The sequence below is a fragment of the Ptychodera flava genome, chromosome 11 (assembly GCF_041260155.1).
Source record: "Ptychodera flava strain L36383 chromosome 11, AS_Pfla_20210202, whole genome shotgun sequence".
Lineage (NCBI taxonomy): Eukaryota > Metazoa > Hemichordata > Enteropneusta > Ptychoderidae > Ptychodera > Ptychodera flava.
In genome coordinates this window covers 7,182,501-7,246,294 of record NC_091938.1, presented here as the reverse complement: position 1 = coordinate 7,246,294, position 63,794 = coordinate 7,182,501, and the positions used below count along the sequence as shown (strand labels likewise).

General features: G+C 40.3%; 2 protein-coding genes across 3 annotated transcripts in view; one reads left to right on the top strand and one right to left on the bottom strand.

Moving 5' to 3' along the window:
• Positions 1-8,530: 8,530 nt before the first annotated feature.
• LOC139143398 (protein Wnt-6-like) lies at positions 8,531-38,039 on the top strand. Of its 2 annotated transcripts, XM_070713694.1 has the most exons (5): positions 8,531-8,821; positions 11,873-12,045; positions 13,369-13,583; positions 17,744-18,018; positions 35,380-38,039. In XM_070713694.1, the coding sequence occupies exons 2-5, from the start codon at positions 11,963-11,965 to the stop codon at positions 35,848-35,850; spliced, it is 1,044 nt and encodes a 347-aa protein (XP_070569795.1). In that variant the 5' UTR covers positions 8,531-8,821; positions 11,873-11,962; the 3' UTR covers positions 35,851-38,039. The 2 variants fall into 2 exon arrangements, with proteins under 2 accessions (XP_070569795.1, XP_070569794.1); XM_070713693.1 differs by lacking the exon at positions 8,531-8,821 and having other exon boundaries at positions 11,820-12,045.
• Positions 38,040-51,063: 13,024 nt separating this feature from the next.
• Positions 51,064-63,794, bottom strand: part of LOC139143397 (protein Wnt-1-like) — an 18,857-nt gene continuing 6,126 nt past the window's right edge. Inside the window, exons 3-4 of the mRNA XM_070713691.1 lie at positions 60,318-60,580; positions 51,064-52,825 (exon numbers count right to left, since the gene is read on the bottom strand). Coding sequence (XP_070569792.1) covers positions 52,256-52,825; positions 60,318-60,580 — 833 coding nt within the window. The 3' untranslated portion in view covers positions 51,064-52,255. The remainder of the gene's footprint in view (positions 52,826-60,317; positions 60,581-63,794) is intronic.

Genomic DNA, 63,794 nt, shown 5'->3' with positions numbered 1-63,794 from the left:
GTCGTGCATGCGTGGTTGGCGAATCATGCAGAGCACAGCTTCTCAACTCTACTGCAGTTTTACTTAACTGACTCATAAACGCCAACTTCTGAAAAGACAAAAATGCAAGTTGGAAGTCCCTCATGGGAGATATTTGTGGTGAATTTGAAATAGCAGATCAAAATATGACTAATTTATGACATCCATTTCCGTTCTCCCCTCGACGTTTAGACGATGTGTTTTCTTTCACGTATGCCTCCCTTTTAAAATGTTAGCAAGTTTTGTCAATTGATCCACCATTATATACATGTATTCTATGCTTTCAAAATTGTCTTTCTATTTGTGTCCAAAAATTTCCTGATTCTCTCTCAGTTTTGGGTTTATTTTGCCTTGTCCGACTGAAATTGTGTTCGTGTCTATCTCCGTGTCGCTGCTTTTCTGTCACCGTCTCTTCCCCTGCCTCTTTCTGTCTCTCTTTATATAGCTCCGTCGCCTGTAGATACCTCTCTTCTCTCTCTCTCTCTCTCTCTCTCTCTCTCTCTCTCTCTCTCTCTCTCTCTCTCTCTCTCTCTCTCCTCCTCCTCCTCCTTTGAAAACCATCAATTACGATAGTAATTAACTGTTATAACACGTTTTAAAATGACAGTTACAAACACTTGGAATGATATATGGATTTCCTAGGATCCTACGTAAAACGTAAGCAAAGGCCTTGTCTTTATGTGCCATCGTGTTGAATAGAAGACCTACGAGCTGCAAAAGAAGCCGTCATATCCGGGCCATGCCCCGGAACGACCGAGGTCATAACGAATGATGTGTTGCTACTTTCTTTCGTTTCACTTTATTACATATCGCCCTCTAGTGGGCATATTTTTAAAATCTACCTTCTTTCTTTAAAAAAAATCTTCAAATGAAAAAGTATATAAAGAAAAACAGGGACCATGTTGTTACCTTATGACAGTTAATATAAGTATATTTATGAATTTTCTTGCTGTCAAGAATAGTAGCGAGTCTTTATGACGGTCGCTGTAATCAAAACATTGACCAGACGAACCGCAAAACACATGTAGAGTGATTTGACCGATGACGTATGCGATCGGCGTGATTTACTGCAGAATCGAATAAGAAACACATGCAACATTCGGTGCTCGTGATCTTTTTAACCACCCGGATGCCAACAATTAGACCTTTTCCTTTCCGGCAAAAGTCGGAGGGGACTGTCGGCCTTGGCCGTGAATTAACGACAGGTCAACATTTTGCGTCATCGCGTTGCGGTCTGCATGACGTACGAATCAGTTTCACGCTGTCTGCAGACGAGTGATAGTAGCGTTCACGCTGACACCAGCGCAGGGGTTGCACGTCGACATCTCCGCAGCTCTACAAAATCGTGTTTATCCAAGCAGAAACTAACTGCAGAGTTGCTTTCCGTAAAGAAAACCGAATGGTAAAATATTTCGACTACATTTTCTCTTCCGATACTGTTCTCTTCCAGGAAAACGATTGGGATGGACCAGCCTGCAACAGTTGGCTTGTACCACAGATGATAAATTTTATTATCAGAAGGTAATGAGGCTGTTAGGGTTTACTGATGACGCATGCAAAGGCTTATATGTTGACGGTGATGAAAGATGTGACGACGGCTTTCTGCCCTCCCCGGCGGCTCAACTTACCCAAATGTGATCTCCAAACTTACTTCGACGAATTACACGAACACGTGTTCGCAAAAAGCCCCTTATCTAGTTATCAACAGTAAATAAAATTTAATAATAATAATATTGTGTGTACGTTCTAGAGTCATTATTCATTTTATTCTTTTAAGGTGTTTTTTGTATTTCTTTCGATTTTGTTTCTTGCTTTATTTATTTATTTATCTATTGTTTTTTGAAATACTATCATGTGACGAGATTGGCTATAATGAGACATAATTCAGAATCAACTCTAAATACTATTGCTACACTGACTTTTAAGTGACATTTCTGTTTCATAAATATTCATTAGTAATTTACAGCTGATGTATAAAATACCCATAGTTCACTCTTTTCTTGAAAATTCTGCGACTGCGCAGCCGCGACGGTCATGACAATATAATCAGAAACCTGGGACCGTCATTATCCTACTGAAATACGTATCTCAAAGTTTTTTTGTTTGCATAACCTGATTATTACAAAAGCTGAGACTTTTAATATCCACTTTCGTCAGTCTTGTTCAGCAAAACTGGTTGCTATTTTGTCCTTCTCCCTTAAGTATGTACAAAGACACTGTATCGCCCTTGCCATATCATCGCTGATCATCGTGTACAATACATGCGATGTGACTGCTGGCTAGCCAAGACTAAACTCTCATTATCAAAAAATATAATATAGGGTATTCCACACATGCAAGCTTCGTTGACAGCGTAAACACTGGGCATTTCGGCGTTATTTTATTGTAGAACAAGAAAATGCAGTGAACAGAAAAGGAACTAGGCAATACAACAGCCTTCCATCTGATAAGGGGGCTGTAAATTTTATAATACTAGTATAATACGGCACGATGAGAGTGGTTGCAGCGCGCCATCGACGTTTGTCGTGATAGTCGGCGATATTTTGATGAACTTCACTTATTGACACATAAAATAGGGAACACTTCTGGTGTAGTGAAAGCAACAATTGTCTTTATCCCCTATTTTAACGTAATGTATCGTCACTTGAGCGTCAATCAATCAAAGATCGACTCCTTGTAAAACTCATGGAAAATCTATTTCAGGGTTTTCTCCGATGACATCTTTGTTGAGTTGGCCTGTCATCGACTACAATGCAAATTTCATCAGAGTTAATATTGGTCTGCAATTATGAAATTGGATGACGTTTCGAGTTTGCGATACAAGGTCGCTGGAGAACCAATAGTTTGACACACAAGGGTATCAGACATGGTAGCGATGTCTGATTTCTAAAACATATCGAAATGAGATCCACTTGCTGCAATTTGACAAAGGGGCTGAGTGTCATTGGCTGTAGTGGTAGTTCAAACAGATTTGTACCGGCATAATCCGGCCGATGTGAAGTACACTGCCCTCAAACGCCAGTGTCACCAACCAGTTCTCCCTTTCTCTGTGGGGGAGAGGTGCGACCACATTTTATCGGCCATTAATTGGGAATGATGCATTTATGACAATGCAATACCCTATCCACAAGGATGATCTATCGTTTGATAGAACATCAAAATATATAGGATGGCGCAATTTCGTCTGGGTAGTTATCATTCTTATAATTGGGTGCGACATTTATAAATGTTAGATCCGAGTCTCCCCATTAATGGAAAATATTTTGTGATTTTTGTGATTTTATTTTCGTATGTGACCTTACTTTCGGGGACGATAGCTGCTTCTCGAATCCTTGCTCGTTTGGTATTGATCATTTCAATGAAGAAATACGTCGAACTAGGTCTGCCAATTTAGATCTCAATGACGTGCAGCTGATGTTCGTAAAAACATCTTGTTTTTCCACAAAAGCTGAAGAACTGGTCGAGAACAGTGAGATCATGCGTAAGAAATTGCCACAGGGACAATTACACAAACTCCATTGCAAAAAAGGGGATTAACGCGGTCAAGGACTAATCGTATCTACAACGAAATCCATCATTGGCGTTTTCGCCCCTTAAAAACATGACACCACAGGTTTTCGGTGCAACATAAACCTTCCTGTTATCGCCTCGAAAATGATGAAAGCCTTAAATTTTTGCTCAAACTGTCCTCTGGAAAACTTTAAACCATTCTCTTTTAAAATCAAGGGTAAAAATTTGGGGTCACCGGGTGCACACTTAGGTACTAGAGCAACATATTATCAAATAGTTTCCGATTCTTGAAATTCAAAATGGCTGCCATCTCTGTGTCTACTCTATGGGGAAAAATTACATTTTTACGAAAGTAAGCCGTTCAGTTTAAAGGCGAGTCGTAAGGTGATCATAAGAAACCCTATTTTAACAGCCTTCACTTTTCCGCAGCACGATAATACTGTCGGTAAAATCAACTGAGACGATACAGACAGGAATCTTAACAATCGAGGAGCATGAACGATATTTTGTTCAAGTGTGGAGAAATTCCCGCCCTACTTACCTTACCGCATATGTTCATCACTGCAACGCTTTAAGTAAATACCACATTTCGCGCCCACCGTACCGCTGCTCGTTTCCTCTACTGTGCACCCATTCTTGCAAAACAGGGAATGAGCCTTTTTATACTTACATATAACATTTTCATCTTGCCTTTTTTCATTTATATTTATTTTTACTGTTCTGTGTTTGATTGATTATCTTCCGTATTTTGGCGCTTTTTGAAAATATGGATATTTAATACATTTATTTTATCTACTAACCCATTAATGGATTTATTGATTTACAGATTATGACATTTAACTGGTCCAATAATCGTTTCCATTCAAGGTAATTGTGATTTACAAATTTAAGTAGGGCCATCCTGAACCACTGATAGTTAGTGGTGGTACAATGTAACTAATGCAAGTGGAGATATTCAACTAGGAAGGCCGCCAAGGGGGTACAGTCGAACAACAAAGAGGCACACTGACGCATTCATCGACACGTTTGACGTTCCTAGAAAGTATAGACTCAAATTTGTTCTCTTCTATTTGGTTTCACGGATTTCAGGGGTCAACACGTTTAAGCACTACACACATTTGACAAGCTTCCAACAAAGCGGAAAGTGGCCAATTCGTTAAATGTAACAAATTTCAATCAAAGCTCGTACGCGCACCTCGCAGCTACACTTTGGCGAACAAAGCCTGGGACTTTCACCAACGTCAGCTTGCAAGTCTTGGGTTACCTTTTGCCTTGAGGGAGCTCTGACCCAGGCCGTGGAGGTCAGAAGGGTCAACAAGCGCACTGGGTGGTACCACAGCGCCACCTATCGCCGAACGTCATTTTTAACATTCTCCTGGGCACGTCTGTACAACTAGAAGCGTTTTGCACAGGTTCACATAACAGCTGCTCTGGGTGGTCGACAGTGTTATTCCATTTTCTTGTTACGCTATTTTCTTGTTACGATAAAGACGACAACGCTCACTTCTATACAGTTACAAGAGCTGTGATTATTTCCATTGTTGGCTATATTTCAATGAAACGCTCCGGTCTTAGAAATGCTCTCCAGAAGAGAGAAAGTAAGTCTGGCAAGCTGCGGAGAGCCATAGCGAGTCAATGCGTTTTAAGTTTATGATTGTGTTTTCATTCAGTTTTGTAATTTAGCACGCAACAAGGGCAGCTGGTCGACTTCATTGAATTAAAGGGACAGCGGCTGCAGCTTTTGAAAATATTTTCATTATTTTTGTTTCACAAAACGAGTGAATTCTTTCACTGGTCTCCATGAAGTATGTTAAACATAAATTGTCATCCGTGACACACCGCATTGTGTTCGATGTAAAAAAAACACATTGTCGACCCATGAATTCTAGGTCGGACCAAAATTCAGTTGTCAACAATAACATTTAACACTACTTACAGCTGAGTAGGTATTGCTGATAGGTTGAACATAAGCTATTTCAACGTGATTTTAGGAGAAGAACAAAAAAGTCTATTACATTACAAAGATATGACAAATAAGGAAATATACATTTAAAAGCCACAGCTGATGGGGTGTTTTAGAAAATCGCGGCCACGGCTTAGTGCATGAAACGTCCTCTGGAGTCTAGACACATATCACCTCCAGTGCAGCGTTCCTTCCTGTCTCGATTTCAAATGAAAGTGTAATGAGATGGTGCTATATACGCCTATCATTCAACACTGGATGTATTGGATCCTTAAATCCTAGCCGCGGGAGGAGAAATATTTTGGATAAAGCACGATGACCCGACTCGGGGAAAGGTCATGCCGTATGGATCTAGAGGGGAGGCTAGTGCGCGAGCAGCATAGAAATGTAAAAACACATTAAGTTTCAGTTGTCCTCGCAATGTAAATGTGTTGACAAATGTCTCTCAATTGACGTAAATAAAATAAACATAGAATTCTCTTTCTTGTGACCACAACGAATCGTCCCGTACACTTTATGCTTGCACGCTCATTGCGCAGAACCTGCGCTAAAAATTGTGCTCAAAGTTGGCGGCTTAACTCATCCGAGTTATTCGACAAAGAGTGTTTGTATGTATCATCGAGAGATTTCGCCTGATGAGTTAGTTAACCATAATTCTAAAACTTGGTAAATAATCGACTACTATGTCCGCAAAAGCTACTGCTACTTGTGCTATACGTTTTCCATTGTTCGAGTCGGCAGCCAGTTTTCAGAATGATAGCGACGAGCGTGCGCAGATTGTTTGACAGCCTCACAAGGCCAAGCCGAATTCATACTTCGTTACATCTCTAGGGCAAGTCGTAGAAGCTGATTCAATTTATTGTGAGGTGTATCGAATTCTCTCTATGGCTTGGCTCCTCCTTCAGTTCGGTGGCATTGACTCGGCTCGATTCCGGATACTTTGAATAGCGAACTCAACACTCTCCCCTCCCATCAAAATGCCGATCTCTAGAACCGATAGCTCGATAGCGCCGCGTGCAATATAGACGTTACTTTTACGCTACGCGGTTTCTGTGCATTGTGAGCCATAGGCAACAGAACACACTCGATATTACAATTGGCGTTGATCTGACAAAATCGTGTTAATTCGCTCTGTACCGAATTGAACTTTCTCTTAATTATCTAAAACACGACAGAAGAAAGGGAAACCGCTAATGTAACTTCACAACAATCTTTAGGACACTCATTTTGGTTTGGATGATGTCCAAACACTCCTGTTACTGTTCTACTTTGAAATTAAGTCAGTTTGGTTCAAACTTTTATTTGATTTCTCATCCAATGGTATCGGCGGAGGCCTGGGAGAAGTGATGATGCTGTACTCTGTGACAGTGTTTCTGTCGGGGGAAGGTTTTCACATCAGGATAACCAATTAATTCCGACAGCAGTCTCTTTTCATTCAGATAACGAAAATAACACTTCAATATTGCTGGTATCGGTCAACTTAATCCTTCTGGACTTAAACTTGTTGGACTCGACTACTTGAAGGCGTATTTATGCCACTTCATTCCGAATTCTGCATTGTCGTTCCATGTACCTGTTCCAAAATGACCTGACACCCTTCGTTAATCTTGTGTCAGTTTTTTTAAATATACCTTAGATTAGCTGACTGACTCTCTTTCTCTCTGTCACTCTTTCTCTGTGTCTGTCTCAGTGTCTGTCTGTCTGTCTGTCTCGAGCCTGTTTCTGTCTCTCCCTCCTCTCTCTGTCTCTCTCTCATCTCTCTATGTATGTATGTATGTATGTATGTATGTATGTATGTATGTATGTATGTATGTATGTATGTATGTATGTATGTTATGTATGTATGTATATATATATATATATATATATATATATATATATATATATATATATATATATATATATATATATACGTTTTCACTTACAAAAAGAAAAAAATGTCTGTATGAAAGTTGTCGTAAGTTTCAAACACTTGTCTATCACTTCAAGTATCGGATTATCGGTCTGAAAGTTTGACAAAAAATTGGTGCCGTCCACAGAAAATACTAAAAAAGATTCCGGTCGCACATGCGCGATATTCAAAGTGAGTGTCCACATCCCATCACCTGCTGCACTGTGTCATCTAAGGACTTGTCAAATTGCTGACGTCAGCCAGATTGAAAAAGGAATTTTATAAAAATTGAGTCGTGCGGTTGGATTGCGCGGGAAACCTTTGGAGATTAGGAGAGGAGAAAATGGATACATTTCGCCATCAGCACTTTTATCTGCCGCGCGTATTTATATCTTCATTTGTTCTGTCTATAGCAAAGCCTGTAAGATATTGAATTGTGAGACGACTTGCAAGTTTCCTGACCGTGTTCCGCCGTTGGGATTACTTTACTTCGTCACAGACTCGGAAGAGAACGTTCCCCTTTACACAAACTCGAGTAAGTCACGTGATCATCATTTTCCCTCTACGTGCTGAAAGATATTTCTAGGTGTAGGAAGATTTTTTGTATGAATGTGCGTTCAACATTAGAATACCCGCCGGTGACTTATTCTGCGCCAGGTTTTGATGTGTATTGCGTCATCACGTGACGTGTGAGTGTGAATCTGTTACTTCTGAGCAGAAGCCGAGGTTCAAGTGAACCCTCGCATCGACGGATAATATAGCTCTTCAATGGAGGGTGGAAAAAAGTCAGGGCTAGTGATGGAGTTCTGTTGACCTAGATGTATTCCACTCTTCTCAAAGTTTTTAATTTGAGTTTCCTTCTGACGCAAGAAGAAGACAGACCGCCGAGACGGGCACGGCAACAGACCCAGCTTCAATCAAAATTCTTAATGAAATACGAATTCTTCAGCCAGGAAGACAATTTCCTCGCGCTGGAAAGTTTAAACCACTGTTAGAAGACAAGTGGTCTTAATTCCCCACGCCTGGCGTTGCCATGCCGACCGTGATGGAGTTAAATGCCGAGATTATGTGTCATGCGGGAATACACTAGACTCGTCAAGAAAGTGATTCCCCCTTCTTTCAATTAACCTTAGCCATATTAGTTACATATCGTTCGCCCGTCTGGTCTGGATGTTGCAATTGCTCCGGACACCACGGTCGTCTCGCTCTCTCTGTCTCTCTTGCCCACGCTTGAGAAACGGACTTAGACGCGCAGCCGCCGCACACAATATACATCCTCCGCTCTGTGCTGTGCACCGTGTATTGCACTGGAAATTTACAACCCTTCGCGTGTCGCGCTCTCAATCGGGACTTGGGCAACAACTTTTGTGAAAATTCCAGGTCAAGTGATTTTGATGGACTGCTGAAACATCTGTCGATGGCGACGCCTGCGGGGTCATGTAAGAATTATTTTTTTATCATTTATTCTTTCTGTGTAATCATTTTATTCTTCGAATGGAATGAGAGTTGAAACACTAAAGACGTGCGATTGACACGAATTAACACTTGGAAAAGCTGTTGATCTTACAGTAAAATGTCTATAAAACGTGTTTCATGTTTCAAGAATTCACCTGTGTCATGTGTTACAGCGAGATTAGTGTCTCAAATCGATAACGGGTGTAAGTATCCGTTAATTAGATAGTTACTTTAACATTTATGCAATCTTTTGTTTGATCCTGCCTTTTTTCATATAAGATATCACTTTCATCTTCTCAATATTGATTTTAACTCCCAGTTCTATCATTCTTCTTTAATTTTCTCGTTTGTGTCAACGCCATTTTGATTTCGTCCTGAACGCGATATACGATTCCCACAAGCATCTTCGCCTGTGGTGATCTCGATTTGACTGGCGATCCGACTTCGATACAGCGTTCCCATCCCCATCAAGAGTAGATGCTCGCTTTTCTTCAATCAACACGGGTCACGTGACATTCTAGCAGTGATACTCCGGTCTGCTGATCGACGATGAAACTAAAACGGTTTCTCCCAGACCACCTTGAAGAGACCTTTGTCCCCAACATGTCAGGAGCGATTAGGGTTGACGTACCTCCCCTTTTTGTGACACTTCAAAGGAACCGAGCATTTCTCAATTTAGAATAAAACGGGATTATCGTATTCATACTATGAATTTTGATTTAATTTACTTCATTTGTTACGCTCCCTTCTTTCTCATGTCTAATCAGTTATTCCCTGGCGCGGTTTCATTGATCAAGAACCTCGAAGTACCTCATTTTTCGAGAATGTAATTAATTTTCTGCATTCCAATCAATGGTGTGTAGAAAGTCTCCGAACCCTGTTAGCCGAATGACATCTTCGGAATATCGGACCGAGACTCGAGGAATTGGCAGACTGCGCGCAGACGCCAAGAAAAAGATTAATTCTGACAAAAGTGAGACTGAAATATTCAAACACTCCGTATTCTGCCGTCTTCATTTATTTAACCCGGTGCGCCTGAGGTGGCAGAATATATAGATGTTACCGAGAAAGTCGTCTGGTGTTCCGCTTGTGTGTCTGTCGAGCTCGATTCAAAGTCGTTGACTTCCGATGCTCATTTCTGCCCGGTCGTCGGCCGCGTTCAAATGAATTCAAAGAAAATTTATAATTCGGATGGAAATAAGTGCAGCTCACATGTGTGGCTCGTAATTTTTGTTTTTCTTTTGAAAAAAAAATTGCATGATGTCAGCATTGCTCAGGTGCGAACTTCACTTTCCCATTGACGTTCGCGTAGTCGCTTAAAACGATAGTGCGTCAGCAATTCGGATAGTCAGCGAGAGTCTACACTATGTTTAGCCTCGTAATGTTCAGGCAGGATGGCATTACATCATATTAGGAAACATCCCGGTTTACAAGCAGTGCTGTCTTGCGTACAATTTCGTCAGTGTTATAGGGTGCAAATAGCTTTAGAAAGTCCGAGGCTGACTGTTTTGGGGTTCTATGGTAAAGAGAAGTCTTGTCAAAGAGGGGGGACCTTTCCATTTCTCCGCGACAAAAAAGCGTTCTTTAAACCCGCCAATAGCTCCGGGTGGAATTTCGACAGATGACGCGAAATCTGCACAGTTTTTCCGGCCAACGCCGCCTTGATCGGCTTTCACTGCTGATTCGCATTTATCAATTTCCGTTGTTATTGAAATTGAGACAAGAGGGTAAAAACGAAGGAGCCGAACCGAGAAAGGGTGGAGCAGGGGTGTCAACATACGAAAAGGGGGATACTCAGTTAAGTACTTCCCCAGCCGGTGTAACTAATCCAAGCTAGTCACAATGTGACGACAAAGTGTTAACGGGGAAGGTGCGTGCAAATGGTGCGAATGTTGTGCCATTGTGAACGACACCTGCTCTGAGCCCTCACCAACTCTCGCCACATGCATGGAATGTCGTCATCACCACGGACACTGCGAGAGGGAGCCACCAATAGGGCCGCCGATGGCACCTTGTTTGTTTCAACGGTGTCGTTTCAATTTCGCTTCAAAGGTGTCGTTTTAATTACAGACAATGGACTGTTTACCTAATCAAGCGATAACTCCTTTTGTCGAAGCCGTTGTCCTTTGTGGCAAGCATGGGAATCGGTATCATACCCAGGGCCCGATCTGCTTTAGCACATCACATTCCGACCGGACAATAGCACGGGGGCCAGCATTAGCATGACAATGCGCCCCGCGATTGGCACTTTCGATCGGCGGCGAATCAGTGATCAAAGTCTCGGGAACAATGCTGTCATTGATACATTATATAATGAATTAAACTGAAGACATCGAACCGTCTTTTGAATTGACCATGATGGAAATGTGTAATAACAGGGCCGTGAGGTATGTTTTTCGCTAATTGACAACTCGCATCCGGTGCTCAGCGGTAAACTAAACGATTTGCCTGAGTTACGCGCTGGTACACCATGCTTGTACAAAATATTTTCTCGTGTAACTCAACGAGAAAAATTGGTAGAAATCGACTGTAGAGCAAATGGAAACGATATATCACTCTGCAAAGTGGGTCAGGAAACGTCTTGTAACCACGTGATTCATGAAATGAACTCAAAAGTATTTCTTTAAATCGGACTCGTGAACTTTCATGTATACATTAAATAGTCATGTTTTGAATAATGTCCTGTCAAGTGGAGACACACACACGTTCACGATATTCAGAGATCCTCCCTCGCCCGTTTCAACCGAAAGTACACATTACAGTCTCAGAAGCATGCTCACAGTGTCTTCATCTCTTCGCGCTACTTCTTACGAATCAAATCGTAGGCAGGTCAGTTTTGGTGATCCAGGACCCCCCCCCTCCCCCATGGCTTCCTGCAACGACTTTTCCAATTGGCGTACAGTTACAAAGGCGCTCACCGCCGACCAATCATGTCCGAGCGGTCTGTTTATATTGTTTCATTTCTAAACAAACCTAAACGCGCAACGTGTAAATAAGCACTGAGATTTATATGAGTTGTCTGTTTTCACACACAGTCGAGGAATGACACGAGGTTTCTAATCAGTCTCCAAAACACCAAATCAAGTGTTGTGTAAGGGCTTTCTTCCCCTCCTCGTGGTTATGGTATGGTCATCATGGAACACAGGTCGCAACTTCTCGTCGTCTTTCTTCTTCTCCTCTTTCCAGCCTATGTAATCGGTCTGTGGTGGTAAGTACCGACTTTCATTTGTGATTGTTCAGACTAGCGAAAGTTATACAGGCATTGTAACCAAGTATGACTTTTCCCCATTCAACTTGAGTCGCCGATTTCAATATCACCACCTCTTTTTTTGACACGCCGCGACGCACGCACACGGCCGAGTAAAACAAGCTCCTGTGCGTCCGAACCGGTTGTCCGCTGAGAATGAAATCGAGTTTAAAGTTACTTGCGATGGAGTGCTCTGTCTTATTCCATCAGCCTTTAAAACAGTCGCACGTTTATCTGATCGTTTGTTTTAAAAGACCGGCGACTCTTTTCCGAAGTGACGCGTACGAATTGCGGTTCAGGGGTTGCCCAGGCTGATTGAGGACATACTATTCTTCCAGTAGAAAAGGTAGTGGCAAAGAGATCATGTTTGGCCAAATTAACTTTACTGTCACAAAGCTGATCGATCCCCCAGTGACAAAAATGATTACGGGCAGGTGAATGTTTTCAAGGGGTGAAGTGATCGGATAGATGTGTGTCTAATCACATCCCCACTTGACCTGTGAAATTGACAATCCACAATCGTCGGGGAGTAAACACTCTTTTCTTCTTTTCGCAAATGTATCTCGAAATAGAACATCTTGTGAGCCGGTAATCGACATCAAGCATGTCCAATTGTGCCCACGCCTTATTTGTCTGCTAGTTGTCACATCTGAGCGCATCTTACTTAAACAATGGTTACGGCAATAAAGTTAGATACCTTTATCAGAAAGCGTTTGTTTTATGGTGATGTTGTGTCCTTTTATGAGGCGTTTACGCGCAAAACTGGTCTGGAAAACATTCTGTCACCGCGTATAGTTTTGCCGCTTAGTTCAAGCAGGGCGCAGATTTTTACCCCTATCTCATTGGATTGATTGCGTCAGAGACACATCGGGGAGTGTTTCAATTTTCCTCCCCCCATTTAACGGTTGTGTTGTTGGCAGCGCCGGGCAATCTATCAAAACAATCCTTTGTTGGCATGACAGTACCACGCAACCGTATAAGCCAATGTGCTGGTCGAGTTTTCCCAATACCTTCTTCACCTTCTTATCTGCACCGTGTGTTTGTGATCACGATGTGTTTTCACCTTCATGGAACACTTTAATTACCATGACGCCCGGTAAAGATCCTACCTTGTCAATTTCGCCCCTTTATTGGCTTTTCTGCATTTGAGCATTTTCGTCGTCCCTAGTTTCAATTTAAGGAGGCAATTTCCTGTCACCTATTACAAAAGGCGACTGTTGTTGGTCCTTTGATTAGAATCACAAAATAGCAGTTTTCTTTTTTTTCTCCTTCTTGTGTTTTTAGGGCCGTTGGAAATCCTTTGCACCTCGAGCCTAACAGAATATGTCGTAAAACACGTCGGATGTCTGGCAAACCGCGGGAGATTTGCCGGAAGGAGCCGGAGATCGTCGAGGAGGTGAGTAAAGGAACGAAGCTGGGCACGGTGGAATGCCAACACCAATTCAAAAACAGAAGATGGAACTGCACTACATCGAGTTTCGGCAAAATACTCATGCAAGGTTGGTGTTTCGACATTTCTCGCTTTCATCTCGTTTTTCACCCCAATCTCGTAGGAACCCTGACCCCGACGACACGCACTTGACCCCGAGCCCTAAAAATAACACTTGACTTGTTTGGATATTTTGATTATTCAAACGGATATAAATATAAATTCTACACTCATAACACTCTCTAAGTTTCACGTGATTTCCAATAAAGATCTGTCGTTCCGAGATGTTAAACTAATAACTTTTGTGACTTTTATAGTCATGAAATACTAATCATTTATGTTTGTCTGTTGTACTTCTAGTGCGTCATTGTTTTCACGTGAGGAATAATCTATATTCAATGCCAGACAGAAATCGAGATATATTTTCTACTTTGCAGTAACTCTAGCGTTCTTGCTAGAGTCCAGAAATTGATATATTTCCACTGACGACCCAGTTTGGGAATAAATCGCTCTCATTAGTCTCAGAGTGACTAAAAGTATCCCGTCGCCTCGGGTTCACCAAAGAGAGCCGGCTCCAAGATTTACGGCCATTTGATAAATCATAAATGCCCATGTAAATAAATACACGCGGGTAAATTTGAGTTATAATTGTGCAAATGTGTCCGCTTTCAAGCAAATATGTCGCGTTAGTTTGGACTTTGTTGCAAAAACATGTCATTCCGATGTTGCGTTTTAGCTCATCTCTTGCCTGTCATATGTGTAGGAAATATCAGTTATTTATGCGAAATACTTGCGCATATATCTCAGTAGTTGCCGACAAGCTGTTTTCATCTCCCGGATAATTTATTTCGATTAGTTACTTTTCCTAGAACTTTACTCGAGAAAGCTGAAGATTTTTACCATGGTGACGAAAGCAATCTTGGATAGCCATGCAAACTTTGTGATTAGAGAAAAACGATCACCTGAAATTTGCCGATGTTTGAAATCGCAAATTAGCTTAACTCCATGGGGAAAGCGGATTTTTCACCCCTTTTCACAAAGCAAGCCTTTACTTTCCCCACTAGCTTAAAATTTGTTCTGACAAGCAGTAGTCTACAAAAAAGTACTGTGAACTTTAGAAAGTCCAAACTCGGAGGTACAAGCGAGATCTCCCCTGTACCTCGATGGTCCAAATATCTGTTCGAGAGGCGCCTTCTCCATTAATTCTTATAACTTAAAAAGAAAGTTAAGTATTTCAATTCGAACCTGTTGCTCTGACGGCGTTGCTAATCAGCATGAATAGAAGACCATGGCCAGTTAAAATGCGATTACACCGGTTACCATGATGTGTTATAATTTTATTTATGTCTGGTGAGTTCAGATTGCTTGGCCTTCGCTTCGTTTGTCAGGTTTAAAATTAGTATTCGAGTCGGCAGTTGCCGCCAAGCGAGGCAGTCGCTTAACCTCGGCAGCGTCGAATATAATCGGTCAAAGCGCTGAAAGGCGGGCTGACAACCGGCTCTAACATGTCGTCCGTTTTTTTAAAGACAGCTGTGAAGCGGATTTCTGCTAATGCCTGTGACGTCATCCACTCTCCGTGCACTTCGCGAATCGAACTTATCCAGGCCACGTGATTGTTTTTGACCGACAAATGTCCCCCGGCAGTGTTAATGGGAAAGTCGCCTATCAATGGCCATACGGAGTTGCGCTTTTCTTGATGTTTTAAGTGTTTGCACGAGGGTTGTATCGAGCTCGAGTTGTGGTTTTTACCCCGCGTTTCATGTCTGTCCTGGCTCCGATATGGGCTGTGATGTAACCAGAGAGTGTCCGGTGAAGTACGGGAAGCGTTCCTTATTTTAACCCTGCCGCGACTTACTCATACTTAGAGCTTTGCCATAGTTGCCAAAAAGGAAAATTCCAGTCTGTCAAGACGCCGACGGCTTGTATCGTTGTTAAACCATTTGAGCGCCTTAATACCAATAAATTGCACATTAAGTGCCATTGGAATCCTGTTTGATTATGTCTGGTAGCAGATTGATGGGACGTCGAAAAGTCATTACAAAAACCCCATATGTTCATCACTCCTACGTTGTAACATGAAGCTGGCACTTAGTGAAGATGAGTGGCTTTCAATCTTTTGAGTTTAAATGCAACGTCGTACAAACTTTTATTGGAATCAACCTGTTCGCACAGGGTTGCGCCGTGTACCTCAGTGCCAGAGTCGTTAAACCCCGTTGCTTGGGCTTCTCGCTAGAGTGACAACGCTATTTTCAGAGGGAGATAGGACAGTCGCGCGTGTTTTCATTGGCCTGGTGTGGTTAACAAAGTCAACATCGTCTATGAGATTAGTGGCTGAACGCCACGCCTCCCGTTTGCTCCTTTCATCGTGAAATTTACATCTCCTCGATATACATCTCCCGTTCTGTTTACCTTGCCAGTCATGTTCATGTCCGTTTCGCGAACATAGCGGTAGGATTTGTTTACCTGGGATAGTGTCTATACAAGACAGTTATAAATACAGTTGCTTAAGAGATTGTCAGCCTCTCAGCTTCCGATGACCATCTCGACAAGAGATGAGAGTTTATCTCCATTTATACCTTTGGTTTCTGGGTTACTGCATCCAAAATATCTCTAGCTGGTGCGTTCACGTACGTTACCGTTTCATCTTCAGCCATCGCATCACGCTGTCGGTTTCACTCATGCTCATTGTAACTCCATCTTGATATAGTCTCGATTCTCTCTGTATGTACAGAACCAAGCGATGTACTTTATCCCTCTTCTTGTTATGACGTATTTACAGATACGATATACTTTTATCTTTTATCCGTATTTTATACGCGAAACCATGGCTCCTGAAACTAGGGTCTATGGTTCAATATCCTGCCCAAGATTTAAAAAAAGACTAGGCTCTTGTCGAGACAGTGTGCACCAAAAGGATGAACGCTGATGGATTGTGTATGTGTGAGTGGTATATGTAGATTGCAGTAAGGATTTGGATCAATGCCCTTCCTGTCAGCACTGTTTTCTCCGATAGAGCTGTTTTTTCACTAACAAGTCGCAAAGGGCACGTTGTTTCCATCATTCTTGCTGGATAATCTAGTCTGACCGGTGATACAGACACCAATATGATCATTTAATTGTTCCTGGCTCGATAGCGGGATTCACCCCGGCACGGGCTGGCCAATTTATCATCCTGGCAGATTTAATATTCTGAATGGCGTGGCTTGTGTGTATTGGATGGCTTTGGTCTGACCTGCCCGATACCGAACGTTTAAAAATATCTACAGGACGATTAATCAAGCGGGCATTTGTTGTGCGTCATTCAATGTCATATGGGAGGCGTCTTTACGCGATTCAAAACCCGTCGGCGTCCGTGGATTAAGGTTCCACGCACGCTACCTATATTCTCCGATATGTTCTTAACAGCAGTTTGATGACAGCCACGTCGCATTTTGCAGAAATTACAAGAAATGTGTAACGAGTAAAATGCAATCCTTTTATGTTTTGTTCCACCGTACATAATACATGTAAGATTGAACGGAAACTTTGTTTCTGGTTTGCTAAAGAGCTGAAACACTCCTACATGCAAACGCTCTCCAGGGTAGGGTTTGCCCAAGTGACCTATTTTATTTGAGTTTGAGCCAAATGTTTTAAGAATGTGCACCTTTCGCCTTCTGGTGACGGTTTAAATCACTCTCAATATTACAGAAAAGTTACAGATCGGTGTCGAAGTTGAGCTCTTTGTTGTCCTTCGACTTGTTTTTTGTTTTGTTTTGTTTTTTGTTATCGATGAAAACTCAATTATTTTGACTTTTGTATTTGGTGTTTATACTGTATTGTTCAACAGTTTCTTTCGCCGATCCCAAACCACCAAATGATGCGTTGTGCACATCTTGTCAACACTTGCATGCCCGTGTTGTCTTCTTTATTAATTAATTTTATTTTGGATATGAATTCATAAATGCAACACTGCACAACGTAGCGCACAACCTAATGTGTAGACAAGACTAGTCTTTTGCATCTCAACTTACTTTAAGATGAAAACAGGTTAAATGTACTTTTTAAAAACAAAAGTCATGAAATAACTATCAAAAGTTGAAGGCAATGCCCATATTAATAGTGAGCGGAATGGGAGAAGGCAACGCTGAACACTAAGGTGTATAGACAGTTAATGAAGACAACAGTGATGGAGCGACCTTGATGAAGATAGGATGACCTTACTATTCTCTTTTCCCTCTCTATCTCAAACAGACATCAGAGAAACTGCCTTCGTATGCGCTGTCACGTCGGCCGGAGTGACGTACGCAGTGACACAGGCATGTTCCATGGGCGAGCTGCTGCAGTGCGGCTGTGACAACAGTATGGTCGGTCAGATCAGCTCCAATGGCTCGTGGGAATGGGGCGGATGTGCGGATAACATCGAATTCGGCTACCAGAAGTCTAAAGAGTTTATGGACGCGCAGGATAGGCGGCGGAGTGACGTAAAGACCCTTGTCAATTTGCACAATAACGAGGCAGGTCGACTGGTAAGTAACCCCAAACATACTTGTTCGCAGTCGTTGAAAAGTTGGCTCGTCCACTCCCCCTCTTGTCATCTGTCAACAGAAATGGCGCCAAACGTACCCGTACAGGAAAGACAACATAATGTCTTCTCCTCGAATTATATGTTACATACATCAATAATTCTTTAAGAGCCAAAAGATGTAACTTTTGATGATATTTTTCACTATTTTTGTTTAGTTTGTCATTTGCAAGTTCTTGTTCTTTTCCATTAAGCATGTGTAAGCTATTTAGCTTATCAACACAGCGTTTAAATATGTAAAATGCAATATTATTTTTTACATTTGAATTCTAGTCCGGACCAGAATTAACTGATCATCAACAATGCAGTGTACACATGTACAGACTGAGTTGACAAGCTCAACAATGTATATCTTGACAGGCTTTGGAGAGTAGAACAAGAAACACTAGTTGACACTCAACATTAAAAACAAAAATAGTGAAAAAAAATCACCAAAACTTATGGCTATTGGCCGGTCTGGGCTGCTGTACCTTTACATCGCGGAGTTTACACACTGCACGACGACAGACAAATTCGATCTTGTCGTTTGTCTTGATGGAAATAAGTATTGGAGGGTTTGCGATGTTTTCGGTTTCAAAAATCGTCCTTTGAAGCCACGGTAGTATATATTAACATGTAGAAGTACATATTCAATCATTTCAGATCTAGTAATTTCATTAACGAGCCGCGATTTAAAAAACGCTCGTGAGATATATCTGTATCAGACAATATCATACCACATCACATTTCATGATTGAACGCTCGGCGAGTCAATGACGGTTAAGAACTGTCAGTCAGTGCTGTATTCTTTGCTTGAGAAGAATTATTTCTAGTGGTTTCGATCTTCGTAAACCCATACGCGATTACGCGAACTCGCAAACGCCAACTACTAAAAAACTAAAAACATCCTGACTTACGCACGGAAGTGCATTGTTTTCCCCGGGTCGTTGCGCACTTGTGTTTATCAGCTTGTCTTAATACCACCATTCCATTCATCGCGTACCTAGGAAACCGCTTGGATTCATGGATCCAAACCAAAAGGGGGAAAATTGTAATTTGGAGGTTAAAGTAAAACCCACTTATCATCCCCTTGACATGTGAACAAACGCCTTTAGAAACCACAAGAGTCAACAATAACTATACGCATGGAATAACTCGTCACACAACAATGGACCCCCTCATTAGATTTGTCCGATTGGACTACTACAGCACAGGACAATTACAAACACATAATGGGGTTCAGAGAATGGGTGCTTTTATTCCAAGGTAGTCCCGCTCACTTTAATTTCTGACATCATCTTAAAAGCAGGGAAACCCGGGCGGGTCCGAGGAAATTCCGAGTTCGATTAATGCTCTTGTATTCATAAATGTCGCGAAATAAGCCGGCTAAGAGGTTATTACAGGTAGGGTCTGTGTCTTTATACGGAGTTTTTATACTACCGATAGGGAAGGGGTTTTCTTCAACTATCCACGGTCCGTTATAGAGGTACCGTGAACTATCGTCAAATGTGGCGGAATACTGAGTATTAGCCACACTAACACAACAGATTCATTGGCATTTTGCGTACATTATCCAAATTTTTTATAACAATAAAATCAAATATCAACTATAGGCATTTTCTATTTGGTCACTTTTTAAGAAGAACCTGTCACTGTATTTCACAAACAGCGGAGAAACAATTGAAAAACACATTAAAAGTAAGCTTCTAATTCTGCTTAATGAATTATGTACAATAATGTTAGGTATTCGTGACTCCTTATGATGCCTGTTAAAATTATCGCATTGGCTGTAGCCGATCGTACTTTAGACATTCCAACAGTAAACAGATCAAATTGATAAGCTCGTCCCAGCGCGCTTTCGTGGAAAGAGTGCCGGAAAACGAGGCTCCCATTCCACTCTTCACCGCTCTATTTCATTTTTCAAGGCGCACATGTGGAGGTGTTCACCGGAATTTCAAAAACTGTAACCCTACATTCCGCTGCATGTTTGGCAGGAGGCACGTCAAGTGGGATCTCCTAATTTACTCGCTTGTTTTGGTAACCAATAAATCTCCATTGACACGGTCCTTCAGTACAGGAGGCTGTGGATCTGCACGTAGCACTACTATTGCACCGTTTAGTCGGTCAGCTTGAAAACATTGACAGTAGCACCCCCCCCCCCCCACCTTATATCTTCTCTCTTTGCTTAAAAACACAAACGTGTCTCTACTAATGCGTTGCTGTTTCAAAATATATTAATACATAAATCAGGTCAGCCGTTTGCGACTAATTTCGTATCGCAATCATTATTTTTCAACGACCTTATTTTTTTTCTTTTTTATAACAATTTTAAGTCAGAAATAGCTCTACTGCTGAATGGGTACAACTTGCGAATGTGCCAAAACCAGCGATAAAGTGTAAAATAGGAATTCTACTTATGAGTTCTGTAATGATTTTCGCCGCCGGTTAATATATTTTTACTCCTACTCAAGTGAAAGAGCTTTTTTAAAGTCTTTAGTTATTGCCTATAGTCTTCTTAAAACTTAATAGTTGCCTTCTTAAGGCGTTTGCCGGTCTGTACCTGCGTAACGATCCAGACAGTCTGTTACCTTGGTTTCGCCTTAATGTCTTTGAAATACAAGATGGCCATAAAGATGCCATGATGGTTCTGCGCGCAGACCACGCTGGTCTGAGCCCCGGGTCTGAGCTCTGTGACGATACCATGTTACGCCACACCTGGGTTACATACAGTGGTATACATTGATTGACCCGCGCTGCTGGTTCAAGTCGTTGTCCGGGGCCAGTGTTCGGGACCGCTTGTCCCATTCTGCAGGCATATAGCCCGTTGTCGCCCTTATTCACAAGGCATAAAGGGTTCGGATGAATGGGCTTTTCGAACAAAGTGAAAACACAGAAATACGCCTCTTTTGCCTATCAGTGCCTCACTGAAAACAGAGCGCTTTTTCCCTCACTCAAATTGAAATGAGGGTACTTTGTACTTCGGACAGAAGAAAAACAGTGTCAAGTAGTGTCTCTGTGGGAAACTACTGACGTATACTCTAACATGACGTAGCGCAATGCAAGAAGGCCGTTCTAGGCGCTGTCATTTCTATGAGCAGCACAACAGCCAAACGACATAGCGTAGGGGTGTCGTTCGCTCAATGAAAAAAAAGCGTTGACTCTATTATGCGAAGGTGCTGTTGAAGTCAACTTCAGAAGATTAAGCATTGCTTAGTCTTCTTCAACAAATCGGCGTGAGAATTCTTGACATTCTCGGATGCTTTCAAGACATTTTGAAAGCCCGCAGATGTGCTCTATGCCTGATCGAAATAAAACAGCCATAGACCTAAACTGTACGGTACAGCATGCACGTGTACTATCTGTCCTTACAGTGAAAGCATCGATGGACACTCTCCTTTTTACTGCAAAAATTGAAAGGGGCATTTTTACTTTTATTGAAAATTTGGTCTTTTGCACACTTTTAAACCCATATCGAACCAACTGATGTTGTACCGAATGTTGTTAAATTTTAAAACGCATTCAAATAAGCAGAGTACTTATATAGGTCATATGGTGATTAAAACACTTGTAGAATGAACTTGTCACGCAAGCTCTCTACCTCCAATGCGTTTGTGTTGCCAACTAAAGCATTTCCACGCCTTCATTCGGTATACAATCACCGGATATATTATTTTGCTTACCTAGACTACGTAAGCGGGTTTAAGTCGAAGGACTTCGCTGTCAACGCCCAATTTTTAAAAAAAGACAACCTCGCTCGCTTGGAGACCTCACCCCCAAAAGCCCTTGTTTCCAGAGAATGAGTATACATATTGTGTGTATGTGTGTGTATATATATATATATATATATATATATATATATATATATATATATATATATATATATATATATATATATATATATATATATATATATATATATATATATATATATATATATTAAGTTGGTAAGGCTAGTATCATATTAGAGGTATAATTGCTGCTTTTAGTACTTTTTACTTGAGAAAATTGTTATTTATTTATTTGTTGAGAGAGAGAGATATATTTATTGATTTATTTATTTATTGAGAGAGACAGACAGACAGACAGACAGACAGACAGACACAGACAGACAGGGAAGGGGAAAATTGTTGCATATGAAATTAACCGCTGACTTATTCACTGTTCATTAAGGGGTCACGGCGTTGATCTTTTAGAATTCAAAGAATTTAGACCAGCTTATCGGATTCTGATTCAGATAACTAACGGCTGAGATAAAGGTGATATAGAAGGGAATCAGTGTTTCGTATGTGCTTTTCCGTCCACCTGAAGCAAAGACTTTTGTCATCATTCACAAGCAGTCTAAAATGACCGTTTGCACATGTTGAAGGTAGTCATTGCATACCTGAAGGCAATTCCTTAGCATTTCAAGAATAATGGTTACATTCCCGTTGCAATATATAAATATGACAAAAGAAGCTAGGGCTAAACATGTGCAGTATCCGTCGACTGTATGTATGTATGTATGCATGCATGCATTTATGCATGCTTTGTGTATGTATGTCCTTCCACTCAGTTGATCAACTTCAAATTTGGTGCGTACGTGTAATTTGGTTCAGATATCGGAGCTTCTGAGATTATGGTGTGTACAGAATCGATAAACAAATTTTAAACATAAAAATGACCAAACCCAGGCCTTTGAAATTTTGCAAAACTAATCCTACTCGCTTTAAAATTAAAACTTGTACAACCCAAGTTGATCACATGACTAATATGCAAATGAGCAGAAAGAATACAGATATTGGTCAAAAATCTTAAACTTAGAAACTACCCGCGCTAGGATCATGCAACACGGTGATTAGCTTTTTACTTTGATGCAGTTAATAAGTTTGTTCAAACCAAGTTAATCACTTGATTAATATGCCAATAAGTAAATTATTCTTGAAATGGTAAAGAATTCTAACAGCAAAAGTCTTGAACATCTGCTTAAGATATTCTAAACAGCCTTCAGATGCAATTTATTTTCAAACCAAAATTGGTAGAATAGCTTAAATGTAAATGAGCAATATAGATGTGAAAAAATTGTCAAAAATTACCGTACAACTCAACTACAGGTCCCAGGGCTTTAAATTTGGAAGGTTTATTGCCTTTATGAAGCAATTTTAAGATTATTGATAGCAAATCGATCAGATTAATGAGCAGGATCAATCACGAAAATAATCCAAATTATTCACTCAGACAGTACTTACTCTTTTACTTCAGTAATTGCTATGGATGGTCAAAACCACAAGTTTGTTTGAATCAATTGGTGGAATGGCTGATATGCAAATAAACAAAAATGATGGGCAAACAGAAAAAACTCATAAACATATTCCCCCAAGTCCACGTCCTTGTGTGAATTCTGACGACAATAGACTGTTGCATTCTCTGTGCTTACCAACAACGTACGATTTCTTCACTTTTGTCACCTATCATGTTAGAGCAAGTGTGAATTCTTTCGACAAGATTTTTTTCTAGAAATGCCGTAATTGGTTGTTAAGTCTTAAGGTTACAAAAACAGCTGATCACCAGTAAAACTATTTCAATGACAACTTCGCCAGAAAAAATGTTAATATCATCTTTGGTTTTCGCAGTTTGCATACCATGCCCTTTTCAAGTCCAAGTGTTAATTTTCTAGTTCTGAACAAAGCCCATTTACACTCTTTTCATGTCCTCGTGTCGGTGACGTCAGCGTCACCATCCGAACTCTTTTTAGACGAGGCAAATCAACATGAACATCAAAGGAGAACGCTCGCTCTCTTCAGCAGTGTTGCGTTCAACCATATGGTAGGGAAGGTATCCCACAGTACGTTTGGCGACGCATATCACTTCGTCAACGGACAAGGTCGATATCTTCCACGGAGGACTTTGACACGGGTTCGTTCGCCGCATTTTGCACTTGCGGTAGTTCAAAATACGCGTTCACGCGTGGTCCGTCACGCACAATACGGGTTAAAGGGGCAATGGTCACTTTTTCCTTTCTGAGCTCTTCGAAGTTCCGTTAATTTCCTTAGACAGTTGTGTCATTCGTCATGCTGGTTAATTCCCATTAAATCACAGGAACGAAGGCAGACAATAATAATTAAAACAACAAAGCAAAAGAAGGGAAAACCTATCAGTCCGCATACCTGCATTTTCTCGATGTCAAGCGCACATGACGGATCACCCCAAGGATCCATTGATATATCCCCAAGGGAAACCAGTGCATGCCGCCCTCATTGTTTGCGTTCGAACCACGAAAAATCCTCACACCTGCACACTCAAAGGCAATAAAGAATCACGTGCGTGGTATAAGAATTCCTCAGTTCGGAGTCAGGGGTCAAAGGATGTACAAGTCTCGTAGATAGTATAGGGTGATTTATACAAAGGAAATTCCAGCACGTAAAGTGTGGGTCTCCTGTCAATCCTGTAGAGAGAGGCTGCATCCATATTGTTGTTTTGAAATTATCTTTCCTGGAATTCCATTTTAAAATCCTTTCATCCTCTTTGAATTGTCACGCTTAAAAAAATAAGCCAAATTCTTGGCAAGTCAAGCTTTTTGAGAGATGTAGTTATTGGTTGTTAATTGGATACACTGGTAAGTCTATGAATTATAGTGCAGTGCAGAAACGGTTGATCACTGTACCGTAAGGCATGTTTCCGAATCCGTGAAAATTAGCCGCTTTCAGGACGAGTTTAATGGCAACAACATGTGCTCCGTCGACTGAAACTTTATTGAGTTTCAGGAATTAGTACCATCCATAAGTGTGTTTATGGGACTAAGTCACTTGTTTTGAGCACCACTTATGAAGTACGTCAACTTTCTCAAGTATCGATAGCATCAGTCGGCAGCAGGGTTGACAGACGACTGACACCATGGCTGAGAACGAGGGATTTCTCATGCCACACTTCATTGTAACAAACATTGAGAGGGCAAGAAGGGGGGGTTGTCTGGTAGTTTGACTGGACAACAGTGCGGCCACGGCTAGTAAATTGAAGACTTGCGTGTGAAACAACTGAAAGCCAATAACTTTTCACTGCCCTTCCGTCAAACATTGCGTAACCCGCCGCCTTCAAGGTCGATTCTGCTTCTATGAAACCTGGACCTACTGTCCATCTGACATGGCAAATACGTTCAACTGCAAACTTTGCCTATAATATCGAATGACAGCATTTGGTAAGATTGTGCTGTATGTACGTGTGTGTATATATATATATATATATATATATATATATATATATATATATATATATATATATTATATATATATATATATATATATATATATATATATATATATATATATATATATATATATATATATATATATATATATATATATATATATATATTTATACGTACGTACATACATACTAACCCTCAGACAGGCAGACAGACAGTGTGAATAGTTCCACAAATAAAAATCAGAATGGTCACTTCTTGGAGACTATGTACCGGTCTTTATTTAAAATAATCAACTTAATTCAAGCCGAGAGATCGGCGTTTATATTCTCGTACCTTTATTATTGTGGCCACAAAAAGGGAGTTCACACCAGGCATTTTCTATCAAACAATTCTATATCGTAGAAAGCTTTAGCACAGTTGCTCCCTATAACAGTTATATTGTGTACTGAAGCACAAAAAGTTTACATAAAAAGAGTCAACTGTCAAGGATGAAATGTTATGATATCGCGGCTGTCATTTTGTGTAATACGATGATTGACATTGAGCGTCACTATATTAGGTGTTATGTAAGAAATATATACTTGAATAAGTTTGATTAGAATGGTGTAAACACGGGGGTCATGCCAAACTTATCGTTATACCAGGTCAATAGCCAAAGCACAATCGAGACTAAACCGAGGCAGTGCAAAATCCAACATGTGGATATTAATGACGAAATACCAAAGGTTTTTCATTTCTTCCGTAAACCCAGACATTCCAACTATTCGTCTGTTATCGTATGAAATAAATTATATTTACCAACTCGAGCTTTGGCGTGAATACTGTGGTAGCAGGGATGCTGAAGTCATCGCGAAAGAATGCTCCGCTCCTAAAAATCAAAGGTCACATTTGGAAGCAGGCGTTTGTGCAATTACGTCACATTGGCACGCGAAAATCACTGTCATTTTTATTGCCTTGTTTACTTTAGGTCAAGGATCTCTTCTGCTGTCATCGTCTTGAGTGATTGCTTTTTGATGTGGGCGACAAAGTTGAACGACCCCATCTGATCTGACGACTTCGAAGAAGCCAAATTCACCTTAGCGATATCTGGCATGCCTAATAATTTGTACTTCTTTACTGATTTGTTGCGAGGATCGATCGCTTGACTGGTTCAAATTTGATGCGATTTTAATTCTAGCCGTCGAGTTGTGATCAAAATAGATAAAGTGACCTATTAGCGATCATAATTGTATGAAAGAAATAGTAATTGTTATTGCATTCAATACCCGTTTTCCTTATTGAGGTGTACATCTCTGTCGATATAATGATGTCGGATTTCGAGTATCACCAGCTTTGCCTACAAACGGCTCGCTTCTAACTTACAGATGACTATCAGTATTAAGGCAGTGCAAGCCCCGAAATTAAAAGCCCTTCAACTTTTTACTTTCCATGTAAGGAAACGTTAAATAAGTCCCCTTTGAAATCAAGAAGAAAAATCTAGGGTCACCATACAAAATATGAGACTAGAGACACAAAATACCAAATATTTACCAACACTTGAAATTCAAAATGGCCGCCATTCCTATGTTAACTCTAGGGGGTGAATTTTTACTGTGCGCTTCCACATGAGCCCCCACAAGCGATAGATCAAAAGGTATATTGCAAAAAGCGACAGTCCGAATATCGGCCCCGCAGGCGTATTCTACCTTAACTTAAACTTGTAGCTATGTTATCGTAAACTGTTTTACCGGCGAGAAAACTGAATTTTACCGCCTTAATCTGCCTTTTAATTTAAATTTCAATACTCTCACCTAGAAATGTTTAGCACCTCGTATCGCAAAACTTTAGAAGCACGCATTAACGTCGGGAAAAAAACAAAAAACAAATTTGCAATTATTCAGATTACGCCTTTAAGTCCTAGTGAGGTAATGGCTGTAGTTAAAAGGGCTTGTATTTGTAACATTTAATGATTTTTTTTCACTATTTATGCTTGTAATGCCAACTGTAATCTGTTGTTCTACTCTCTAAGGCATGTTAAAACACCAACTATATTGCTTGTCAATACGGTGTTTTGTGTGTGTAAAAATACACGTGCACTGTTGTTGTTTACCTGCACTGTTATTGTTTACGTTCGAATTCTAGTCCGGACCAGGATTCACTCCTCAACAAAATTGACAATGTTTAGGCTGAGTTGTCAAGCTGGGTACTCTGTATCTTGGCATGAGTGATGGGGAGTAGAGCAATAAATTGTAGTTGACATGGAAAATGGAAAAAAAAATTATCAAAAGTTTACAGCTACTGATCCTTAAAGCTCCAGGGCGTCGATCAAGCTTTTTCCCTTCCTTCATTGAGGCATGGGGTGAACCTCATCACAAGTGGTCACGTCATGATTGTAGCCAGACAACTCGATTTACGCGCTATGGTACACAACACTATAAACACAAGGTTCATAGAAACACCATAATTCCCGAACCATAATATTTGAAATCAAAACAAGAGCGCCCCGCTGCAGCGAAAGTGGACGATTTAACGGCGCTGCTGTGTCGTGAGAAGCGACCCTGTCCCATCCATCTCGCCGGACGAACGTCGTTACCACTGAATAATGCGCGTTTATTTACGATTTCCATGAGTGAATGGAGATGCGATATGTGAAAGCAGTCTGTTGATTTGTGTCGCGTCACTCGAAGCTCATTCTGGAAAGAAACGAAAGGCAAATAAAGTACATGAATTCAAGTTTTCTGCGTCGTTTGATACGCCTGAGAATTAGGTTTTTCGATGAGATTTTAGAAGCTTCACCCCTTAATCAATAGAATCTATCATTACATGCTAGTACATACAAATCATACTTTCATATAGATCGTATACACACATACAACATACGCGGGCGTCATCATTTTCACTGTTGCTTTTACCCGCGGGATCACAATCATCCAACGCAACGTTTAAAGACATTTACCTCGCTAATTCGGGGATTGAAAAACTGGTAGCACCAAGCTCTACCCACTGCCATAACGACTAACCACCCTGGCGATTTCTTGACAGCATCAATTATCAATTAACCCCAGACATGATCCGCCATGTCGAGACTAACAGCTCCGGACAGTTCCCAGATATCAAAAAATATGAAGTCGAAGTTCAAAGTACATCAGTATTTCACGAGGGCTGTGCAGCTTCCTCACAGTAAATAACATTTCTCCTCCGACACGAGACCGTAAATTACGGACAGGTCCAGGAGTCGGTGTCTTTCTTCCACCAGCGGATGAAAGATTTGCCGCCTCGAGTCGACGGAATGAATTTCCCCCAAAATGTTTGTTTTTCAAACGGTTGCAGCAATTGCACTTTCCTCATGACCATAATTGAACCCCATGTCCCCGCCTTTAATGTGTATATGACACGTGCATGAAATACCTTATTTGTGAATTGCATTCAAAACGCCATTTTCTGAATAAATCTCTTAGCAGTTATCTTGTATCCTGTTATTAAGTGAACTACTTCTGTTTTTTGCCAAGCTAAGGGTCACAGAATATTCTGGTAGTGGCCAGCGCCATTTCCCTCTCAAAATATCGCGAGATGAACGTAGCTTGAATGATGTTCTTACGCTGTGGGGAAAGTGTCATTTTTGTCAGAATGATTACGGTCACGCTGACCTTACACGAGGTCAGCGTAAGGTCAATGACAAGTGCTAGAGTTGATGGGAAGAAGTCTGAATGTTAGTAATGTACTGACAGCCACAGATGGTGAAACTTTAATCGTTTGCCAACTTTCACCGATGACACATTTACCACGCAAGCTTGCCCATAGAATTGGCAGACCATGGGGAAGACTGTTTTGTTATCGAAAAAAATCATCGACCAATACCCGAGTTGGCAATTGATCGATGTTCTATAGAAAATCATTTTATCATTGACCAATAATCGAACTGGTCAACAATCAGTATTTTAAAGACATGGTCATTTTTTTTTTCAACATTGAAAAAAGAATCACGCGGTAAAATCAAGATGACGTATGTGCAGCCGGCGTGCGTCACCAGGTTTATCCAACTATAGCACCAGTTGTTCCGATTGCGTCAGTCAAATATGGGTCCCGGTGTACCGTGACGATGCCGTTTACATCCCGACTTCCGAGTTCCCGCCAACAATAACCCTGTGAGCTATTTTCAAGACTGACAGTGGCATTAACATTGTATATCGTTAAAGTACTTCACTGGTAGAGAAACGACCAACTCGTCTGAATTTTACGCAAGGGGGTAGGCAAGAAAAAACAAACAAGAGAGCGTTCTGCTTCCGCGAATAGAATCCAATGGGTCTTTAGACACATTCCTCCGTTGAAGTCGCAAACAATTTCTTTCTAAAATGAGATTGATGTTTTAAGGTAGCAATATATTGTACGTTCTAGTAGAGACAGATATCGCCTATGAGCCAAATGTAAAGCTAATATAATTTCACCAACTGCGATCTTTCGTCCCTTTTGAATTGTAGGCAACTTTTTTAACATGGTATTTCTGTTAAATACAGAAGAAAGGCTTCGTGATGGTAAAAGCGGCTTCAATCAGTTAGCCCATTAATGCGAAGTTCTCGAATACCAAAATACAGCTTTATTTTGTCACTATATTCTAACAAATCGGAGAAGCCTGCTGCAAACCAAACTCGCCTCCAGTCTGTAATGGTTTATTTAAAAAAGTATGTATGTCTGCCAGATTGCAGATTTATTTCTTCAAGTCGACAGTGAGTTCAAAGGTCACCCGGGTTCAATTGCTTTCACGCTGGGATGCTATCCTTCAAGCCGTGTTGCAACTGTCCGTATTTCTACCACTTGATATGAAACCATTATGAATGTATAAATTGGAAACTGTTGAAAAATCTCCCCGCCGTTCCCGGCTGTCCATGGTCAAATTGCACGCTTTCCTGATTAAGACTGTGCTTTCGCCAAAACTTTTTCTCCAGTTGTTAGTGAAGTACCGGTGCCCTATACTTAAAGTGTTCACTGTATTACTGATTGATTGTCTCTATTGATTGCGCAATAGATCGATCGAATCCCCCGTGAAGATACCCTTTAGGTTTTGGGTAGTAGAAGTTGATCGCAAGTCGGGACTTGCCCAGACATTTTTATAAAAAATTCTAATAATAACAGATCGAGTGACAGAGTCCTAATTATCGGAAGACATACGAGTTGCGTGACATTCAAAATGTCACAAAGTTCGCGACACCGACTTGGGGACAGGTCTGTGATTTAAACACAGTTACATTAATAAGTATATGTAATCGAAGTTAAAGTGCCTTGTTGTTGAATCCAAGAGTGCAAAAAAAAACTAAATTTGTGTTTTCCGAGGAAGGGTAATATATGGCCGCTGTCAGAGAATTTAGAAAGGATAATTTACAGTGTACAAAACCTTTACGATAACCCTTGCGGAAATTGCTTGTGTAAATTATACCTTCCGTTTCCCGATCTTCTCACTGTTTATTTCTCTTCTATATCATATTTTTCCATTCTCGACTATGTTTGTTTGAGGGCCTCTCTCTTTTTTATTTCCGTATTTTACTCAGCGTCTGGAATTTTTCTGAAGTCTTTCGTTACATTCTTGGTTTGTCTCAGTTTCCGAGTATGTATCGTTTGTTTACTTATCGGTAAATATATGTGCACGTCTCAATATATGTATCTATGTATCCATCTATGTATCTATGATCTATGCATATATCTATGCATCTTAACTGTGTATCTATCTATCTATCTATCTATCTATCTATCTATCTATCTATCTATCTATCTATCTATCTATCTATCTATCTATCTATCTATCTATCCATCCATCTATCTATCTATCTATCTGTGTTCCCCAATCCAGTAAATACATGCTATCATCCATCTCTCTCCGTTCCATATCTGTCTATTCATCCATATATCTGTATACGATAGTTTCTCTGTATGTCTAAGTATCGGTCTATCCATCTATATATTTCTTTATCTATCTTTCTCAGTGTGTGTCGACCTCAATGTTCATGTGATGAAGCGAAAGTCTACGGTCTCATTTCAACAGTTGTGGTACGACTTGACTCCCTATGGTTATCTACATCATCAATCACCGTAATAAACCTAGAAAGATTCATTAAATTTACAAAATTGCAAAGTAATCTCAGATTGATTGACAGGTCACGTGCGTCAGCCGGCAAGTTTCTAATTTTATTTGGTCAAGATAATCGGTTGGATTTGTGAAATCGTGCTTCTAATGAATATTGCACCACTGCCTAAAGCTATCCCGCCCGCCGTCATCACCAACCCCACGCTGTTCAGCTTTCCCAGCGCATATCGCGTCACCGAAGAACGAGGGAGGGTTCACTCGTCGACTACCTTAACGTTGTATCTTTCATTCTTTAAACCAATCAACACAGATTGTGTGGAAGAGGACCCGGCTTAGGTTACGACATCTGATAATGCCAGTCGACTCTCGCGTAATTACCCGACGAAGGACGCGGTCATAGAGGCGGGACTATCATGGCCACTCGCCCCAGCATCCCGCTGAGGCGGCAGAGTGATAAAAATCGTCCACGGCATGACGATTCTCGATAAAGTTTGAATTAACTTTTTTTCATTCCGACGAACCCACAGCATGAGGTAGTTTGCGCCTCGAAAACGACAGATTTAAACATTTCCTCAAGCAAACTTTCAACCGTTCTCTTTCAAAATCAAAAATAGAAATGGGGGGGGGTCACCGTGCAAATTTTGATATTAGAGGAACACGTTACCAAATATTTACCGATTTTTGAAATTCAAAATGGCCGCCGTTCATGTTTTATCTCGATGGGGAAAATACAATTCCCGATTTTCACAAAACTAAGGCCAAAAAAAAAAAGAAATGTTCTGGTCAGGCCTTTCTTTAAAAAATGGTGCGGCGACGCGGCTTTTTTTTTTTTTTTTTTTTTTCCTCCTCCTCAAGGGAGGGAGCAGGGTCAGTTAAAGCGCCAAAGCTTAGCGGCTATTTGCATAATCATTTGCATATCATTAATTTATATTTGCATATGGATGTAAGCTTGCACATGCATCCACACATACATGTACACTCACAACAAAATGCAATGGTAACACACAAGTGTGCAGTTTGAACATCATGGAAACTCTTTATTCCACTTAAATAAATCATCACAGTATTGTAATTACAATTGCAATTAAAACAGAAGATTCAGATTGAAACTTTGAGAGCAAGAAATGGTTCGTCTGATTGGAGTTTCATTAATACATAGGCCTATATTGCTAATAAATTGTCAAAACTTGCCAACAAAGAGGAAAATTCACAAATTTAAGCTTTACACAATTCAAATGCAATTGAGTTTTATATCATTTTTGAACGACAAACACCGCGAATAATTTTTCATCACGGGGATAGATTTCAGCCAGCGCCCCCCCCCCCCCCCCCCCCCGCATAACTTCTACTTCCACTGAACATCGTCGTTCGATTCTTGATTTTAAAAATACCACCAAGATGATCACAAGACATGAACTAAGTACAACTAGAATCCCTCGAAAATCAGGTGTAAAATCTTTCAGAGAACGTGTCAGAGTCTGCAGAGTGGAACCACACGCGACGCCAGGATCAATGTCAACACGTTATAAACCTGTCGACCAACATGGCCGCCGCCATATTGAAATTTATGCAATGTGAACTCGATCGCGATCGTGATCGTACTCAGACAAAACTCATCATTGTACAATCATAATCAACCTCACCAGTCAACTCTTGTTTCTTTTGCGGTCCATTTCATTGATCAAAGCATGGGAATGTGATCAAAGCCCTGCTAGTGCTACACCGCTACCTCTGTGAACACTTGTCCGCGATGTATACTGTCTTTGTTGGTCGTAGTAGTCGTTCTGGAATGAAAATTTGTGAACAACCCAGCCGATTCTTCTATTGTTTTAACGTTCCTCTCAACACTTCCGGACAACTTATCCGATGCATACCATACTTCACACCTTCCACTCTTTCACCAGGTTAAAAGTTGCAGTGAGCGCTTATGTGTAGACAATGCATGCATCAGCTGGTAGCTACGCAGAGCGTGTGAACTAAAGGATGGCGGGAATATTTTAAAGCGTAGCGGGGAGAATCAAAGCGTAGCTGGGGGGGGGGGGGGAAGGCGAAAGCGTAGCGGGACCGCTTGGCCTGGGGATAACACTGAGTTTTATAGTTTTATCAATATAGTAACATTTAAACTGTTCATGCAGTCACTGATCATGTGCCCCAAAGAATTTTCTTTCTCTTCAGCCGTTTTGGTTTGGTGTTATAGTAATCAGTATGTAGTTTGCCACAGCCGCGGGCCTCAAACCAGGAAAAAAAGGGTGACGCGCTGTTGTTCAAGTGACGCGCGCGCTGACCAGAACCATTTTCATTTTTTTTTTTGGCCTAAGCAACTGAAAACTTTGTTTAGTCCATAAACTTCAAAATGAGCCCCTACAAGTGGTAGGCCAAAATAATATTGTAAAAGTTTGAGTCAAAGTACCTGTCCCCGAGGCACATGCTATCCTAAAGTAAACATATTATATCTAAGTAAACAAAACGCTTATTGATAAGGTCACTCGAAACCATGCCTCGCACCGTTACCAAGCGACATGGCATCACTGTCCATCATTCCGTGTTCGAATTCGACCGAAGTTCCCAGTCAACCTTTTCCACGTCCTCTGTTTAGGTGGAGATGGTTTCTTAAAGAGGATAAAACCAATAAATTTCCGGTTAGTTACCAATTCATGTCACAGTTGTCTATAACAGCCCCCCGCGTGATGAACCATGTATACCCATTTTCCACGGCTTGTCTCTTATTTCAGAATTCTCCAATACTAAGGAGACTACACCGGATGCCCAATATTTCTTCTACCAATTATGCCTCTGGTGACCTTTAGCTCACTGGTGGAAAAAAATTGCTCAATTACTCAAAGAAAAAGAAGAGCACCCAGCTGAAAATGTTTGGACGAATACGGAGAATCGTTACAGGGCTGTGTAATGTCCGTTTTACAGTTAAGCTCAAGTAAACAACTTGGATTTCACATCTTGAAGCGCTGAGGATTTTGTTACTATATATATTATTGGCCGTGTGCTTCTATAACCGTAGTCATTGCATCCTGTTATTGTCAGCGCGTCATCCGCACATCATGCACATATGGTCTCTATCTAGGCATTTCCTTGACAACGAGCCAAGTGCAGTATGTACATCGTGAAAAAGATCTGAGTTATTGCTGTTTGGTTATGATTTGAGTGTTTTTGCTCCCATATTGAGCAATATTTTCCTACCCCGCGTTTCCTCTTCTCGTAAGTGCATGAATTTCATGAGATAGATTTGAAACAGATTGTTGGTCTGCGTGCCAACAAATTACGCATCGTTGCGCCGTGTTGTTCACTGCCGTATGAGGTCAGAATATAGTGCAGAGATTGAATTAGCTAGAATCACGGCTATTATCAGTTAATTTCTTGTAGGTCTTTGCTGTCATCATCCCGAAAATATGATTTATGGCCTGATACACGTCTTTATTTAATGTTTGCTCTCCGGTTTATTAATCTGTGTACAGAATATAAGGTCATTTTTGAAGCCGTCGGTTCATAGAGTCGCACATTTTTGTACATGTACTTCATTTTATTGGTTAAGCGTGAAACTTTAAAATTTGCTTAGTCATACCGTTTTCCCCGTCGATCAATCAAATACGAAAGGTCCAGGATATGTTATCATGTACTAATGCGTTTTCCCCCGATGGGTAGAATAGAGGAATGGGACATTTCTGCGGCCGGTATCACTTGCCGAATGCTTCAAACACGGAGTCTACCTCCATGATTCACATGAAGACTCTTGTCTTTGTAGCGTTCTGTCCCATGACATCATCAAGTATATCGTGCGCAGCGAGTAAACTGTACTTCTGGTGGTGAATTCATTGAAAGTCTGGGTCAAAATTACCCGATTTGCTGGCTCTGTAAGTTTCATCGTCGCTTGAATGTGCGCTTTGACACATTTTTTGCATCATTCATACGTCCATCATGGTGTGAAATAGATGACATTTACTGATGGCCATCAATTGGAAAGACAATTGAACAGAATCGCTTTTATGTGTCATAGATAAGAAATGAATTGAATATTACAAAAAGAAATTCAGACTATTCATGTTTTGACATCTTTTTTATCTTTTTGATCCATTCAGGCCATCAAAGACAACATGAGGATGGAATGCAAATGTCACGGACTGTCTGGCTCGTGTACGGTAAAAACTTGTTGGAAAAAGATGCCAGTTTTCAGAGATGTCGGCGATAGGCTCAAGGACAAATTCAAAGGAGCTGCAAAAGTGATTGGCGGGAACAACGGCGGGCTGCTGCCATCGGGTGCTGAAACCATCAAACCGCCTGGGCCACACGACCTGGTCTACATAGCCGACTCGCCAGATTTCTGTAAACCTAGCCGAAAAGTGGGATCTCTCGGGACCGCTGGAAGGCGTTGTAACAGTACATCGCTGGGTATTGGCGGTTGTGATCTTCTGTGCTGCGATCGAGGATACACTGAGCAGACGATAGTTGTGACTGAGAACTGCAAGTGTCGTTTCCATTGGTGTTGTGTTGTGAACTGTGACACATGCACGACGAGAAAAACCATTCATACGTGTAACGACTACACATAACCGTGAAGACCACGCATCTGTGAATTTTATTCATTCCCGTACGAGGATATATATCAGCTTTGAGGTATAAGTCAATTTGCCACCTAACACACGGATATTTCTATACAGAAATATTATAATCCGAATAACTTTTCGAAGAGTTGAACAAGCTGGAAAACCGAAAATTAGTGACATTCAGTAATGGACTTCGGATAAGAATGTGGACTTGAACACGTGTAAAGACTGTGATTGGACACTTCCGGCCCTTACGTCATTTTCCCATAATGCCACGTTCTCCGTACACGTTGATTCTGTTCAACATTTTTAATTATTTATGCGATGCATTGAGCAAACGATAGAAGGAAACAGAGCGAAGCTTTCCGATAGACTTCATAAGTCTAACCGAGTCAGTATTACGCATTCACGAGCATTTCTGTCGATTTTGGCTCTGGTTTTAACAACATTTACTTTTTAAATACATATTCGAATAGTGTAGACAACTTGGTGAAACTATTGCTCCACTGGGTCACAGTAACAAATTGCTTCTATGATGACCGGCAACTGTACATGGTAATGGTCTCTGATATTAATATTTGCTCTTTGTATTATGTCTCAAAATAATGCTTCAATCCGATTTCACACTTTATGTCGATTTCATAAGCTGTTGTTCTTTTCATGTTTTAGCAACAGAGCTCTAGTAGCCGCTATAATTTCTGATGTGAGCCGGGTTAGCCGTTGCTAATTTCTGTAAATAATGTTGGTCAAAATTATAGTAAATGTTCGAGACAGCGAGCATTTATGAGTAGATTTTTTTTCGACACCGAAATGCGAGATGTTACAGATTTCTTTTGAAAACATTCACATAATTGCTTCATCACCAGCTGTATGTATTATCTGACCGTTGTGTGCGATCAGCTTCCGCGTATCAAATGCTATCGCTTGTTCGGTCCTTTTCAACAACTGTGCGAGAGTGTATCGTTTTTAAATTCCTTTTGAACACACGCGAAGTCGGACTTTGGCTAAGTATAGCAGCGCCCCATAGCGTGTACACCAATTCACTAGTTGTGAACGTATAAACCACGACATCACTATTGTGTAAGTTGCACTCGTGAAAGCCAAACCCATCACTATGACACCATTGTAACCGACCTACCGTGTCACGATCTCTTTCCAAGATAAAACGAAGTTTTCAAGTGACGACTTCAGAGGTCGTATTTTTTTTTGTAAGTTGTTCTTAGTGTCAATGTGATTGCGTTTGCGAACCGTGTTACCTCAAAACACTCCAAAAATCCCACCGATATGGCAGCCTTCCTTGCTCCCTACCATGACGAATTTGAGAATGTCAAGAAAATAACTAGTTTCATAACATTTTCCGGATGTTATTTATTTCATTTATTTTGATTTGATTGCTCGGTAATATAAATCATTAAAACGAACTTGCTACGTGACAGCAATAAATCTATTTTCTTGTGTACATATATCATAGCTGCTACGCATGCGCAAATCCATTCAAGTCGTGGTGCTCAGTCGCAACGTTTAGTTGTCGCATTATCTGATGCGTCAGAGAAAGTACGTGTGTCCTGCAGCGTTGAAATATCTGTTTTAAAAATTCGATAGCAAGATGTTTCAGAAGTGTCTTATCGCAAAATTATAGAATGATCGTGTAGACTCTAAATTTATGTAATATCGGTCTCGTTTTTATTTTGGTGACTATAGGCTGATATTGTAATGTCGAGTGGCAGTATTATGCCGAAATATCACAACTTTTGCTTCGTATTAGCGCCTTGCCAGCAGATCTTAAAACACCTAGCGACTGCGTCCATTCTGTCATGCCTTGGAATATCTTACTTTTTTGTCTCATGCTTAACATTTATTCTGCCAATGAAACCGTTGGCTGTGTGTTTTGTGATGCGCAAGAATGATATTGTCACCGGTTTATAGAAATATACGTGAAATGTACTATTATTTACCTTGCAACTAGCAGGCTGAGAGAAACTTTAGAAACATTACTTTAACTTTGAGCTCAACACACGAAGAACAACATTTTTTACTTTTTTTATTAGGTCACTAGGTCGAGCTATCGAATTTTCGAAGCCAAGATTCTTGCGATATTTGTATGCCTTGTCGTTCGTTTCACTGAGGTTGTATATTTCATTATAGCATTATTTATTTAAAAGAAAATAATACCACTTTTCACTTTGTTAAGAGTCCCTTATGCTCCGTGTCTTTCATCATCGGGCCCAGCCGGGGTTTCCCGAGGGACCTCCGCCTGACTCTGAACTCCTCCAGGGGGTCACTTCCCGTGACCCTTGACCCATTTCTGTCAAGCACACGTGGATGTGGTATCCGCCTCAACATTTTGCAAGTCACCAGTATACGATTTCCCGCCCTCTGTATCATATTTTAATGAACGCCCCCAAGTGAAGAAGTCCCCTCCTTTTCTTTTATGGATGAATCCAACGAGTGCATGTGCTCTGTACCGATACTAATTTGATAAAAGTTCAGAGTACATAAATTTTGTATTTCTTCATTCTTGTATTTTTTTTTAATCTGAAGATATTCACTTATTTATCATCATCGCTTCTCATAATGACAAGCTTGTTCATCTAGGGATTTTGATACTTGCCCCTCATCAGTATAAATCGATTTTAGATTTTAAAAATCGTTACTATGTGGGATTTTGACCGGCCCTACTCAGCGATGGAGACATTTAACATCACATCCACTCTCTGAATGTAGTATGCCCATTGCCATGCAAAGTGATTGTACACTTTGGTGGGTGTAACGAGATCATGGGAGAACATACTTACGGACACACACATGCACACACAGGGGCATATTATAACAATGATAAGAATAGTAATATACACGAACACAAACAGACAAAAAAGAATGGTAAAAATACCAGTAGTAGACGTCTGTACCGAAGATGTTGCGGGTGTTGTTCGACTAAAGCGCCACCATGGTGTCATGGCAAAATTTAACTTTACTCTTTTTTGTCTTCTATTCGGTACCAGAATATAATACTTGACAGGCAAGGCCAGAGAGAGAGGGGAGAGAGAGACAGAGAGGGAGGGAGAGAGAGAGAGAGAGAGAGAGAGAGAGAGAGAGAGAGAGAGAGAAGAGAGAGAGAGAGAGAGAGAGAGAGAGGGGGGAAGTGAGAGGTAGGAGGAGAGAGGGAGGGGAGATAGACAGACGTGAGAGGGATAAGTCTCCGAAATAATTGACATGCTTTGATATTACAACGCTTTCAGATTTATTAGTATACGCATATATCCAATCGAAAGTCTGATGTTACTAAGCGCTGTCTGATACCATTAGGATCAACTCAAAAACTGCAGACCTCGAAATCGCAACCTTTAATTACGAACGAAAAAATTGAGTATCATTAGACTAGTGCAAAATTAACCAAAAGATCACCTTCACGAAGATGATATACGACTTAACAGAAACATGTCAAAATTATCGAATGGAGCATAGATATCGCACCAATCAGTGCGCAGTGACGCAAGAGTAAGGGAAAAGAGTTTAGCTGGTACATGCAGCATAATTACTTGCTTCCTCGGAAGACCGTTTCGCGGAAGAATATTTAATGAATTCGCTAAGATGGATGTTTTGTGACACTTAGATTTATTATATATAAAATATTCGACGTTCCTTTGAAATAATTTATGCGTGTGCGTCGAATGCGAAACTGTTTTCGCATTCCTCGGCTTCTGTCAGGTCAAATTTGTTAAACATTAAGTTACAGGTCCGTCTGGCTTCAAAATTTGAAACAAACTTAGTACTTTGAATATAGAATTATTAAATAAGTAATGTATTCCTATAACGCAACCAGATCTCTTGCGTTTTGACTTAAAAACCTGATTTACTGCATCACGCCCTATTTAAGATCAAATGAAGTTTGTTTTTTTAGTGCGCTAAACGCCAAATATGACACGCGATTTTGATGAAAATTGATGCCCCTCGAACCTTATGAAAAATAAATATGTACGGGCGTTACGTACGCTGCACACTGTAAAAATGTTTATACTTCGGCGTATGCGTGATCCAGGCGCAGGAAATTGGATTCTTTGTCAACAGAATGCAACGTCCAATGGGAGCTCCATCCGATGTGTTGAGGGAGTTGTCCCTATCGAATACCTGGTTCAAGGAAGGTCTGCATACTTTATAGAAACTGCACGATATCACCCAATCACTGTGGACGGAGTCAATCATGCAGGGACTTTGGTGTGCACAGAGGCCATTATCACTCATCAAAAGAGTAAAGACAAAAATGTCAATGAAGCTGTAGACGCCATAGATGTCCATATAGTGGTGAAACTTCCTGAATATTTTACTTGAGAAAAGATGACATAATACAAGCAATACCTTGAGATAGTGCAATAAAGTATCCTTTACAAACCAAAGAAAAGATATTGTTGATTTCTTTATAGTACAGGAGATCCCCGGGAGCTTGTGATTATTTACGCTGTCACGGTTATGGTTTGATCGACACAGCAACGATGCTGATCAACAATGCCTCCTTTCAACACAAAAGCTTGGAAAGTTACATTTCCACTTCCAAAGCAAAACAAGAAATAAAAACGACAAAAACTCAACTGTCTTTCAGATTTTCAATCTGCGCTCATAAGTCAGCGCAAAGCACAGTGCAAGCTGCAGCAGGATATTTGTCCGCCCTGGGTAAGTACGCCCTCTGTGTTCGATTTTCATCTTATTTTCACCGGCAACCAGCTTCCTTCAACAACATCGTTTCCGATCTCTATCTGTAGGCTTGCTTTCTTTTCTATTATAAACACATTTTCTTGACCATGCCAAACTATGAAACGTCGATTACGAAACGCTAGAGTTGATATTTAAGTATAAAAACCGATGCAAGAGATTAAATTGAATTCAATGAGAATACCTGGCTAGATAATCTTGACTTGCTTGATGCACCTGCCTCATTGCATAAGCTTACTGCGTTCGATGTTATAAAAATCGGGTCTAGCGAGTACGAGTATGGGTTGGACAACATTCTTCAGTAGATTTCAAAAAACCTGCCGGCGAATGTGTCTGGTCAGACAACAAACCCCCATCTACTCTGTCACAGTGCGCAGAATCTTGTTCTGCGTAAAATTCTATGATGTTGGACTAGGTGGAGCAAACAACATTTGGCTCTCTCAAAGTGACATGATTTTTAAAGCGAAGACATTCAAACAGACAAATGAGTCAGCAACGCGTTTTATAGATAGAAGAAGTAAATGAAACGCCTGCGTTGATCTATAGAAGGCGTCTTTAGGTTTGGGGGATGGGGTCACGGTGTCTTCGACTTAATTTTTTGTCCTTCCGCCTATGCATGGAATTCATTTAATGGTTTATAAGTTGCGAATTACCTATTTTCACTGTTAAAAAATATCAATTTGTAGTGATTTTTCATCAGTTCTAATTTATACCGCTTGGAAACCTGGCAACCATTTAACTTTCTGTGCATGTCGGCCAATTTCTGAAAATGAAATATCTGCAACTCAGTTGGCGTTGGCGGCGCTATTTCTATGGGAGGGATATAATCCGGAACAAACAAATGCGACCAACTTTCCTCGCAGCGAACAGAAATTCAAACCGGGTAGGAAAGAAACTGTTTCAATAAACACACTTTATAACACTCATAGCTGCCAGCTGTACCACCATGCGACGTAAATAGACGAGTGATCGAACGAATGCCACACAAAATATACCATCGACACAGACTGGGTAATGTGGGCCAGCTTTTGGTTTGAACTCCCGTCCGGAAGACAAATGCCGGCCACAATGTGACTGGTACAATAATACTCAATCGTCAATAGAGAACCAATATTGAAGCTTGAAGTATATAAGGTCAACAGGTCATCAACAGAGGAAGACCGGACATTAAAAGAGGATGTCTTTCTGAAGAATGTGTTACATCCTTTTAACAGCTTTATAGAGTCTCAAATCATATCCCTTTGTTTTGGGAAAATTCCTAAAGCCTTTGAGTTTTAAAGAATGGCCTATATTAAAGACAGGGTGTGCAACGAGGGAAATATACAAGTTTAAGGACGTCACAGTCGCTAAGTACGCCTACAGATTTGACTCAAACTTGTGAAATATCTTCAAGGGTGGTCTTGTCTCCATTGTCGTGTTTTGTCAATATCGCACAAAGGGATTGGTTAAGACTGTTCAACGGATAAGTGAGAATTTCTCAGGCCCCTTTGAATTGGTAAATCCCAGTAAAAACCACGCTTTCAACGCGCGACCACGTTGAAATTGAGTTAGTAGCCCGAATTCAAGAATGAAATGCCACGTCTGGATGGAGATTATCTTCTGCTTTTGTCTAAGGCGGGTCACTTCATAATCGAAAAATTGGATCATCAGCCGTAGACGCTTGGATATAGGTCGATTCTATCTTGTTCTATTTCGGGGGGAAAAAACACCGGAATGTTGTAATTGGTTGGAACCAATGATTGATGGTTTGATTGGCAGATATGAACTTGTAGGGTAAACAGGCAGCGATTGTCGTTTGGGTATTTTTTGTGCATAGATATGGCTTTGGCCCGGGGCCGTTTACCTACATCACAGTAACACAGAAAAAACTGCAATCTTTTGTGTGTCTATTCAATGATAGGAACTTTTTGGGGAAGAAGTATTGGTGTTCACTTAACCACTATTGCCGGGTTAAACAGTAAATCTTTAGGGACACCAATTACCAAACTTATTAGATTTTCGCTTTCAGCACAAGATAGGAAATTACGCTGTATAATGTTACCGTTGTAGCCGCAATCAATCATTCCACTTATTGCAAATTTCTTTCAATACAGTCGGGAGTTGAAAAGAGAGAATGATAATGATGGATTGGCATTTTTGACTCACCTAACAAGCGTGAGATAAATATCGTGTAAGTTGCCCTTGTGTGTGTTTTAGATGGGGTGGACAGAAGTCACGCCGCCGTGACTCTATGCATTGTCTCGTGTGATTGGTGGAATAGAACAAACCAGCATTTCTTTGTCAAGGATGAAATGGAAACTTATCTTTGCTTTCTCGAGTAAGAGGAAACATAGTCGAAACGATCCAACGTGTGATGTCAAATATGATCATGGGGATAATCGGATATGGTGATATGGTGGTGAGAGGGAAATAGAGAGATACAGCAAAGAGGGGGGAGATAGTAAACGGAGACAAAGATTGATATTAAGAGAGTTAGAACTGGCATCAGAAAGAGAGAAAAGAGCGAGTGTACCAATCGAATCTTTCATACAAATGCAGTTTCTCCAAAAAGTAGGGTTTTTTTAAATTACTGTCAAAATTGGTTATGATACTCATGACAACAAGGAACCAAGTTTTCTGGCTTTTATCATCAGATCGATGACGTAACACCAAGTTCTAATATTATATTTTTTTCGTGGAGGAGCACAGATGGATCACGCATATGCGATATCGCCAGGTTCTTACAGGTTTTCATTCTTGAAAAGATAGTGTGAGGCATCTTGCGCTATTGGCCTGACCCCTATCGGGGTGTAGAGGACTGTAGAATGGAAGTCACAACGCCTTGCCGAAACCATCACCACGATAAAAAGCAATTTACAGCAATTTTTATTTTCCGACCATAAAATTTTAATGGTCCATGGTTATACGATTTTTTTCTCTACTTTTTTTGTGGTTTTTCCGACGTCAGTGCGTGTGACATGGTTTCTAATCAACGCTCGTCTGACGCGCTCATTACCAATCTTTGGTTCTCTGCACACTTCTTTCGGACGTTCTTGAGAAAAAAAACGACAATAAAAAGTAAAAACACGTGTGAACTTCGAATGAAACCGACGAGATGACGAAATTGACGCCCATACCTGTAAAAGTTCGGCATGGGAAAGAAAACCTAGAGAGACACACCAAACTGTCTACACCAAGTACCCAGCCCGGGATCGTATTACTCGCCCTAGGAGAAGACGTTTCCATTTTTTATGTTCGGCAAATACACCATTCGGACAGCCGATGGCCAAACGGACACGCTAAAATATCGATACAATCGAGAGGACATGAAACAAAAGAAGTGGACATTTTAAGCCCCCAATTAGGTCACCAGAGATCCGTGACCCTGGTACAATATTCCCTTTCCACAATGCAACATCACACGCGATTCAGACAAAATTTCAGACGGTAACGTCATTTAGTATTAAGAATTTCAATGACTTAAACGATGCTGAAAAGACTCAAACATTTCTTTGCATGACATGCTTAATTTGAAGTTAACCACCTTTTCACTCGCTGGAAAGTTTTACCCCGGGCATGCATTATACATGACAGTTAAGTTTTCAATGTTGCGAATACAGACTTTGGGCAAATGTGGGGGATTTAACAGTCTGCTGCAAAGAAACCATAATATTGCTTAGTTTACCTTAGACGGACCGATTGCGTCAGCCAGCAGACGTACCCAGAGCGCTGACCGATGAAACGACAGTTTTGATTGGTTCAAACCTGTATGACGCCGACAAACTGTGACTTCAGAGCCACATTTTCGAACTCCATCGCCCATGCGATAACCACAAACAAACCTTGAACGCATAATGTACTTTTGAAACCTTACTGAGACAAACCTCTTCGACTGCTGGAAGTACGGATCTCAATTTCTCTCGCAATTTCGAATAAACGTGGTCTGCACGGTATTTTTAAATTTACTTCGATAACATGACAATGAATGACGAAGGCAGACACCTTGGTTCATGAATGCAAATGAACTAAAAGTTCGCCCTCAAAGCTAACTGAAACCAGAGAGAACCAAAAACCGTCAATTTTGGTTTGTCGACAATCTATCAAGAACGAGACCATGTTTCACTATTTCGTCTTCTGAGTGACAGCCGTGTTGAACTTCTTCAGGTTCACCCACACGGCAGACGCTTACCCTGGAGCTCCAAACTGAATAACCGCACATTTGGCGTGTCGGCGAATAAAAGAGCGATGACATATATCTGAACCCTCAAAGATATCGTCGGCGTGAGAATGCAAGAACTTATCTCTGAAACAGATATTTCGTCTCATATATTTGAATATTGTCTTACAAAGTAACTGGCTTTAACTGTCTCCACGTAGCAGCGTCAGAATTTGGTACAAGTCATAGAATAATGTCGACATAGCATAATAACGATAGGGCTGGTTTTAACATCGGTTTCACACCTCGCTCCTGTCATTGGCCAGACAAACGGGCGGGACATCAATTCAATGACACATCGAGACCGGGAAACGATCTGGGAGTTCCCGTGAGCATCATAACGTGTCGCCGAAGATAAAGAACAAAAATGTACTCATGAATTCGGGGAAAACAATTGTGCGATTGTATGTACACCAAATGTGACCACATATGGAAACAGCATTTAAGCCAACCAACACGATTTCTCATACTATATATTTGCTTTACAGATTTCAGCTTCAAAATTCTGGCTTCTCTTTGATATGTATGCCCTATTAAACTCGTCATGTTCGCACAAAAATTGCACGAAGAAACCATTTCTCCATGGATGTGTTTTGGTCGCAACCAAAAAACTGTGGCCGACAAAGTAAAGCTTCGTGGAAAAATATTGATATTACAGGCGTGCTGGGTGAAAAATAACGATATCGTCTTGAAAAAATGGCCATTCTATTTTGACATCAGCAGTGAACTTCATTAATTTAAGAAGCGTTTGGAGAGCGTGGTAGATGTGACGATTTGTCTGAAATTGCCGTAACGGTTGAAAATTGAATGCGCTCATAGCTGGTAGATTCCTAGGAGGCGACATGTAACCACATATACACGTACTTAAATGTATAAATTATGGTTTTTTTAAATAGATAGAAAATAAAATGTGAAAAAAACCACCGCCATTTGAGATTTGAGGTTTTTCTCCCTTTATTACATCTGTCTAGTGACTGTTTCTGTTCAACTATTGTTTAATCATATGACACAAAGACCGTCTCTGTACTGATATATATATATATATATATATATATATATATATATATATATATATATATATATATATTATATATTATATATACACGCCACCATCGTTTTCACGTCAGAGTTCAGAGTCGCTCGGTTCTGCTGATTTTAGTGACTTAAATAGCAGCGGTTAACGGAGTCACTCAAAATTTAGACAATTTTTCTTGACTTGAATTACAGCAAATGTTAAACGACTGTTTGCTGATAGGTAGCGAGTTTCATTCAAGAAAATGGCACGATTGGCTTTATGGATACAGCAAATCGAGGGAAAATCCGGTAGATAATAAAAAAAGCGGGCTGACCATCAAACGTCTACGCTGACGTCAAAATTCTATCACTGCGTCGTCATTGCGCGTCTCTTGCTTTGCGAGCGTAAATGCTACGCTTCGTCGTAAAAAAGGAGAGCCCGCTAACCACGGAATGAAAACGACTGAAGCGGTAAACTTGATGGCGTCATTCCAGGTTTCTAAGTATGGAATACGGATAGAGGCAATAATGTTTATATCTCATCAACAGATTTCCCGCCTTCCGCTCTTTGAAGCTGCTAAACCTACCTAGAACAGAAAATTGGAAAATTCCATAAGAGGTGTAGTTAAAAACCAGTTAACCTGTATACGTGATTCGGCGGACCAATGCATCTCTCTCAACTCTCAGCTAAAATGGATGGCATTTACATATTGCGGAATTCGTCTGGTTGCATCCGATTGGCGATTTGCGCGGTTCCTTCTCTGTAAACTATAAGTACTTTTTAAATTTTGTAACGCTCTTGGTCAAAACCGTGACCCCGTACAATTTCAGACAGCTGTTGTAACTGTTTGGGTTTGTATGCAAGCCGTACCAGATGCCTGATACCTTGTTCGCATCATTTTGTGTAGAAGTTTTCGTCAAGTACCACAGCTTGAGCTCTCGTTTACGCAGAGCCGTACTTTACTGTAACAAAATATGCCAACATTTTGTCTGCAGACGCCATCTACAGTTCGTCCGCAACACGTAACGGTGTCTTCAATAACTCGAATATCTCCTTCATAAATATGTCTGAGGTTAGTTTGGCAAAAAGTAAAAAAGCGTATATTGGACGATAGAAAAACCCTCGACGACCCAGCGTAAAATTTTCACTTCGTTACGATGTTGCCTTTTACCCTACGTTTTCGTATGTTAGTTTTGAGATTTAAATTTCATAAGCCAGTCCCTTTACTCATGAAATTTCTGGAGCGCTGTGAACCGAAAACGGCTTTTACTACCGATGACTCGAATAAAACGTTTATGAAAAAGGCAGCAATGACACGGTCCGTAAAAATGTCATAATTATTAAGTGGTAATGAAATCTGATACTTGAGGTTTTTTACGAAGAGATGGAATTAAGGTTGAGGAAGGTGGTGTTGTTTAATTACAATACAAAGCTTGAATATTTGTGCAAAAAAGGCTACGGAAAGGCTATGAAAAGGGTGCTAGTTTAATGTTCGGCCATTTTGTCGCCGCGGTCGAGTGCAACGACCGCACGGATTTCAGCGGAATTGGATTGATATACGCTGAAACGAGAAGACGTGTGCCGAATGACTTTCGTTTATCGCTCTCCGCGCCGACCTACACGCTCTGTAAAACGAGTCTTAATTGAGCCCCCACTTTCCGTCGACGGGTTGGTTGTCCCGTAGTCGCCATTGTTTTAAGGGTTTCGAAGATCACCTTTCTTTCCCTTTTATTTTTTTTTATTTGTTGTATTTGATGCCGTCGTCTGCCGCCCAACAAGTATGCCATATTTCTCAAAACGTTTGACGAAATAACGTGCTTTTGGTTACAGTACAATGACGATAAGTGGATCAATACTGTTCGAACGATGACTCAATATCTGTCTTTATACAAAATGGGCGGTTTGCCCGGCCCCAAATACTTTCTAGATGTACGCTGAAACAAGACGACATGCCATCGGGAGTATTTGTGGTAGTTGAAATATATTAAGAATAACGATATCGATGACCATTACCTCTGTAGGTGGAAAGACGACACTCCTAACCCATACGAGCACCTTCGACCAGAACTGACGGCTTTTCAATCATCACCAGCTCCTAGCCGCAAATTTTAAAAACAAAACAGTTTCCGATTTCTTGTCAAAAACTTACCATTTTTTCCCGATTAGCCGGTTTTCTTAAGACAAGGGGGGAGTTATATATGCGACAAGCTTGCGGTTCTGCCAAAATTTCTCTAGTTTTCTGCTCAACAAGTAAACAATGATATGTCACAACGGGCGAGTCAGTCTACACCTCTGCCTTCAAGTTTTCACTGTGTTTTGGTCTGGGGTCCCCCTTTGTCAGGATGCCACCCACGAATTTCCAGATCATTTCAAAGTGATTGTGCGTGGATTGCGAGACTGGAATACCTCGGAAATTTGAGTTGGCCCGTCGTCGTCCGACATCGCTTTCCGAGTTTCGTATTTTTGTTTGGGGAAAGGTGCCTTCATTGAACCAAGAACAAAAGCTCACACACTGCTTGAAATATAATGTTACATTCAAGTAGTCCAACCAGCTCACGCCACTTAGACATGGGTCAGTGGACAAAACGCACGGGACAGGAATAATGAAAACCAAAAAAATGTACTTTTTTTAAATAAACTGATTTTATTGTTTGTTGAGAAAACGCTCTTTCGTGGAATGGTACAAGTTTGAGTTGATATAATTTTACATCTCAGAAGTGTGAAATTCTTGTAACATATTTTGAAAATCCCACGACCATGAAGAGACCACTTCACCTTCGTTAGGGATCTCCTAAAAAGCGGCGTCATTTGTTTAAAATACTTATTTAAGCCTTTTTCGGGCGACCTGTCTAGACTCTATACATGGAAGTGAAGGGGAGTCAATGAACAGTCGATAATTTTGTCTATAAATGCTAAAAAAATCACAGTACAATGACAAAATAGTTTTGGCACATCTTTTTTTTACAAGACAGCCGCAAGTGTGAAAACTGGACTGTCACATCACGGGACAATATATCTTTCTCCAACCGAGGTGTCAAATTCGACGTCACATGACAAGGCAGACGACAGTAGCCACTGACCATAAAAACACAGATCGCATCTGGCGCCCATCTCAAATCCGTTGGACTTTTAAGTGTATACATTTCGACTTATAAAATCGTCACTGTGTTTGATAAGTCCAATGATGTGCAATTTCTACAAACCAAATGACATTATTAATAAATATCAACAAGTCATGTGACATTGTTCCGTCAGAGAACTTGAGTCGGTAGACAAGTCCATATCGAACGGGCGTCACAATGCAGTACCGATTCAAAGCTCAGACTACTGAAAAAGTTCCTGTGTCGGACATATTGTTGTATCTGACAGACTTTGTAAGATACTTATACAGGCACCATGCTGTATGACTTGGACTCTTAACGATTTAATATGTCGGTGTGGCAAGAAACAAAAGAGAATGTTGCAGTTGCGTCTCGCATGGTTGACATGCAGCCCAAGCGAGTTAATTACAGTTGTACAGGCCACAAAATTTGATGGCGTCTGAATTGATTTTGTTATGACGTCAAGTGACGACTTTGCAGAGCCGTGATTGGAAGCTCATATGAAGAGATACACTTTTGGGTTGCGGCGACGCACGCTGTAGTCATGGATATGTAATCAAATCTTGGAATACTAGTACTTCGGTCGTTGAAGCTGTGCAGTCTAACACCTGTGGCACTAAACGAATTAAGGAATTTCTCACTGTCTTATCGAAGGACTGAAAATATCACAGCATTCACAGTCTCTTAGGATATCCAAACATGAAGGGCTGACATATGTATTACTGATTTCTGACTATTTACAAATTAAAAACTCTGCACAGAGCAACTATTAAAAATCCAGCGGAGTCCGTGCTTGCAAATAAAGATCGTCCAGATGGGAGTAGTATATCCATTGGAGAGTTTGACTTGATTTTTTTTCAACTTTTCCGCAAGGAATTTCGTGGCTTACACAATCAGTTGGCGATTATTAGATTTTTGGGCCGGTAAAATCAGTCATCAGAGCAGCTATCACTACCATGTGATTTTATCATTAGGAAAAGCAGAAATTAAAATTTTCAAACTTTCTTTCGCCCATGTGACCCGTTTCTGAAAAAAATCGAATTTGACACCATGTCGGCTGAAATGCCAGAAAAGGTAATATACACTTTATAATATCTATGTATAGTCGCCTTGGAAACACTTACATCATGTTTATGGATATTCATCAACTTAAAGATAATCCACAAAAATATCAACAATTTATAAGCGATCTATAAATAAAAGAATATCATCTTACAATAAATCTACCAATGTCCCGTCTAATAATTAAAGTAATACCAAAAATATACTTTTGATTTTTGCAATATTTACAGACTATAGATTGAACACATGATAATTGTTTGTCTTGTAAATAATTTCTACAACAAGTGAATTAAATACTTTGCTCTGGAAAAAAAAACACGAGTAAGAGAAACCGAGCAAATAAACGGTCTCTCAACATTGTGACACAAATAAAATATGCATAGTGAACTTTGTTTATAAATAGCAAAAATCTGATTCCTTAAGGTAGAATGCGCCTCGGGGACAGATATCCGAAATCTCAAATGTTCTTAATTCTTTTCTAATCAACAAGTTGCGGGGACTCATTTTAAATCTCTTGGAGTAAGAGCAATTTTCACAGTGACTTAATTTTTCAAAAATCTAAAATTTAATCATAGAGTTAACACAGGGATGGCGGCCATTTTGAATTTGAAATATCGGTAAATGTCAGGTATAATGTTTATCTAGTACCAAACTTTGCAATGTGACCTTGATTTTCATTCTTGACTTGGTAAGAGAATGATTGAAAGTTTCATTTAGGAAAGTTTTGAGCCAAATTTTAAGTCTTTCACTTTGGATGCGCATACTACCTTAAGTCTTATGTAAAGGGAAAACATTGTCCTTTTCAACGCGGTTCCTATAACACCTAAAATGTCACCGAGAAATGGGATTGATCGGTGGGAAACAATATATTTTTATGATGAAAGTCTAAAAGAATTGAATTAAATACAAAGATTGCAAACGTTGTAAAATTTGTTATTTATATTAAACACCTCGGGTTTGAAAATTATGAGGACGGTCATTTCACAGGGCAACACTAACTGACCTTTGACCACAGTTCGTAGAAGATGCTAAAAGTCAGGGCAGCGGGTAATTTTTCTTCAGAAAATAATTCTCTGACCATTAATTTTATTCTCATCCAAAACATTTCGCCTAATGTAGTTTATTTATATATATATATATATATATATATATATATATATATATATATATATATATATATATATATATATATATATATATATATATATATATATATATATTATATATATATATGTGATTATCTACATGCGCGTAAGCGTACGCTACCCTGAAGATCATCGATACATACAGGTGCTTTTAAATGATTTCAAGACGTAAAATGGTATCTTCTTCTTTCGAAAGAAGTTGTTTCAATAAAGGATTAATTGCAAAGCCAAGAAAAATGGAAAAATATTTTAAAATGTACGAAGACGGGCTATATTACACGTATAAATACAGATAGGTCCATTCCATGTAAGCAATACTCAACAAGTTCTCTTCCCCTGGAAGACACAGCAAAGTTCGACTTTCTACGGTTTGCTTGCTTGTACGTTCGCTCTTTGCTCCAAGCAGTGAACCTTCGATGAAGATTGCAGCGACAACATTTGTAAAGCTATTGCTATAGTGAGGCAGAGTCGACACAAAAACGTTTGCTGATTTTTGACTCACTTGTGGGTCGATGCAACATGTACAGAACCTGTCGTTGGACGACAACTATAATTACAACATTTATGTCGGAAAACAATGTGTAAAGATTAAACAATCGCCGTGACTTCGTCAGACGAATTGCATCTACGAGCAGCATTGATACATTTTGCCACTTAGCAATGCATTTTGAGTACAAACAATGTTATCGGAAATAAAAAAGCCAGAGATTAACACTTCAGAAAAATAATAAAATGCATATGGTTACATACATGCACTAACAACTAGTCATTGCGGCAAATAAACGGCAGTTCAGACGAGCTGGCTAATGATTCAATATCAATTTTTCACTCTCAACTTACAATATAACTTCTGTCAGTTTTTGTCAAAAAATCTCTGAGAAATAGGGGGTCCGGAGGGGAATATTATGAAAACTTTTTAAAACACATTTTTTGCCTTTTTGTCAGTATTCAACAAAAAAGCAAGAACATGACAAAATGTATGTTTTACAATAGATCTCGCGAAAGCTGTCTCATAATGTTAGTCCCGAAATCACGAAATTCTCTGTCTTACTCGCATAGCGTCGTCGAACGCAGTGTCTCTTTTTTGCGTCTCCGCTTTCCCCTTGGAAAAGTCCTGTAACAGCAGTCGGGCGCAACTTCCGCTTCCTCCAACAAAGCATGTCGGGACATGGATGTAGGAGCTTTCTCACTTGGCTCTTGGTTGTTTATTTTTTTTCAAGGAATTGTCACCAGTTGTCTTTTCACTCGCATTTCCGAGACACGTGTTTACTATCCGTGTTGTCACGCAGGTCTCGCATTTAACTTGGCAACACCAATGAAACGTACAACTACATCGTTCCGTCACTTCCTCTACGTCACTCTTGTAACCTCGTCCGCAGCACAAAAGGTCACACCCATCTATACCGAGCGATGTGTTATTACACTGTCTTCCTGTCGTCCCTAGCGAGCCCACCCTTTTGTTTGGCTCGCAAAAGTCCGGCGATTCTTCAAAATAGACAAGGTCTTTATCTGTGGGCTTTTTGTGGTTTGAGTCGACCACATCGAAATATAGCGAGGGTTTGACCTTCTTCCTCCGCCGGGTGATCCTCGGATTACCGGTGTTGGTCAAAGCAACCAGCGACGCACCATCGAACCGCTCCTTCAGGTTATCACCAACTGCTCTGAAAGTGGGCAACCTCATCCAACAGGTTTTTACTTGGCAGCTACCAGACATACCGTGGCACTTGCATTCCTGCCTCATGTTAGTTCTGACATTCTAAATGGACAAAAAAGGAGGGAACATGTCGAATGTGAAGGGGTTTTTCTAGGGAGAAGCGATCTCTGATCAGTTGCGAAAAATGCTAAGACGTTGTTTGGGAATTATCGTCAAAATTTAAATCTGGAAATACCTTTTTTGATGTCAGAAACATTTATATTGTATGTGCTAACCTGAACACTGAACGTAACCGTACGACGCTATCAGTAATTTAGGTTTATCTTCCAAATTTCAATTAGAAAATGATATTTTTATTTTCAGGTACAATTACATTTTCTGCAGTAACATAAACACTGTTCGAAACCTGTCAACAGATAGTATTCGTGAAGAAACTACTTAGGGTCTTTTAATCCAAAACAATTTCTGAATTTTTTGAATAGTTGAATATTTACGTTTATCGAAGAAAGGTATATTCTAGTAATATTTTGCATTAGTTTGTATAGTATTTTTATATTTTTATCTTTTTGCGGTCGAAACAAAGACACTAATTCATTCCCTTTACCAAAATGATATACAGTTGAGAAAATCACAAGTCACGTCGCTTTTTACCAGGTATAGAGATTAAGGGACAAAATTTGTGTCTACTAGTTTACAACCGGCTTTAATAGAGTCTGATCGGCATAAGATTGTACATGTGGGTTAAATATTTATGGCTAATATACAAAGTTTTGGCTGTCGTCAAAAAACGGTTGTTGTTGCACTTGTCAATGGTTTCAAACTTTGAAAGGGGCCTATTTTTGTGTTAATCAGTCACTATACATACAAAGGTTAATATTGTTAGATATTTTGTTAGTACATTTTGTGAGGCGTTACTTTTTATTATATTAATTCGTTATTTTTTATTTTTTTATTTTTTATTTTTTGCCAAGAATGCATGATAACATAGACACGATACAGGTGCCACTGAAGGTCCGATCGTACTGCGAAGTAAAAAACCAAGCTGTATGTTCGAGGTGAGAAGCTTTGATAGGTTAGAAACGTAAAAAATAAATAAAAGCCATTTGCACATTACAAAAAAATGAAAACAACAGGAAATAAACATTCAACGGGTTAAAAGTTAGTTTGCATCTGCAAAAATGCCGACAGTTAGTTAAATAACATAAAACACTTGCAACGGTGCAACAAAGACTTAATATATGGAGAATGACACCACATACAAATTTCTGAACTCCAAACTTACGTCCGCTGTCGCTCGTCTACTACGTACAAATGCGCACAAAGACAGACATGCGCATACATACACACTGCACAGAGCTACGACTTTTTGTTGTAAATTGAGGCGTCAAATGCGATGTTAGTCGTATTTAAAGGTGAAAATACCATGCAAATCGCAAGAACGTTGTTTGAATACTTCGTTTCGGTGGCGAAGTTTGATTCATAAATAACTTCATTTTCGGACCGGTAAAGGGGGTTACATGAAAACACACAGAGAGATGCATAATGTCTGAAATTGTTGAGTGAAGGAACAACTCATTTATCAACACAATGACTGTTTACGGCGCTGGCATGTTCTGGTTCAACGTTTCTGTTTGTACCTGAGATCATTTCGAACCCAACACGTACTCGACTTGGTGACAACACTTTATTTGACACAAAAACTGACCAAAAACCATGATGCGTAGAAACGACACAAACATGCTCAGCGGAATTTAAAAGGGACTGAAAGTGACTGAGAAATAAACCTTTCCCCTCCCACTTTGCAAAATGTAATATCGACCTATCGAGCCCATTGACACGCTGTTTAGTTTCTAATAGGTGTAAATCTGTAATAAGGCTATTTCGTAACTGTGTTGGCGAAAATATGGTGCGATAAAATTGATTCGGTTTTTTCGCCTGAAAAGTAACATGAGTTCAGTTTACGTTGGGTAAGAAGAAGTGGCCTTGCAGAGTCCTTATTGGTCAGGAATCCAGAAAGAACGGTTCTTTCACGTTCAAAGCGCCCCTGTCACTGTTACCTTAATTTCAAACTGTGGTTATTTTGTTCTTTTTGGAGAGAAAACTACACTTTCGTTCTTTCAGAACTTATTGCTTGTCAAGTTGGGTTTGTCCAATCAGGTCCGCCGTTGTATATGGGTGAAACAAGAAAACAATGTGAGCGACTTCTGAAAAACTGAGTGATCTTTCATCAAGCGTTTGAAATACTGCCGAGAAAGTGTAGGAACGACAAGGTTCGGTCGGACAGAAAGATTCGACATTCAACGATGCCGGTCAGCGTCACAACTATTAACCGTGCCGCCGTATTCGCAGTGTTGTTTGCAATTGAGTACGCTTTATGAAACCTAATAAAGTGATCTAGGTTTAGTGCATTCCATTTTGAGTGACACTGTTTCCGGACCATGATTTCCAAGGACAGTGCTTTAAAGTAAAATACGTTATGTTTATGTAGTTTGCTGCACATGGCGAAAGAAATAAGACGAATTGGTCACCGAGAAAAATGTGTGGATTGGTATAATATGGGTTATGTACACAATGAATATCAGTGTACCTGCCACGGCAACTTTGTACTTCCGTCGCGATGACAAGTACGAAAACTCATTTGCATTTTAAATTTGAAACTCAAAATAATAATCAAAATGTGTTTGTATAGCAGGGAGCGATGTGGCTTGGAATGGAACATTGCTAGCATAGCAGGACAACGTAACGTGCCGGGCTGTAAACCATGGGTGCCTGTCAACCAAGATGTGTCTCTAGCTCTCAGTATTATTAGAACTCAAAAATCCGTCATCGTTCTGACCTCTGTGATTTTCTGGTCCACATGGATCTGTCTCCCTGTGATCCACTGCCAACGAGTGACCTGTCAATCAAGAAAGCTCACGACCCGCAAACAGGTCTTTCACTGGTTCAAAAATTCAAAAGCAAACCGGTGGCCCTGACGACAGCCGTCGATGATTTTACTCTGTCACGATCGCCAGCTCTATCAGTTGGATATCAAAATATGTGGATATCGGTAAAAATTATTTGTTTGCTCATGCCCGTAAAAGATGGCTCTCTGAGCGCATTTTTTTTGGAATAGAAACAAAGGTTTCCAATCTGGCAAATATGTTTAATGACAGAAGATTATGCGCACGTTAGGTGCTCTGGTCGCAGCTCAACGTCATGTTTTAAACACATTTTTTATTAAATTTGCCCCCCACGTCAGAAAGAAAGATACCCAATTTGGTTGCCTTGCGATGAACGTAGCCATTGTCGCTCATGTGAGCGATGAAAGAGAGTCTAAATTTCTTGTACAGGGTAAAACATTTCATATTTGTATTCAAAACATGTTCAACTTTGGTAAGGTTGAATTTCCAGCCGACACGTTCACGATCGTTTGAATGGCAGGGAACTTTTTATATTGTCTATTCTTTTGAAAGATCCCTCTTTTTTCATAAAACAAAAACGAATGTAGCCTGGTTTTGGTTTTTGTTTGGTATTCACATGCCGTGATGTACAGATGACTTGACACGGTGATCTTATATTTGCGCGGAGAGCCGTTTGCGGTGCACACGCGAATATCAATGATTCATCGACCACTTGAGGTGAGGTACTTCTAATGGGGTGTCGTCTTTCGATCAAATGACATAGCCCCCTCTACGGATGTCGAATGAGTCAAGCCGGACCCATGTCCCGGTATGTTGTGTAATAGGATACTCAAAAGTCAATCAGACCAATGTATATTGATGTCGACACCCAATTACAGATAGCTTGGAAATAAGATGAGATGGCAATTTCAAGCTTTTTTCCCCGAGACAGGCAGAGTTCGATCTTTTGCGGAAGACCAATAGGAGAAAGTGTTCTTTCTCAAGAACTGCTATAATGATTTTCTTATTTGTTTGGTTAAAGATTCTTCAACTTGTATTGTCTTTTGATTTCTTTAGAAGGAAACTTTTTCTTAATTCGTGGGAACAGACGAATAATAAGCCTTGATTTCGCGTTCCATTCACTCTGGGCAAAGGCAGCGAGGTCACCGACAAACACGTAGACTGTCTTTTTTTGGCAAGGTCACGACAGACATCGTCCTAAATGTATCCAAGCTCTACATTTTGCTAATTAGGAATACCAATCAACTTCACAGGTGATTAGGCTTTGCAGCTGTCAGACAAAATATTCCCGCCTAAAAAAAGTTGGTACATTCCACATCTGCCCGTCAAATTACCTCCAAAGAAGAAATCCTTACCCACACGAAACGCGGTCAAGCTTTCTAATCGGGAGACAAAAAAACGAAAAAAACAAGACAATCGGGTAAAAATTTAATTACTTCAAAAGATTCTGAAAACAGGATAGCGTCGATGGAGAGTTTGATAATTGGTCGTTGACAGTTTTTTTGATTGAGTGTTTTGTGGGCGATTTGTGTCAGATTCCTAGCGTAGCTGTCGTCAGTGTGTTAGCTATTTTGTACCTTCCTAATCTACGGACTTTTCAGCGGCTCCAATTACATTAATTTCGAGTGGCTGCAGAAGTACACTAGCTTATTAGGATATTTGACCGTTCCATCTCGATGTTTGGTCGTGGTCAGTTTCGTTAAGGACATGCCATTCATCGGAGTTTGGTTTCTCTTAAACTTCGTTAACTTGGCCATTGTTTGAGGAAAATATATCCCATTTAGCGATTTTTAATGCTTCCTGCCTGTGAAACGCGCCTGAAAACTGTCCTTTCACGCTTTCTTAAATACCAATTTTCCCAAAAGTAGCCGGTTTTGTTTACCACTGACAAAAGAACAATGCATACAAGTTAAAGTCCCTTCAATTTGGAAACACTATCAGATCTCGCCTGTCCCTAGTGTATGTGGACGCCACGTCACTGGTACATTCGCCGGTTGTTTCTCTGCTAGGTCAAGCGAATGAATTATGGTAATAAGTTCCTCGGGCATGTGTTTTTTTTTTCTAATACACCATCAGAAGTCTGGCGTATCGAATAGGATCACCTTCATTGGAAAAATCAATTACAGATACGGCACAACGGAGGTTTCCTGAGAAAAGAAGAGACATATGAACCAGTGGTTTGTGCTTTGCGCTGTAGTGTCTTAAGTTTTTTTTCACCACGACTATAACAGTGCTCTTGTCGCAAGATCCAACAATGGGTTCAGTTATCTTTGTCCTGCGTTTGGTGTTTTTACTCTTTTTGTTCCCTTGTTATCTGCCAATTTTGCGAATTTTTTGCTAACTGTCATTTATGTCCGTGTATTCTTTTGGGCCTGGCTAGAAATATTGTTGTGGCACTTTCCTTAAATGTTACCCTGGCACAAATAGTTTTTGGTCGTGAGTGTTTGATATTTGCTGTAATTTTTCGTCTGTATTTGTATTATTATTTTTTTGGTTTATTATTCGTTCAAAATAAATAGCAAGATAAATCAAAACCGACCCGTTTTGATCGTATAACTGCGATTTTGACCTGACCATCTTGAATATACGGAAGTATACGGATTGTCAGGACCACAGTCCCTCATAGATAGTGGATAGTGGATAGAGGGACTGTGTCAGGACCAACGTACACTTTTACACTATTCACTTTCTGACTTTCTGACTTGGCATTTGATGCTCACATGTTGGATCTAATAGGTTAAGTCAGTCTGAAAAAGCCCATGTATAAGTCGATTTTTAGCTTTTTACACGCTTTCAAGCTAATTAATATTATCCCTGAATAAAATTATTTTTATTTAAAATCACTTGAGCTATAAGACATCAAGACCTTGAAAAAATGATCATCATCGATCACAACAGGCAAAAAGCTCACGTAACCTGCATCTGGTGATCCTTTGACCGCCTTTGGACGATTTGTGGGAGTTCCGGTACACCGCGTTAATTACGACGTATATCGGTAGACAAGCCATCAAGTGGTCGATCAATACACATCAATCGATACTCGCGTGGTCGCTGAAGGAAAAAAATTGTTCACTGTTGTAACCAAGCAATCCCTAAAACCGTTTACGAAATGCGACGCCTTTCACGACGGGAATGTGATCGCCAGACACATAATTTGAGGTCAGTGCGTAACTGGACTGTCCTGAAAGAACTTAAGGAAAGCCATCAATTTCTCTTACGGCGTGGAAATGTTGTTTACAAACCTCGAAATGGCAAAACATCTCCAGAGTTTATTTGCGACAGGAAAGAACTTTTGATTGCGTATGTATTCGTGCCATCCGATGGCTCGACGTTCGTGCGAGACTGGTCGAACTCGGACAATGGTTCGAACAATGCAAACCAGTAAAAAGCCACGCAGAGTGGGGCGAAATTCATTACTCTGGTCCTACTCTATAAACTTTGCAACAAACAAAGAAGACCGATTGTTTTTTGACGCGACCTATCTACATGTGAATCGGCCAATAGTACCTGGCACAACTATGCGAAATGTGGTCGGACAAAAGGGCACACATGTTTAATATACTTCATCAAATCTAAGTGGCCATTGTTGCAGGCGGTTTTAATTAGGTTTACTGAGATGTTGAGAGTGGTGAACAGATGAGAGGAATTTTGGCCATTAACTTGTCTTGTTTGTCGCTTTTCTTTCCGAGTGTAAGGGGGAAAATCGAAGTCGTGTCGAGAGGAGAAAAGCGTTTGTTTTCCGAAATGTCAGATCTACTTAGGAGGGACGACCCATCAATATAGACCTTGGCTGTATTGACTCGCGTTGATGTCCGATCGCTTCCGAAGCAAACTTGGAATTTTGTAAACCAAGGACGTCACCAATACTAACTTATTTTGCTGCTTTCAACCACTCTGCACGCGGTATTTGTCTACCACATCGGTTGATAATATGAAATGTAGATTTTTTAAATGGTTCTACTCAGCGTCAGTAACAAAAGTCATTTACAGAAGCCCAAATTTCGCATGGCTCCTTCTCGCTGCCTGAGAAAACGTTTTAAAGGACTGTTCCCCCATTTAAAAAAAATAAACCAGACAAGGCTCATCGTGGCTTTTTACTGATCTGATTAATCCTTTGTCCTAAGCAACAAACACGTTGGTGTAAACAACTTTATGTGTCTGTACTCTGACTCAATTAGCCAACTAAGACTGCGAAAGTACGCACTTAAATGTCATCGTTTTTCAATCGATCGCATCTCTTCTTTACAACTTTCATTCACATGAGCGATTTTTTATGCTTGGTTAGTAGTGACCGATTTCTTACGAGGGGAGGGCGTGGCCGCATCAAGGTGAGACGCTAAGTCGGCCGAAATTTTGATTTCATTTTAAAGATATTAGGAGCTTGCCATCCTTTCAGAGAGTTTAGACAATAATACATGGTATTGACCTTACTTCTGCCAACATAATCACGGCGAGTTACCCGAACACGGTTGTTAGATTGAGTCTATCAACTTTTTTTTCATAATAAATAAGCTTATTTTCAAGCTGTTTATGCTCTCTGAAGGTTGATAAAGACAAACTTGACCCTTGAACCAGAACACAGCCGGCGCCAAAAATTTTCGGAAGAGAACTGTGCATATTGTTTTCGACTAATAATGTGGACTTTTGACGTAATGGGAAGTTGTTATCGGAAGCCATAAAATTCAACTTACGTTGCGTCCGGCTTCGTTATTGTGTAAATTCATGAGATATCTTAGATCCTTTCCCTTTTCACTGGCGTCGACGAATTTTTTGGAGAATTGGTAACCGAACTCGGCGTTGTCGCTGCAGCCGCCCCACACCCAGTCACTGCCTCCGGTCCCGCTCTTCTCGTCACAGGAACACGTACCTATGCTGCCTTCGCTACACGACCTGGCTATCAAGTGCGCCACAGCTGCACTCGTCAAGGAATAGATAAAGGCTGTTTCCCTGCAACCTGGCGAAATAAAAAAATGAAAATTAAATAAAGCAGCGAAAGTTTAGTAATCCCACAACCACCAAGATGGTTAGTACATCTCCGTCATCATATTCTTTGTTCTTTCAAGCTTTGAAATTTCAAGCAGATGCCAAATCTCTCTCTCTCTCTCTCTCTCTCTCTCTCTCTCTCTCTCTCTCTCTCTCTCTCTCTCTCTCTCTCTCTCTCTCTCTCTCTCTCTCTCTCTCTCTCTCTCTCTCTCTCTCTCTCTCTCTGTATTTTCTGACGTGCTTATATATATGTATGTGAACATACATGACTGCATGTATATATGTATGTATGTATGTATGTATGTATGTATGTATGTATGTATGTATGTATGTATGTATGTATGTATGTATGTATGTATGTATGTATGTATGTAGGTATGTAGGTAGGTATGTAGGTATGTAGGTATGTAGGTAGGTATAGTAGGTATGTATGTATGTATGTATCTATCTATGTATGTTTCTATACTATGCATCTACTATGTACTATGTATGAACCAACGTCGCTCAATGTTCAGTATTAGTATAAAATTATATCTCCCAATTTGACATCAATTATAACGTTCGTATCGTCCATATATACCCTCATTCCGTTTACATATGTAAGATGGTTTTTTTGGTTTTCTTGTTTATTTTGTTTGTTTGTTTGTTTGTTTGTTTGTTTTGCAATATCTTTGTTTTTGTAATTTTTCAAGTGATAATATTAGATCCCATTACTTTGGAACACATCGTTTCGATTGCACACTTTATATCGTCAATAACAGCATCTTTTTCAACCTCCCTATCTGCTGCATGTGAACATCTTTCATCTCATCTTTGCCCAATCACCGTCTGATGACGTTGAGTTCACGTGTACATTCAAAAGTCTACACTCTGTCCGCCATTATATCTGACTAACGCCGTAGACAGGATGTTTCCCCGATGACACCGCTATTGTGGCCAAACGAAAATATTTATCAAAGGGGCTTTCTATTGATGAATCCCACTTGTTGTGTTGTGTGTGTCTGTGAGTGTCTGCGTGTGTCTATGTGTGTGTATGTCCTTCATAGTTGCTTGTTAGGTGCGATTCGGTAGTTGAGTGTTTACATATGTAATTTACAGAGGTTTAAGATAACGTTTACAAACTACACAAGGCTGCCAACCTATTAACCTTAAATGACCATATGTGTGTAATGTTTGGCCACTCTTTGTTGACGATCATTTTTGTTGGCTTCAGACTATCGCCGTCTGCTCCCTAGGGGACACGGACTTGGCTCTGCAGATCCTCGATAGAGCAACTGAATGTAATTCATTAGTTGCCTTTTTGAATATTTTTGTGAATTTTTTGTCCGTCGTGGGCGTTTGATTGCTAGAGACATCACTTGAGTACATTTTCTCAAAATGTACTTCGCTTTTTTATGAGATTAAATCAAATTTTAAGAAATGCAAACGTGTTTCCGTTGCAACTCTTGTAGTGCGAGAAATCAAAAATATTTCATCATCACTCTCATTTCCCACGGTCATGACACTGCTCTTCAAGTCTGCCAAGTAACCATGCTCAAGACATTACTCAGGTGACAAAATATTCGCGGTTTGGCGGCAGCCTTGGAGTGAAATTTACAACATTACAGCGTTTTTATTCTCGGGCTCAGCTTCGGTTCCGTTCGACTGGCGAGGTGTTCATTGCATAGGCTTTCTCAACATATCTCCTTGGCGTACCGAATAGGGCAAGGCATGAAGGGTTGTCTCCTTGCAAAAAGCTACCATTCGTATTAAGGTCAGACCAAGTAACATTGTAAGGTCTTTCTGTCAGTCAGGCAGGCGTACAAATGGCGGAGGGCAGAGACAGATAGATGGCTGTACAACAAACGGTCATACAGTCACAGTCAGATAGACAGGCAAATAGCTTTGTAGAGCAATCCATCGGATGACTGATGGATTGATCGACTGTGTAGCTGATAAATTGATTGATTGTTGACGTCATGGAAAAGCCAAAACGTGTGTTATTTTGTTAAAGACAAAACTTTTTTCTTTCATAGAATGTCTGTCCGCTGATAAATTATCTATAAAACTAATTTTGTCTTAATCCATCGTCCCTGCAAGTACGCTTATTTTAATTTGTTATGCTTGCGAGTTGTTGTTTTTGGTAAATCAACAGGTGGCCGCATTATGACCACAGAATTGTCGGGAGTGGTTAGGTCAGGGGACACGTTGAAGGTGTACAGTAATTGTCACACATCTTTTGGTCAATGATTAGCAATCTCGATCCGAGGCTAACCCATCCAGCGTTAACAAACAAAAACCCAGACGACTTACGTTTATCATCGCGCCATGCATGTCTTGAGAATCTCGATACCTATCTTGTAGCAAAACCAGTAAAGCATGTCTCTAAATCATTTATGTTGTGTTCACAGGGCGATATGTTCTAGGGCGGCATCCTGTGTAGTACACCGTCGTGCACGTCCTTCGTGTAATAAGGACAAGCCTGACTTAACCAACCTCTGTCGGAAGCATGATTCGCGATGCTTGGCGGTTCAATTACCATAAATATTTTTATTCACAACATTTTACAGTGATATGCCGGGCGATAATAAGACCAATTCCTGCGGGGCCGCTCGTAACGTTTCCTAATATATAATATCACTCTATCAGTGGTTTTTATATGGGAGATAAACAAGTGACGGCATTGTTGTATTTGCCCTGACAGATATTGGCTCCTGGGACACGCTGGTTTATCACCATTCTTGTTGCTCCGTTTGATCTGCGTCGTGTCTCCGGTATGATCTCTTATTCCACTTTCTTATTGAGACAGACGTTGGACTGATCAAACACAGGCCTACGCTCTGGTCACTTTGACTGGCGAGCGTTTACTTCATGCGGCAATAAAGCTACATGATCGCGGGAAATAGACTGATTCCTCGTCTATTTTTACAGCTCGCTGTCTGGCCTGTATTGAACGTAGTAAAATATTAGTGTAGCCGTTAGCCATTCAGCGCGGAGGTTCCCCGATTTGTTGCTCTCTGGTGGGTTAGTCTAAAAGCTCCGCTCTTGCCGCTCAAGCTCGTCGGCTAACTGCGCCAAAGAAGCCGATAGTGAATTTACGGGGCGGCATCTCTTCAAGTCCTTCTCCGACGGCGAACATAAAATACAAGGCACTGTTATATTACAACTTCCTGCTTGTGACATTGAGAAGCTGAGCTACACGCGTG

Excerpts from the sequence above, each read along its gene's own strand:
- LOC139143398 (XM_070713694.1), top strand. The coding sequence starts at position 11,963 with ATGGTCATCATGGAACACAGGTCGCAACTTCTCGTCGTCTTTCTTCTT. Across the intron at positions 13,584-17,743 it reads CGGCAAAATACTCATGCAAG|ACATCAGAGAAACTGCCTTC; the intron begins GTTGGTGTTTCG and ends TATCTCAAACAG. Across the intron at positions 18,019-35,379 it reads ATAACGAGGCAGGTCGACTG|GCCATCAAAGACAACATGAG; the intron begins GTAAGTAACCCC and ends TGATCCATTCAG.